Genomic DNA, 72,089 nt, shown 5'->3' on the forward strand with positions numbered 1-72,089 from the left:
ATAGTTGGATGGGGCTTGAAAAGATCTTTCCAACGATATATTATAAGCCCTAATCCGAGTTATAACGAATAAGTTATGGCCAAAATATTAAACTAGCCTAAACCGAACCTAAGCCACCTTACCTACGACCCAATGATCATGTGGAGGGTCCAAATTATTTAATCCCATTCCTAAACCAATTAGGATTAATTATAAGCTTCTATAAGTTTCTAAAAGATCCTAATTATCCTTTTTGAAAAGATAAGATTACAGAGTTTGAAATTGAATAAAACTTTTCTTTTTGAAAATCCTATTTCTATCCGAATTGAAAGACGTTCAAAGATAGACATATATGAACTTCGTGCCTCATATTTTTTATCTGAATTTTATATGGTTGGATAGCCCTTGAAATTATCTTTCCAATGATATATTATGTTGGGGTTTGGTGAGTCCGACTCACCGCGGAAACAACCCCGACCCAAGGAACCACTCGTAATTAATAAAACCATAAAGCATAAATAAATAAGCACAAGAGAAGGAAGAACGAATCATACCCTTGAAGCGAGCTTCGCCCTCTCAAAACGGGCTCTTACTTGAAAGCCTTGAGCACCGCAAATGCCGTGCCTCCAACGGTATCCACCCACAAAGGACGAACACGACTTTTTAGGTCCGCTACCTTGGAGTTAGCAAGGTCCGACCAAAACCCAAGTGTTAATGGAGTTTAAGAGTTTTTCCAAAAAATGGAATGCTTTTTCTAACTCCCACTCAAGCACTTTACTCCAAATCCCAAGGTTGGTATTTATAGAGGAAAGTATGAGTAGGAATTTCTATCCCATCAATGTGGGATCATGAAATTCCACAAATTAATTTAAAGCTAAATTAAATTAAAATTGCAAACTAATAATAAATCTACAAGTGGCATTATCATGTGAAATGGGTTGTGAGGACCACATGGAGAGTAGGGGACCATACTTGCTCCCCACTCAATACTTTCCTTGTGCCACATGTCCTTACCCACTTGCTCCCATCACTAGTAGAAAAAACGCATTAGGCAGCGGTTCAAACCCGGTCTAAGGCACCGGTTTGAACCGCTGCCTATTTGAGGGGTGCCAAAAACCCCATATTTGGCACCGGTTCAAAACCGGTGCCATAGGGATTAATAGGCACCGGTTAACCGGTGCCATAGGGTGGAATAGGCACCGGTTAACCGGTGCCTAATACTGCTCTCCCGCCATTTTTTTTTTGGGTGGTGGATAGTTTAGGCACCGGTTCCTGCCTAACCGGTGCCTTTTGTATATATATTTTTTTTTTCGTTTTTTTTTTTTTCCATCGTGCAATAATATTTTTTACAAAAAACCTGCAATAATAATACCCTGTAATTCCAGCAATTATATTAAATATAATAATTAATAATTTTATTATTATAATAACTAATAATAATATTATTAATTATTATATACAAAAATAATATTAGATACAAGAATTCAATTATATATATATATATAGATATAAATATTCCCAAACGCAATACAAAAAAAAAAAAAGTTGCTTACATATATACAAATAATAGTAAGTACACATATATAATGAATAATAAGTTATATATAGTTCAAAAGTTAACATAAATAATTTACAATTACAATGCATGCCATTTACATGTTGAAGGTGATGAAAGACGCCAACATGTCACGAACTTCATTAAGCTCCTTGATTGTCAACGGACCATCCTTTTGGACCTTGCAAAACTTGAAATACAAAAACATTATTTTAAAAATAATTAATTAGGCAAAAAATATGTATTTAATCAAATATTACCTATACGACTTCTATATAGCCCATTTTCTACATTACTTATCAAATGAACTATTTCTTTCTCATAACATGTCAATGTTGGGTATTTGTATGTGTGTAAGCCCTAAAATTGTATAGGAGAGCATTTTATTAAGGTTTATGACGGTTTTTACCCAAAATGGCCCGAATATGGCCTATATGACCTTACTTTGCCCATTTCCTACATTTCTTATTAAATGAACTTTATTTATCTCATAACATGTCAATATTATCTAGTTATAGGTGTATAAGGAAAGAAATCACATCAAAAGAGCATATTAACACAAAATGGCCCTAATATGGCCCATATGACTTCTATTCAACCCATTTTCTACCTTTCTTGTGAAATAGCCTTTTTGTTTCTCATAACATGTCATTGTTGGATAATATTAGGTGTCTAAGGCTAGAAATCACATCAATATAGCATTTCAAGAAATTTTAGGACTTACCTCATCAAGCTGTTGAGTGTCCGTACAATTAGTCACAATGTCAAGCATGAATCTCATCACATACAAAGCACAATCAAGTCCATTCTCTTGTTGTGCGCACTAGCATATGACAAACAAATCACATCAGTGAAACATGCAAAGGAAATGAGCAAATATTTACTACCATAGATTTTCAAGATAATCACAATAATATCATGTAAATTACCAACGGTGTCTTCCATGTTGGACCCTTTGGAGCACGACAATGTAGCTTCTTCATAACACTGTAGTATAAAAAATACAATCAAATTTGATTAGTCGTATGATTACTAAATTAGTTATAATTAGCAATAATCATCACTATAGGTTGCTATATATATTTACTTTTGCAATATAGACTTCACGAGCCACTTCTCCGATGATCGAGCTGAATCAAGGTGATAAATTGTGTTAGTGGAATTACAAATCACCATGAGGCTCCAATGCTCCCTACATAAGTTCACAATAGACAAGGTAATTAATATTTAGGAGTCAACATATAATGAGGCCAAATCGATTGAATTTGACATGGTTAGTCATACTCTCTATAACATGGGGCGAATATGAACTTGTCTCCCGCACGCGTTGATTCCCTTATACTCTGTTCAACATAGTACAACACGTCATGGGGGTTGCCAATGATTTTAGTAGTGGATAACTGCTCGGGGCATAACCACCCAACTTTACACGGAGAATCAGTGTCAGTTAAGTGCTCCTGTAGTGCTCTGCGTGCATGAACATTGATTAATTTATCAGATGTAGGATAATCACCATCAATTTGAATAACTTGAAAAAAGTATGAACTTTATGTAGGCATTGAAGTTACCTCATGAATGTTTGAATGAGGGAAATGTTAAGCTTTGCACCACGTAGAAATTCCTTCACATCTTCTTTGCTGATCCATGCAATTGCATCCTCATCATAGTGGAACATTGCCTTAGGAAGTGCAACTTCCATGGGATCGACCAAATGACAAGCACGGTTGTGAAGAAAGGTCATGTCAGTAGAGAGCGATTGAAGAACAATGTCTTCAACAATTGGAGTAGGTGGCATGGGTGAACCTTTCGAAGAGTGCAACTTCGACGCTTGTTCACTCTTGGACTGTTGTTCACTAAGCTTCTTCTTAGGTTGATCAATTCTTTTAGGCTTCTCCACCCTCTTTCTCTTTGAAGTTTTGCTTCCATTGGAAATCTGAAATAGTTTGGGAAATAATAAGTTTCAACTCACAATCACTTATAATAGGCACTTGGCGATTTTTATGTAATTTGAAATGACAAACACTTATAAATATGTGATTATGAGTTGTTTTGAGATGCAAGGAGTTTATAAGTTGAGAAATGAAGAAAATAGGCAAGTGAGTAGCCATTTCGGCTCAAAATGGCTTTTTTTTATGAATTTGACCCAAAAACTTAGAACTTGGCGATTTTTATGTAATTTGAAATGACAAACACTTATAAATATGTGATTATGAGTTGTTTTGAGATGCAAGGAGTTTATAAGTTGAGAAATGAAGAAAATAGGCAAGTGAGTAGCCATTTCGGCTCAAAATGGCTTTTTTTTATGAATTTGACCCAAAAACTTAGAACTTGGCGATTTTTATGTAATTTGAAATGACAAACACTTATAATTCCCATCAGGCAACATATCACTTAATTCGGTCAACAAAGAAGTAAAACTGATGTCCGTCCACCCATGCTTCGACTTAATGTTGAAAAGTGTTAGCACGGCCGATAGTTTGGAGTATTTTTTGCACCCGGGATACAAAGGCTTTTTGGAAGCCTCCGATAATAATTCAAACACTTCACCTTCAACACCTTGCAACATCTCATCCACTTGTTCATCCTCGACCTCATCCGCCTGATCTTCATCGGCTCCATCCTCACCATTATCAACAATATACTCATCATTCTCGTATTCCTCGTCCACATGAATCTCAGTGCTTCTAACACGCACATCATTCCGATCAAGATCCCCACTGTACTCTCCACTTTCTCCGTGCCAAATCCACACATGGTAAAATTGCCTAAACCCACGACATAATACATTATCTCTAATGATTTCAACACTATCGACCACATTCACACAATTACAATCAACACAAGGACAATAAAGGCCTTTGCCTCCTAGTGTGCGTTGATAAGCTAAAGCCCTCTCGCAAAACTCTTGAACCCCATTCCAAAATTCCAATGTATCGCGTCTACCATACATCCAACCACGATCCTTCTCCATTTAGTAAATTGTCTCTAAACATATATATAGCACCATATAATTATAATGTGTAAGTGCTACATATTTTATGTAAATCAAATTCAAGTACAAAACGTGAATATGCCATTCATATAGTGAAAAAATGCATGTTTCCAAAGGGTCCTTATCACTCCAACCTAACCCATCCTTGAATGTCTACTCTCACTAGTGAATGTATGTCAACTTTCCAATTTTAAGGAAAATCCGGCAGCATTTCCCCCTAGTTCTCCAAGTACACGATGTAGATAATTAATTACCCACATATGTACCCAGAGAACATAGTGAGGAAATGGTAAGCCGAGATGTTCCTTAAAATCGAAAAGAAAACATACATTCACCACCTAAGTGAGAGTACACATTCAAGAACAGTCCCAACCGGGGACTATTCAAGACTTTCTCCTAATGAGAAAGCCTTGAACGGGTATCTAGGCATATGATGATGCAATTCAAGTATTCTATATATTGTTGTATTTATTTGCAATTAAACAATACACAAGTTGCAATTTCATGAATAAACTTTTATTAAATGGATGAATAGAAAGAAATATAGCTAAGTAAAGTTTAGTAGTCATACCAATATAGCAAATACCCACTTGAGCTCAATATATATGTACGTAGTCCTCAAGCTAATTAAACTCTTGCTTCAATTCACATATGAATCTATATATTAAAAAAAACAAAAATTAGCAACGTCACTAATTCTCTAATATATTCACAAATCTCTAATGTATTCACAATTCTCTAATTTATTCACAACTAATTAAGTGGCAATATCACTATTTCTCTAATTTATGCACAATTCTCTAATTTAATCACAATTCTCTAAATTATTCACAAATCTATAATGTAATCACAATTCTCTAATTTATTCACAATTTTCTAATTTATTCACAACTAATTAGAAGCAAGGTCACTAATATACACATTAAAACATACAAAAACCAAACTCCCCAAAACAAGGCATCATAAACAAATTTCACAGCCAGCAACAGCTTGGAAATAATACTCAATCAACCTATGAAGAACAAACATACAATTAATTTGCATAATAACCCCAACATCTCACAAATCACAATAATTCAGATGAATAGCAGAACATACTGCCATTGTAATCAGCAGATATTTTAATCAACAATAAAGTCAATCAGAATCATAAAACCCAATAATGTAGCACAATTTTAATCTTACCCTAAATTAGTTGGAGGTGGAAGAAGCTAAGGGGATGAGAGAATGAGGAAGACCCTCGCCGGTGGAGGTCGACAGAAGGTGGTGCGCACTAGCGGAGGCAGCGCAGAGGTGGAGGCGGTGCGCGCTGGTGGAGGTGGAGGCAGTGCGCGCTGGTGGAGGTGGAGGCGGTGCGCGCTGCTGTTGTTAATTGTTTCGAACAGAGAAGGGCGGTGGAGGTCGGCCGTGAAAGACAGAGAAGGGCAGGGCAGGGAGAATTAACGGCGGTGGTTTTCGACTCCTCTATGGCCGGTGAAGGTGGCGGCTGTGGTGGAGGGAAAAGGGGGAGGCACTTCAAATACTCTGAAAGAGAACGAAAGAAGGGATGAACGAATGAAGGAAAGGAAAGAGAAAGAGAGGAAGAAAAGAGAAAGGCGCGGTTTTTTTTTTTTTGAATTTGGCACCGGTTTGAATGGCACCGGTTCAAACCGGTGCCTTTTTTTATTTTTGGCACCGGTTCAGCCTGAACCGGTGCCTTTTCTCTTTTGGTAAAATCCCACCCATTTCTAGACCGATTTTGGGCACCGGTTTAGCCTGAACCGGTGCCATATGGGGGGTGCCTAATGCTTTTTTTCTACTAGTGCATATTCCTCAAGCTTCCCCATAGTGACCGGCCCTATGGCCCAGCCACGAGCCCAGCCCGAGCCCAGCTCGAACCCAGCCCCGCACCAAGATGCGGGCTGCTGCTGTGCGCGCAAGCCACGCACTTGGTGCGGGCTTGTTGCTGTGCGTGGCTGCTAGTGCGTGCGCTGCTAGCACGCCTAGCTTGCGGCAACTAGCTGTTGCACGCACCACGTGCACGCGGCTGCTAACTGCTGTTGTGCGTGGCTGCTAGCACGGTGCACTAGCACGCACCTAGCCAGCCATGCTAGGCTTGGCTTGGTGCACTAGCACGCACCTAGCCAGCCATGCTAGGCTCGGCTTGGTGCGCTTGCTAGCCACCTATGCTTGGACATTTTTGCCCCTAGCATTCGGATGCTTGGGGCATTCCGATGCTAGGGGTATTTTGGGAATATGGTCGATTTATTATTATTTTGCGCCTCTCGTCTTTTTATTATTTTTGACTCGACTTCCGACGATCGGTTTCGACGCTCCAAGCTCGAATTACCGACGTCTAAATATTTAACACTCGGGCGACGAATTATTTTCGTCTGAATCAATTCGTCGAGTCGGTTCGTATATTTTGCTTGGGTGTGACACGAAGGGTTCAGTCAAGATTAAGCTGTAATACTAATTATATTAATATTACTGATCCGAAGCGGCCTCCACCCAAGCATTCCGATCACTTGACCTTATTGAATGTATTAGCTTTCTAATAATTCTGAACCCGCTATCAGAATAATACACTTGTTCGAAGGACACCATTCCTTTCAATCTCCCACTTTTCCTTCCGGACAAGTGTGCATTTACTGTATAGCCCCTTTCCTATGTCTCTTCATGTCTCTTCATGAACTATAGAGTAAGATTACTCGTCATCTCTGTTACGTCCAGAAGTGTTTCTTGAAATCCGAGTTTGACTGTCAGTAAGCAGATGATTTCTAAAATCCATCTGAGCACGACCATGTATTTTCACAGTCTCGCTCTTCGAGAGGCCTTGTAAACAACAAGACATGTTCCCTATTGTTAGTAGGGGGACATTTCCAGTCTTGTAATGTAGCTTCTCTTACTAAGAGGACCTAGCCGCCCGATATCTGTCGTTATAATCCCCAGTTACAGAAGACGTTTGGCGGATACATAAACGGACTAGTACTCAAACAAGAGACCTCCCACTACTCATGGTCAAGGAAAAGAGTTTCGATAGTAATAATGAGAAAAATACTTATGACGATTTTTAAATCTCTTAAAGTATTCTCATAGGTCGATCCAGTATGGTTCTAAACCAATACCTGTGCAAATGATTTATATCCTCATAGCACAAGAAACGGTGCTATAAATCATACTATACACTAATCTCTAATGGTCATTAATCGTCCACAAAAATATGACCTTGATTAGGGGTAATTTTCGATTAAAATATTCAATGTTCACTTAATAGGTGTTTCTTTATCCAAGCCATTGACTTGATACCCTCTTTTGAATATTTATTAAAATCGAATGGACTCATTATTTAATTCTAAACCACAATTAAATAGAGACAGAATGATTTAAATTGAATGAAAAATTTAATTACTCCAAAAACGGAATGGTTCATCATAGTGCTTTACATTAACATTGTCCAAAATTTAATTAAAACACTATAATATGGAAATCAAAGCCAGTTCGCGACATGCTTGATTCCAATTGCCTCAATGTGTTTGTTGTGCTTCACTTGAGACAAGGGTTTAGTAAGTGGATCGGCTACATTGTCATCCGTTCCCACTTTGCAAATTCTGATTTCACCCTCTGTCTTCCATTCTCGAATCATGTGAAATCGCCTCTTGACATGTTTAACCTTCTGATGTTCTCGTGGCTCTCTAGCCTGAGCAATAGCTCCATTGTTGTCACAATAGAGGTCTATTGGACCCTTGATGGAGGGTACAACACCAAGTTCATCAATGAACTTGCGAATCCAAACTACCTCCTTGGCTGCCTCAGACGCTGCCAAGTACTCGGCTTCAGTTGTAGAATCAGCGGTTGTGCTTTGCTTTGCACTCTTCCAACTAAACGCTCCTCCATTGAGACAGAATATGTATTCGGATTGTGAATTGGAGTCGTCTCTGTCTGTCTGGAAGCTTGTGTCGGTATATCCCTCAACAACCAATTCATCTTTACCGCCATAGACCAGGAATTTATCCTTGTTCCTTTTCAGGTACTTCAGAATATTCTTGGCCGCAGTCCAATGCGCCTCTCCTGGGTCTGATTGGTATCGGCTCGTAGCACTCCAGGCATACGATACATCCGGCCTAGTACATATCATGGCATACATGATCGATCCAATAAGCGAAGCATATGGAATACGACTCATCTTTTCTCGCTCATCAGGTGTCTTTGGACACTGCTTCTTGCTTAAGGTTATGCCATGTGACATGGGTAGGTGCCCTCTCTTGGCTCCTTCCATTTGGAATCGAGCTAGTACCTTATCGATGTAAGTACTTTGACTCATTCCTATCATCCTCTTTGATCTATCCCTATAGATCTTGATGCCTAGTATGTACTAAGCCTCTCCCAAGTCTTTCATTGAAAAACATTTCCCGAGCCAAGCCTTTACAGACTCTAACAACGGAATGCTATTTCCAATGAGCAAAATGTCATCGACATATAGAACTAGGAAGGCGATGTCACTCCCACTGACCTTCTTGTAAACACAAGACTCATCTGGATTCTTGATAAAACCAAACTTTCTGATGGCTTCATCAAATCGCAGATTCCAACTTCTGCTTGCTTGCTTTAATCCATAAATGGACTTCTTAAGCTTGCATACCTTCTTAGGATTGTTCTGGTCGACAAAACCTTCAGGCTGTGTCATGTACACAGTTTCTTCCGAAATTCCATTGAGGAAGGCGGTTTTGACGTCCATCTACCATATTTCATAATTGTAATATGCAGCAATCGCTAGAAGAATTCGAACGGACTTAAGCATAGCTATTGGAGAAAAGGTTTCATCATAATCAACGCCGTGAATTTGCCTGTAACCTTTTGCTACCAGCCTTGCTTTGTAAATGAATACATTTCCATCTTTGTCGGTTTTCATCTTGAAAATCCATTTACATCCGATAGGTGTGTAACCTACGGGTAAATCAACCAAGTCCCATACTTGATTTTCAAACATGGAGTCCATTTCGGATTTCATGGCCTCTTGCCATTTTGCAAAGTCGGGGCTCGTCATAGCTTGCTTGTAGGTTGCCGGCTCATCTCCATCCACTACTAGGATGTCCTGATCTTCGGTTAATACAACACCGAGATATCTGTCAAGTTGAGATCTTGGCCGAGTTGACCTACATAGGGTAATGGACTGAGCATTTGCATTGTCGGTTTGACTTTGCATATTTTGACTTTGACCAATGTCAACATATGCTTCGTGAGCACTTTGATTGTCAACTTGTCCTTGTTGCTCGTCCTCTAGAACTTCGTCGAGTTCGATTTTCCTCCCACTTGTCATTTTGGAGAGATGCTCCTTCTCCAAAAAGACACCATCACGAGCAACAAACACTTTGTTCTCGGATTTGTTGTAGAAGTAATACCCTTTGGTTTCTTTTGGATAATCCACAAAGTAAACCTTGTCAGATTTCGGATGAAGTTTGTCAGAAATGAGTTTCTTGACATATGCTTTGCATCCCCAAATCTTGAGAAAAGACAACCTTGGAGGTTTATTTGTCCATAATTCATATGGAGTCTTTTCCACTGCCTTTGACGGAGCACGATTCAGTGTAAGTGCCGCAGTTAAAAGTGCATGACCCCAGAAAGAGATTGGAAGTTCACTAAGACCCATAGTCGATCGAACCATGTCTAACAGGGTTCGATTCCTCCTTTCAGATACTCCATTCCATTGAGGAGTTCCCGAAGGTGTCAACTCTGAAAGTATTCCATGTTCTTTCAGATGGTCATCGAATTCTTGGCTCAAATATTCGTCACCTCGATCCGATCGAAGCGCTTTGATTTTCTTGCCGAGTTGGTTTTCAAATTCGTTCTGAAATTCCTTGAATTTATCAAACGATTCAGATTTGTGCGACATTAGATAGACATAACCATATCCACTATAGTCGTCCGTGAAGGTTATGAAATACCGATAACCACTCCTTACGGGTGTACTCATTGGCCCACATACATCGGTGTGTATTAGTCCCAACAAGTCACCGGCCCTTTATCCTAACTTGGAGAATGGTTGCTTTATCATCTTGCCTAATAAACATCCTTCGCAATTCTCAAAGGATTCTAAATCAAATGAGTCAAGAATACCTTCTTGAAGAAGCTTCTTGATGCGTTTGATGTTAATGTGGCCAAGACGACAATGCCACAAGTAAGTTTGACTAGAGGGTGTAGTCTTAGCTTTCTTTTTTGGATTATTAACGTTATAAATTTCTTTGTCTAGAGATAACACATAAAGACCATTTTCTGAATGTGCCGTACCATATAAAACATTATCGAGATAAAATGAACATGATTGGTCCTTAACTCGAAATTTCAAAACCTTTGGCATCCAACGCCGAAATTGAAATGATGTTTTTGGTAATTTTGGGAACACAATAAACATTGTCAAGTTCCAAAACTAGCCCCGTGGGCAAAGACAAACTAAGAGATCCTACGGATATAGCACCAATCCTTGCTCCATTTCCTACACAGAGCTCGATCTCTCCCTTCGCTAGCCTCCTAGTGTTCCTTAGTGCCTGTGAATCGGAACAAAGGTGTGAGCCACATCCGGTATCTAATACCCATGAAGCCGAGCTAGTGAAGTTAAAGTCTATAACGTACATACCTGATGTAGAAGCAACGGTTCCGTTCTTCTTATCTTCCTTGAATTTGAGGCAGTCTCTCTTCCAATGTCCCTTCTTCTTACAATAGAAGCATTCGGAATCAGACTTAGAAGATGCTACCTTTTTCTCCTTGTTGTCTTTGGTAGCTTTTGGCTTAGGCGGAAAGTTCTTCTTTCCTTTCCCCTTGAAGCCTTTTTCTTTTTGCCCGCCCTTTTGAATGGCTTGCCCTTCTTAATCATTAGCATATCATGCCTTCCCTCATCCTTGAGCGTCTGCTCAGCTTGCTTCAACATCCCATGAAGCTCGGTGAGGGTTTTCTCCATGCTATGCATGTTGTAGTTCATCTTGAACTAGTCATAGCCTTTGTGAAGGGAATGGAGAATGATGTCAATAGTCATTTTAGTTAAATACCCCGCATCAAGCCTTCCAATGTTCTCAAATAATCCAATCATTTTGAGCACATGTGGGCTGACTGGCTCTCCTTTCTTTAGCTTAGTCTCAAGGATCTGCCTGTGGGTTTCAAACCTTTTAGTTCAAGCCTGTTCTTGAAACATATTCTGTAACTCAGAAATGATCTCATAGGCCGATTCCTTCTCGAAGAAGGTTTTCTGAAGTTCAGGAGACATAGTCGCTAGCATTACGCACTTGACATCCCGATCGGCTACTTGCCATCGGTTAAGGGCTGCTTGAGTTACCTCCTGATTGAGAGCCTCAGGCATTTCCTCAACAAGGGCATACTCTTTCTGTTCTTGCATAAGAACGATGCGCAAATTCCTTTGCCAATCAAGGAAATTGGTACCACTCAATTTCTCCTTGTCGAGAATTGAGCGTAATGAAAACTGGTTGTTTGAGGTTGAAGACATGATTCTACAATTGAAAGAATTATAATGAAAAACCATTCAAAATTACTTAAATAAGATTGAATTTTATTCATGCAAATTTTCAATACTTATTTAACGTCTTATTTACACGTAAAATTGTCCCTATTTTGTGAAAATAAGGCGATTCCAAGATCCGAAGAAACAAAGAGTGGTTAAGCATGCTTTGGCTTGTCTTAACACTCAATCTTCTAGGGTAAGCATTGCCTTTCTAATGGTTCTAAGCCACTCTTGGTTAGACAATCGTCGCATCTAATGCATCTTTGACGATGTATCTCTTTTGCCACGGTATGTAAGGACTCCTCACTCATACCGATGAGTTAAACCAAACCAACGTGCACACCCAGTGTGCCTTATGAGCCTTGGAGAAGTTATGGCACCTCGCTTCGGCGTAGCCTACCATCACCCTCGTTCGGTTGGTAAGTGTTGTTTTGGAAAGGCAAGTTTGACTCAATATTATTAGGGACCTAGGATTTCTGTGTTGGTTGATTTTAGTGAACTTAACTAATCATCGCAACATAAAGAAAACCTAAACATGCATCTAACGAATAATTCACATGTATATATAAGCATAAAATATAAAGCGAAATTATAGATGCATATAGGCAACTAGCATGACCCCTTGAATTCTTCAAATCTTCAAAAGGTCTTCATTTGCAATTCAAGGCTTTGTCTTCCAAGATACCCCGTCTTCAAGACTTAACCAAACTATGAAAATACTAGTGTCTACGACTAGGAATAATCTAAATATTAAGGTTCAAAAATACTTAACGGTGCGTAGACTGTATTTAGATTTACAAAAATATATAACAGCACGTAGTCCGTATTTTCTATCCTAATCGGGTCCCACTAGGTACCATTTCATAAAACATGTGAGAGAGAATATATATTCCATTCATCCATTCACTATTTGTGAATGGCCCATGCAATTTACAATATCAAACAAGTAAAATGCATTTAAACAACGCGCGCACTAGTAACTAATCTAGGTGGTTAATCGGATTAACACGTCTAATTAAAACTAGTCAAAGTTGTTTAACCGATTATGTAATTGACGTCATTAATAATTGAAGCTCCCACTAAATTCCGCATTTCCCTTAATTAATCCAATTAATTAAGTCGGTAGCTGTAGACACCCATTTGTGTCTCCCCAAAACCAAACCCAGTGATGAGTACCTTTCACGTCGAATCATAATCGAATGAAACGAAAGTGTGGAAAGGTCTAGTGTTGCGGAAAGTTTTATTTTCTTTTCTTTTCTTTTCTCTTCTCTCTGTTTTTGAAAACTTTATTTTAAGAAAACAGCCAATCCAGTTTGTTTGGTCCATGATATGGGTCCAATAGTGGTGTAGTTGGATGGGGCTTGCAAAGACCTTCCAACGATATATTATAAGCCCAATTCCGATGAATATTGAGGAAGTTATGGCCAATTTACTAAACTGGGCCCGGTTTGAGTTTTAAGTACGGCCCAATGATCTAGGGGAGGGCCTAATATGATTTATCATTCCTAATGTAATTAGGAATGGTTTTGGTCTTCTAGAACATTCTAGAAGGTTCTCATCATTCTTAATTCAATAAGGATTCTTTAGAGTTTTAATTAGATCAAATAGCATTTTCGACTGAAATTATATTATTTTATCTTCCAGTACGGGAATTTTATCAGAATTTCGAAAATGCGTTAAAAGCCGGTTTGGCGTCCAACCCCAGGCCTTGGCGCCTGGAACCAGGATTGGCGCCAGACGCCAGCCATTGGCGCCTGGCGCTAACCACTGGTCCTGGCGCCAATGATCCAGGGCTGGCGCCAAGGTGGTTCTGTGGTCTTCAGACTCTGTTTTGATAAATTATCTTTTTTGGCTGATTTTCTCTATAAATATCGTATCAAAAACTCCGTTTTCACGGACGGATTGTCAACACCAATTATCAACTATCTTCATCATCAATCATCAATAACATTGATTCTTTAGTATTCTTTTCTATTTTGCTTTTTAATACAAAATTCCGCATTCACAAGATCTTGATACACCTAGCCATATTCGAAGTTGCCTTAGCCCTAGACGTGAAAGGTTTTAATTTCTGAGGGTTTGGTCCCAAATCTCTCTTTCAATTATTTAATTTAACTGCTTTGTTTATTATTTTCCTTGAAGTTACTAACGTGTGTATTTTGTAATTAGAAAGAGGTACGAGGCATCCAAGTAAGTACTTTATTGATTAATTGATTTTATGATGTAGACATCATGTTTATATTGTTATTATGATATTCCTAGTATCATGTCTAGGGTGTTTTTAATATCAAGTATGATTAAAAGTATGATGCTTCCTATGTTATTTCTAACATTTATGATTATTATTATTAATTATCATGATTATTTATTAATTTGCTTGATATGCATATTATTATATATTGTTATTGCTTGATCACCTTTTATTGCAGGTTAAAGGGAATTTGGTATTTGCAATCACGCTTAATAAGATATTTAATAATCTTGTTAGGGCTAATTGTGATTATAATTCAAGTGATCACCAATAATAGTTTATTTGTGCATTAAATTCAACCAACATAGATTAAACAGGTTTAGGGTTAATCCTATTGATTGTATGTTAGTCAGAAAGCGCACATGAATACGAGCAGAATAAAGTAGAGGCCTATTATTAGGGCAGGTTCAATCTCTTTTAGGTTGGATTTGTACCTTCATCCCCGGACCCTTATCTAGTTCATGACCTTATGGAGTTGACGATCTCTTCGATCGTTAAGGGGTGTAACCTTCACCTCGTGAACGGTTTACAAGTTCCTTAAAAACTTGTTGGCGACTCTTTTGCTCTATCTTCTTCCCTTTTGGACGCCACCGTACTTTAGTGTATGATCACAGTGGGGTTCGAGCTAGTGGGATTTTTAAAGGCTTGAAATTATTCCCTATAGTTTTTGGCGACTCCGCTGGGGAGGATTTCTATTTTAATTCCTGAATTTGTTTCGGCAATGATTTAGAATGAGTGGATGAGACTCGAAAAGTTCTAAGTATTTCATGTGCGTAATTTTGATTAACATTATTGTCATATGCATAAAAAGGTTCTCATTGGAAAGACCATCCGAAATGAGTCAAAAACATAGGATTTTACACGTAGAAAATTTGAGAAATGTCTTTCACAACTAGGACTGAAATAACACTGCGCGAAACTGGATGATTTTATCGAGCAAAGAAAGCTGCTGAGGCATGTGGGAAGTAGCGTCAGGGTCCAGAGCTTGGCGCCAAATTTTTAGCCGTAGCGCCGGACGCCAATATTAGCGCCAGGCGCTACAGTTAAAAGTTGGCGCCAGTCTATGTTTGCTGGCGCCAATTTCCCCCAATACCGAGACAGAAATATGCGTTCTAATTTCGACCGGTTTTTCGTATTGTTTGCTCGATCCTACTTCCTGATTGAATTTTTTTTTTCTCATTTTTCTGAAACCCATATGTGTTCTACATATGGACATAACCCTCTGGGAATTCATGCTCTATCTACCCGATTGAACGCTCCTGGCAACAAAGGGTACATCTAAGATGTTGAATTCACCAAACCATGGAAGTGAGTTTTTTCCTAAAAAACTCGCGGTGTTCTATCCACACGCGTTAACCCTTCACGGTTAGGCTTCTACGCGGTGCATCTGAACAATTAACCATGGACCCTGTTTGACTAAACCATATCCCGAACTTTAGAGAACTAGCGCCATGGTTAGGTTGCGAACTCATTGCATCGTATTGTGCCTACTTGACTAATTGTGCATTATTTGTTGCGCATATATATTCTATGCTCCTCCTAACCGTTTGTTGATTTGTGTTGAGATTATAATTAATGACTTAAAGAACTTTGCCTAATTAATTAATTAATTAATTCGAGTCAATAAAGTTTTTCTTCTTTTAATCGGAATTGACCTAGTACGACTTTAGGCATACCCAAGTTGACTAATAATATCGAAAACAGTCCCAGACCGAGGCTCCAATGTTGGTGCCAAAATCTGGGCTGTAGCGCCACTGTATGGTGTGTAGCGCCAGACATTTACTAAAAAGTCTGGCGCCAACCACCATATTGTGACGCCAGTCCTGTCGCTTGGCCGACAGTTCGGATTATTTGTCGAGTCATCACCTAATGTCTAATTATTCAGTTTCCTGTTTAATTCGGTTAATTCTGCTTAATTGAATCAATATTCGAGTTTAGGCACTAAGTCCCATGGTCTTACACAAGAGTCCAAGCATGTCACTTACACTCAATACACACACCATTACACATGTCTTGACCATGATTAAAGGAGTCTTGTGTGCGCGCGTTATTTTTCGTCATTTTTTTTTAGGGGGGTAAGTTGGATATTAATCCTCCAATAAATAGTACTTAAGTTCCCTAAACACATGTACATTATTGCTCCCTAAAAATATGCATACTTTTTTTTAACAAAAGCCATAAAGTCAAAACTGATTCGAGTCAAGTAATTAAAACGCAAACTAGCTTAATCTACAGCGCGTGGTCAAGAAAGGAAGGACGGTTAATCAAAGATAACCTCTTCGTACAAGTCCAACTTTTTGACAAACCTATAGCTCGCAAGAGGAAAGCAAGAGTTATAATGGCAACTCAGGAAGAAGTTAACGATCTCAAGAACCAATTGGCTACTGTAACTGAGACACTAAAGCTTCTCGCACTTAAGATCGAAAATCCCGCGAAGCAACAACAGATGGACCTCATGCAAGAAAGCCTAAGCAAGTTGTCCAGCGACTACAAGTTTCAAGAACTCACATCCCAAGGGGTCTCGGTGGATAAGGATCTTCTTCCGCAGAAGTTCAGTGCCAACGACATCCCAAAGTTTAGGGCAATCGACAACCCCTACTTCCATCTAAGAGCATTTGAAACAATAATGAGTATCAAGGGTGTCGATAAGGATTTTCCCTTCTTTTTTCTCGCTATCTCTCGAGACCGTTTGCCAACAATGGTTCTTTTCTCTTGAAAAAGAAAAGACCTCTACCTGGGAATCCATAGCAAACGCTTTCGTCGATAGCTACAAGTGCAACGTTCAAGTCGAAACTGACCATAGACAACTTGAAATTCTCAAGCAGAAGGAAAATGAAGGCTTCACATCTTTCTTTAACAAGTGGAGAGAAACCTCAACTAAAATGATTGAGGTACCAAGTGAAAAAGAATCCGTGAGATTTTTCATTAAAAATCTCCAAGAAAAATATCTTAAATATCAAAATAACCTTCATACCTTTAAGGCTGTTTATGATATTGGGATTAATATTGAAGATGACTTAGCTAAATCTAAAGCTGCCAACAATAACTCCAACAGTGGCTGGAAAGGAAAGAAGAGCGACAATCCTTCTTCTTCCAAAACCGCCCACTCGAATAATGTTAGCACCTTTAATCTAGGAGAAGTCCTTGCCATGAACAACCAAGGACAAAAGAAACTATTTAGGAGAAACTTCACTCCTATTGGCATGAGTTATGACACCGCGTTTGATCGGCTAAATGCAAAAGGTCTTATAACTCCCATTGGACCATTCGGAGATCCACCAGTCGAGAAGAGATCGCCTAATTGGAACCCCAATGCACATTGCAAGTATCATCAAGGTAGGGGCCATTCTACTGAAAGCTGTTGGAAGCTTAAGGAAGCTATCCAAGACCTGATTGACAGTAATAAGCTGTCGTTGCCTCCTGCCAGTAAGAAACCGAGTATTGACAATGCACCTCTAGCTCACACATTGGTTATCTCCGATGAAGAAAGTGAAGTTGACCCCTCATCTCTCATTAAGCCTGTCAAAGTGACCGAAGAGGAAGAAGAAGAGATCTTTTTCGATGTCGAGGATAATCCTCTAGAACTAGCAAATGAGGTAGAGATACGAATACTCACACTATATCTGAGGGAGACATCACAACTGTTACATGAAACTCTCAAAATTCTGAATGAACTTTGCAAGGAATATGATCAAGAACCTAAGAGAGAATTCACACCAGTAAAAACGGCTTATGAGGCAAAACACTTTCCCTTACAAGTCACCGAAAGACCCAAGAAGAGCAATAAAGTTTATACTCCAATTGGGATCCCGTATGCACAAATGTTTAAAATGCTCTCCGAGAGTGGCAAAGTCAAACCTCTCGAACCGAGACCATTTGAATAATTAAAAAGAACAGATAGATATTACTGTCAATACCATCAGTCAGGAGGACACACCATAGAAAACTGCTTCAAATTCAAGGATTTGGTGCAGAAAATGATTGATAGAAAGGAATTAGTCCGAATTCAACAAGAAGAGGATATAAATGTTAATGGAGTATGGGACAGTGATGAAGAAGATGTCTATCTAAAAGACATATTAGGACCTTCACCTTCCATATCATACACCACGGACGACATTTGGGCTGAAGAAGATGCATCAATAGACGTCCTCACAAGATCCGGGAGAATACAACCTCCTATTTCAACGCAACCCATGCCTACCGTACAACAAGTTCCCATACCTATCATCGAAGACAATGACATCGTTAAACAATTCAAGAAGACAAAAGTAGAGATGAATGTATGGAAACTTCTGGCAACATCTCGAGAACATAGGTTGGCTGTGATGAATGCCTTGGATAAAATCGGGATAGATTCTGACACCACTCTTGAGGGACTAGCTAACTTCCTCACGAGTGATCTCCCTAGTCCAATTAATCTAATCACCTTCTCTGATAAAGATTTACCCCCGGAGGGTGACAAGCACTACAAAGCGTTAAACCTCACAGTAGTCTGCAAAAGAATGAATGTTCCCATGACGCTTGTAGACAATGGATCGGCTATTAACGTCTGTCCACTTAGGACTGCGAGGATGCTCGGCATAAAGAATGAGGATTTAACTCCGTCCACAAAAGGAATAAGAGCTTACGATAATACTCGACGTCAAGCTCTTGGCAAAATAACCCTAAATGTGATGGCAGGAGCAATAGAACATGCTACTACTTTTCAAGTGGTAGACATCAAAGCCTCATTCAATCTGTTGTTAGGACGCCCTTGGCTTCATGACCTAAAGGCTGTCCCTTCATCTCTCCACCAACAAGTGAAAGCTATAGTTGGAGGAATCCCCATCACTATTGATGCTTCGCCAATGAGGATCAAATCAATAGAAATCCAATCATCAACGTGGAGCACGACGAAGATGATGAAGACCTATGGGGCTTTAACAAAGAAGTCTCCTTAATCCAAGAGGATGAAAGGACATCTCTTTGCCACGACCCCCATTCCAACATGATTATCAACACTATGCTGAAGAAACAAGGACACTTCCCTGGGATGACCTTAGGAAAGAAGAAGGGGATAGCAAAATCGATAGAGTCACCTGGCCTCCCTAAACTGGATACTTTCGGACTTGGTTTCAAACCGACTCGGAAAGATCTCAAGCGAGCCCAGGACAAATTGAAAGCACGTAGGGACGCTTGCATTCAAAAGAAAGCAATTCCAATGGATCAGTACCCTCTTACGCTTAATGGTCAGTTTATAAAAGAAGGAGAGGACTATCCATGCTATGAATTTCCCGAACCATTTGTTGTAAATGGCATACGACAACCAGGATTCGAGATTTTCTTGGATTGCTATTTCACTGATGAAATCCCAACTCCCGTCCATAAGGAGAAAGCACCTCCATGCTTTGACTTTAACGTCATGGGATTACTGTTTGGGCGAGAAAAGAATGAGCCAGTTTATGAGGAAGACAACTCCTCACTCATTCAAACGGTCCTACAAAGCGAAAACTTCGACCCCTCGAAGCTAATTACTCAAGCTGAAGGATTACTGCAAGGGTGGCGCAAGACTATCAAGGTAATTACTCCGAGTGGGAGGAAGATATCAATCACGACAGGACAAGGGCCAATGTTTGAAGAATCGTCGGGGTCAGAGTTTGAGTCTGAGTCAGAGTCTTTCCCTTTAGAATCTTCTAAGTCTTTAGTTATAACGCCTTCCCTTCCTGTTTCTTCTCCTAAGATAGTTAGTGATCCAGTCCCTGAGGACATATCACTCTTTGATGTAATGATCTCAGAGTATAATAATATCGCTCATTCTCCTTACTTCTTGTGTTCCTCCCTAACCCAAGATGACGAACATTGCTTAGCTAACGATGAAAAAGATAAAGAATTTATTAAAGCAATGGAAACACTTGAAAAGAAAACACCGGTAATTGAAGAGACTGAAACAGTTGACATCTCAAATGATTCAACTCATAAAAGAGAAGTTAAAATCGGACTAACATTGAATAAACAAGAAAGAACCGATTTAATTAACTTGCTTAAAGAATTTATCGATGTATTTGCTTGGTCATATGAAGATATGCCAGGCATTAACAGAGAAATAGCTCAACACACTATACCATTAATTCCAGGAATGAAACCTGTAAAACAAAAGTTACGTCGAATGAAACCCGACGTAACACTTAAAATAAAAGAAGAAGTTCAAAAACAAATAACTGCAGGTTTCATCAAGGTATCCAAATACCCCGAATGGGTCGCTAACGTCGTCCCAATTCCAAAGAAAGATGGAAGGTTAAGGATGTGTGTCGACTATCGAGATCTAAATAAGGCAAGTCCAAAGGACGACTTCCCTTTGCCACACATCGATATTCTGGTAGAAAACACAGCAAATCACGCGCTCCTCTCATTCATGGATGAATACGCAGGGTACAATCAGATTCTCATGGCGGAAGAAGACATGGAGAAGACAACTTTTATCACACCATGGGGCACTTACTGTTACACGGTAATGCCATTTGGGTTGAAAAACGCAGGTGCTACTTACCAACGTGCAGCAACTGCCTTGCTCCATTACATGATGCACAAAGAAGTCGAGGTATATGTAGACGACATGATTGTGAAATCAAAAGACCGTCCAGGCCATCAAGTAGCCTTAAGGAAATTTTTCGAAAGGCTAAGAAAATACAATATGAGGTTAAATCCCTCAAAATGTGCTTTTGGAGTCACCTCAGGTAAACTCTTGGGGTACGTCATAAGCTCTAGAGGAATAGAGATAGATCCAACCAAGATTAAAGCAATCATGTCAATGCCACCGCCCAAGACCGAGAAACAGATTCGAGGATTCATTGGCCGGTTACAATACATAAGTAGGTTCATATCAAAACTAACAACGATATGTGAACCAATCTTCAAAAAGCTCAAGAAGAATGTACCAGTAACATGGGATGACGAGTGTCAAAAAGCCTTTGACCGGATCAAAGCCTATCTCGCAAATCCTCCCGTATTAGCGCCAGCACTTCCTGGATTACCTCTTAGGTTATATTTGACGGTTACCAAAGAGACAATGGGAGCCATGCTAGCACAAGAGGTAGAAAACAAAGAGAATGCAATCTATTACTTAAGTAAGAAGATGCTCGAATACGAAACACGCTATACACCACTCGAGGAATTGTGCCTCGCTTTGGTGTGGGCCACAACTAAGTTGAGACATTACATGTTGGTGCATACCGTTTTCGTGGTATCTCGATTGGATCCACTCAAATACTTGTTCGAGAAATCAACGCTGAATGGACGTATTTCAAGATGGATAGTCAACTTAGCCCAGTTCGATGTACGGTTTATGCCACAAAAAGCTATTAAAGGATCCGTGGTGTCAGACTTTCTGGCAGACTTTCCAATAGAAGACTCGACACCAATACAGGACAGCGAATTTCCAGATGAAAATTTGATGGTCACCGAAGATGATACTTGGACCTTGTATTTTGACGGAGCCTCAAACCAAAAGGGATGTGGTGTCGGAGTGCTACTAGTATCACCTAAAGAAGAACACGTCCCAATCTCAATAAAGCTTGATTTCGACGTTACCAACAATGCTGCTGAATATGAAGCATGTGTGGTAAGCCTTGAAACAGCCCTGGCATTGGGAGTAAAGAAGTTAAGGATATTCGGAGATTCCTCACTAATCATCAATCAAATATCTAAAAGGTGGAAAGTTAGGAGCGAAAGCCTGGCTCCTTACCAAACTTATCTGGAAACTCTTATCGATCAGTTAGAGAAGGTAGAATACACATATCTACCCAGAGAAGAAAATCAATTTGCTGATGCCTTGGCAAGATTAGCCTCAATGGTTAGGATTCCCACGGATATCGAGCAAATGCCTCTAACTATCGAAAAAAGGCACAAACCGGCATATATACAGGCTATAGAAGATGACCCAATCCAAGACGAAGATGAAGAACAAAAATAAGATCCATGGTACACAGACATTCTCAACTATGTCACCAATGGAGAATACCCTCCTCATGCTGACAAAAGAGCTAAGCAAGCCTTGAGACTTTTGGCTTCTCAATATGTACTCATAGACAACGAGCTACATAAAAGGGTACCTAAAGGTCGAGCTCTCCTATGTGTAGGGAAGGTGGATGCACAAAGAATAATGAGAATGGTCCACGAAGGAATCTGTGGAACTCATATAAATGGCAAAATGTTAGTCCAGAAAATAATGCAAGAAGGGTATTATTGGACTACCATGAATAGGGACTGCCATCAATATGTGAAAAGATGCCCTAAGTGTCAAATTTATGCCAACTTACAGCACGTTCCTCCATCTTTGCTCTACACCTACACCTCACCATGGCCATTCTCTACATGGGGAATTGACATAATTGGCAAGATCGCTCCTCCAGGGACAGTAGGCCATGAATTTATTCTAGTAGCGATTGATTACTTTACGAAGTGGGTTGAAGCACAATCATATGCTAAACTCACCGCAAAACATGTAGCACTTTTTATCGAGAGAAATATCATTTGTCGATATGGAGTCCCACATGAAATGATAAGTGACAATGGAACTCACTTTCAAGCCGAATGTGAAGAATTGCTACATAAATATGGTATCCAACATCATCATTCGTCCCCTTATAGACCTCAAGCAAACGGAGCAGTCGAGGCAGCTAATAAAAATTTAAAGACTATCATCGAGAAAATGACAGAAAATTACAAGGATTGGCCTGATAAGCTTCACTTTGCATTGTGGGGTTATCGCACGTCAATCCGTACGTCAACAGGAAATACACCATTTTCTTTGGTATATGGAATGGATGCCGTACAACCTGTCGAACTAGAAATACCATCTCTACGTATTGCACTAGAGAGTAAACTCGATGAAGTCGAATGGGCTAGGGCACGATATGAAGAATTGATCCTACTCGACGAAAAACGACTAGAAACTCTACATCACACTCAGTGTTACCAAACTCGTATGGCTAGACATTTTAATAAGAAGGTCAAGACAAGAAATATCAAAATAGGAGATTTGGTATTAAAGGCACTAAGGAAAAATGTTTTAGATCCAAGGGGAAAGTTTAGACCTAATTTGTCTGGCCCCTACATTGTCAAAACAATCCTGTCAGGTGGTGCAGCAAAATTAACTGATATGGATGGCAATGAATTCTCAAACATGACCAATCTTGACCAACTTAAAAAATACTACCCATAATTACTTGAGTAGGACACTCAAGAGAGCTACGTTCGGCCTGATTCCTTAAGAAAGGATACGTAGGCAACCCATTATGGGTGCGGCCACTTTATTTTTCGACATCTCCGCATTCCAAAATCAACAAAAAGTCAACAACAGTCGGAAAAGCAACTGGCGTCACAGAACAGAGCCTGGCGCCAGCAAAAAGCCATTAGCGCCAGACGACGGTATTAGCGCCTGGCGCCAAACCTCAATACTGGCGCCAATTCGCAATTATTGACGCCAATTCAGTAATAAAATCTGGGCAAATTTCGGTGTTTTTTCGGAAAATTTTCGACTTCCGTACTCGAAGAATTTCTGGAAAATCAATTTTTTTTTGGTTTTTTTTTTCATTGCTTTAATAAATAAATTTAAAGTAACAATTTAATTGAAAGATGAAATTTCATTAATAAAATAAAATTACATTGTTAATGGAATTTAAATAAAGCTGAAATTAATTAACTTTAAATAAAAACTAAGAATCTAATAAATCTAAAGCTAAGCAATGTTCTAGTCTTTCTTCTCCTTCTTTGCTCTTTTCCAATTCTTTTCCGCCTCCTCCTCTTCATCCATTACTTTAGCCAGTAGGCATCCTTTAGAGGACCTACATTCAATCTTAGAATAGATTGTTTCTCCTTCAGCTAGCACCCCGTGCTTCTTTTCCACCCAAGCCTTCTTGTCTATAACTTTCCTTTTCCCTTTGTCTTTAGTAGTATTCTTCTTCTTAGGCATTATAGGTGTCTTGAACTCAATTCTTGCACCTAAGCGTTCCTTGGCCGGTGTCACCCTGTCACCTAGACGATTCTTCACATCAGTTCTACCCTGATCAATTGAAGACTTCTTCAGCAACCACTTCTTTACATCATTAGGCAAAGAAGGGGGAACCTTTTGGGTAATCACTTCCCATAAAGGTCTAGCGCTCCAGTACGTGTCAAATTTATCTACTTCTTGAGATATGGGATACTCATAGGGAGAACGAACATCCCCGGAAGGAATATTTTGAAGCAAGCCATATTGTCTCTTTACTCTGCAGGGATAATAATATGTCATGCGAGACAAGCTTGGAAGACGGCAGAAAGGTTGCTTGTTAACACCAACCATCCTTTTTATTTTCCACCATGGGATGACCCACTTGATAGCAAAGTCAAGTGATTCAAAGACTTTCTTCCACCCATGGCGCCCAATTTTAGGGATGCGCTTCTTTCTTCTTACAAAGCAAGTGGGCGTATAACTTTCAATGTCGTCCGGAGGGCTAATTAATCCTAGCCTTTCCATTAGCCACATCTGAAAAAAAAAAAAAAAAAAAAAAAAAAAAAAAAATTCAATATTACAATACAAAAATATATTTTTTAATTTCTGCAATTAAAAATATTATTTTTCTACCTGTAATAAAATTGGAGAACCGCGAAGGGGTGCTTTTGGGTCCCTTTTCAACTCATCTAGACTAATCATAGTCTCTCCAACTATTAAAGGCATCGGATTTCTCCCTGATTCAATTTGTTCTAGCACAGTGGTTATAATTGATTGACCCTCATTAATTTTACCACTACTAAGACAATATTGATTAAGCATGCAGAATAAGAACGCCCTTCTTCTATATATGTGAAAAGATTCAGAAAGCGGTTTATCAAAATAATAGCGTGCGAATTCTTTTAAGTTCACCACGTTGCCATTCACTATCCTTGATAAATCCCTTTCCTTCAAGTTAAAGAAGCGCTCAAAATCCTTATAGTAATATGCATCTACTCTAGGGATCACTACAAGGTCTATTGCAGGGAAGCCTAAAATAGCACCAAATTCCTCTGGCAAAGGGCTAATTTCATCATATCCTATTCTAAAACAATGTGTGTCAATGTTCCAATATTCTAAAGCGGTATGAATGAAGTTTATGTCTAGATCTACCCCTTTAATGCCATATATTCCCCCCAAGTGAAATAAATCCAATTCTTTTCTTTCTCTAGCATTGAGAGATCGACACCATTCATGAGAATATTGGGTGAAGGTTTTAGTGGCTAGAGACATGATTATTATTTTTTCTAAAGAGAAGAATAATTTTTTCGCTGGAACTATGTGAATAATCGATTGAGCAGGGGGCTATTTATGCACAAATTGCGAGGAATTTCAACCTGACTGGAATACGTAGTCAGCGTCAATTGGCGTCAAACACCTGAAATTGGCGCCACACAACAGCTCTTGGCACCACACGCTAGAAATAGCGCCTGGCGCCACGCGCCACAGGCTGGCGCCAAGTCAGCAGGACAGCCGCGCGTGCTCAGTTTGCGTTTTGATATTAAATTGGAGTCGGTTAATGACTTTATGGCCCCGTTTTAATTTTTTCTAAATATCTTTCTATCCTTTTCTTAATTAATTAAATATAGCAATTATGTTTAGTTAATTTTTTATTCTTTTTTTGGATTTTATATTAAAATTCAAAAATCAGCCTTTCTCTCCGTTTTATTTTTCCTTTTTATTTTTTTCCTTTTGGGGGAGAGAGTCGGATAATACCCTCCATCAATAATAAAAATGACGGAATTTTTGCGCATAATTGTTATCACATTTGCACACACTAATATACACTAACATAATAATAATACATAATAATAGATTTACAGAACAGAGTGTCTAAATAACAAGTCAAAGGCAAAGTTCTACAAAAAGTCAAAATAAAATACATATACAGAAATAAACTACGGCGCCGGAGGACGTAGGCCCATCATGCCATAAAACTGCGCCGTCCGAGGAGTCACCTCTCCACCAGCTCCAGCCTCAGCACCAGTTCCAGTCTCCGTAGGAGGAGGAAAACTCAAAACAGGACCGCTCCAGCCAAGGCCAACCTGAGGCTGAGACCGCGGAGGCTGCTGCGATGACGAGCCAACCTCGTACATCCCACCACCTCTGAAAGCCGAGGTAGCCTCTCCTAACGGTGCAGCGAGAACCTCCTCAGAAGAAGACCCTGAGCCCTCAGCAACGTCGGCTCGAGCAGCCTCGGAACGACCACCTCTACCTCCTGACGAAGTGCGACGACGTCTCGAACTAGACCTCGCCGGCTCTCTTCACCCCTAAGGCCTCGTACGGGTGTGAGAAGCAATCGGCTGACCCTGCAAAAGAAATAAATCAGAAACAAGGTGAAAACTGAAGCATAGTGCAGAAACAATAAGTAAAGAAAAGGTACCTCTCGGACAGCGTCGTCTCGACGACAGGTAGCCGCGTTCCTCATCCGGACGAGTTGTCTAGACATGCTACATTGTGCAGAATCATCATAAATCAAGGTTCTATAGTATTTAAAGGTTTGCCTAGCCGCATGATACTATGTTCGCAAAAACAGAGTACGTAGTACTAAAACAGAGCACAACTTCGAATTGAGCATGACAGCATTTTTTCAAGCAATCAAACAATTTCTTGCAACACTATAGTGATTATTGTGACAAATTGAACAAGAATTGCTAGCAAAAACATCAAGAACGAGCCACATTGTTTTTCACGACCTTAGGAGGTCCAACAATGGCGGATTGCTCATTTCTTCGCCAAATTGAGTCAAACAAGTCTCAAATTACTTCCAAAGCAATATACAAACATAAACAAGCAATTTCATGGCATAAAACTTGATAAACAAAGCAAATTGAGCATTATAAGTTTCGAATTCTCATGAAATTCGTGAATGAATATGCCAAAAATTCATAAAAACCGGTGTGAGTTGGAAGAAAACTTACATAGATCGGGAATATGGATGAAAAGAGCTTTGATTTGCAACAAATTTGAGCGAATTCGGTTGAGAAACGAATGAGCAACGATCAATTGAAGTTCCGACTTCTTTCGAGCAGCGTTCGCAACAAACCAGAGCACGAAATGAACTAAAAACGGGAATTTAAAGTGATTCCCGTGCTGGCGCCAGTCCCTAGGCATTGGTGTCACATTCTGTGCTTGGCGCCAGACGCCAATTTCAGCGCATGGCGCTAATGCCATATGTCTGGCGCTGATTGATTTTCAGCGACGCCAAAGCAGCCAGCCACCTTCTGGGGTTGTGCTAGTCTTCTGCAATATATTTTGGGTTCCTTGGTACGCCAGTTAGCCCCTCTAAGCAATTTGACATGATTAGGTAATCGGCTTGATTACATAAAGTGATCGACCTAATGAAAAGATCGTCTCACTAAGCTTAAAGCGCCTAAGCATTGGCTCATTAGCAAAAGGCACCGACATACAGGTTCATTAGCAAAAGGCACCGACATATAGGTTCAGGAGCAAAGAGCGCCGACGTACAGGCATTGCAAAAAAAAGCAAAGTTCAGGCGAACTTTTAAAGATCGACGGGCGTGGATCTTCGTTATTTTCCTTTGGGAGATTATCGCATCAAATGAGGATGACTTCAAGAGAAGATGTCTTCGGCATCATTCCCTAGCTTGCGGAAAGTTGTCACAAACAACTGAAGGTAATTTCGGGCGAAATTGTCTTCGATCATAGTTCCTGAGGCATGGAACGTGATCATAATGCGGATGAGAATTATTTCAAGAGAAATAATTTTCGATGGTATTCCCTTGGACGTGGAATATTATCACGGCGGAGAGTTCAGGCAAAGCAATCTTCTAATTTGGAAGCAGTTACAAGGCGTAGCGGTTTTCAAGCGGGATGACATTCTCTAGCTTGCAGGAGGTCATCAAAACAGATCGGTTACTTTCAGAGACGTGTGCTCGACGGTGCAAGATACGCGTTTCTTAACTCTTTTATCTGTTTAACTAATGCTAGTTTTGCAGGTATCGGCGTTACAAGATTGATTTAGGATCGTTACTTTGACTTTCGTTTTTGAAACTTGCGTTTCTCCAAACTCAGTCAAAGTGGGGGCTTCTGTAGACACCCATTTGTGTCTCCCCAAAACCAAACCCAGTGATGAGTACCTTTCACGTCGAATCATAATCGAATGAAACGAAAGTGTGGAAAGGTCTAGTGTTGCGGAAAGTTTTATTTTCTTTTCTTTTCTTTTCTTTTCTCTTCTCTCTGTTTTTGAAAACTTTATTTTAAGAAAACAGCCAATCCAGTTTGGTTGGTCCATGATATGGTTCCAATAGTGGTGTAGTTGGATGGGGCTTGCAAAGACCTTTCCAACGATATATTATAAGCCCAATTCCGATGAATATTGAGGAAGTTATGGCCAATTTACTAAACTGGGCCCGGTTTGAGTTTTAAGTACGGCCCAATGATCTAGGGGAGGGCCTAATATGATTTATCATTCCTAATGTAATTAGGAATGGTTTTGGTCTTATAGAACATTCTAGAAGGTTCTCATCATTCTTAATTCAATTAGGATTCTTTAGAGTTTTAATTAGATCAAATAGCATTTTCGACTGAAATTATATTATTTTATCTTCCAGTACGGGAATTTTATCAGAATTTCGAAAACGCGTTAAAAGCCAGTTTGGCGTCCAACCCCAGGCCTTGGCGCCTGGAACCAGGATTGGCGCCAGACGCCATCCATTGGCGCCTGGCGCTAACCACTGGTCCTGGCGCCAATGATCCAGGGCTGGCGCCAAGGTAGTTCTGTGGTCTTCAGACTCTGTTTTGATAAATTATCTTTTTTAGCTGATTTTCTCTATAAATATCGTATCAAAAACTCCGTTTTCATGGACGGATTGTCAACACCAATTATCAACTATCTTCATCATCAATCATCAATAACATTGATTCTTTAGTATTCTTTTCTATTTTGCTTTTTAATACAAAATTCCGCATTCACAAGATCTTGATACACCTAGCCATATTCGAAGTTGCCTTCGCCCTAGACGTGAAAGGTTTTAATTTCTGAGGGTTTGGTCCCAAATCTCTCTTTCAATTATTTAATTTAATTTCTTTGTTTATTATTTTCCTTGAAGTTACTAACGTGTGTATTTTGTAATTAGAAAGAGGTACGAGGCATCCAAGTAAGTACTTTATTGATTAATTGATTTTATGATGTAGACATCATGTTTATATTGTTATTATGATATTCCTAGTATCATGTCTAGGGTGTTTTTAATATCAAGTATGATTAAAAGTATGATGCTTCCTATGTTATTTCTAACATTTATGATTATTATTATTAATTATCATGATTATTTATTATGTTGCTTGATATGCATAGTATTATATATTGTTATTGCTTGATCACCTTTTATTGCAGGTTAAAGGGAATTTGCTATTTGCAATCACGCTTAATAAGATATTTAATAATCTTGTTAGGGCTAATTGTGATTATAATTCAAGTGATCACCAATAATAGTTTATTTGTGCATTAAATTCAACCAACATAGATTAAACAGGTTTAAGGTTAATCCTATTGATTGTATGTTAGTCAGAAAGCGCACATGAATACGAGAAGAATAAAGTAGAGGCCTATTATTAGGGCAGGTTCAATATCTTTTAGGTTGGATTTGTACCTTCATCCCCGGACCCTTATCTGGTTCATGACCTTATGGAGTTGACGATCTCTTGGATCGTTAAGGGGTGTAACCTTCACCTCGTGAACGGTTTACAAGTTCCTTAAAAACTTGTTGGCGACTCTTTTGCTTTATCTTCTTCCCTTTTGGACGCCACCGTACTTTAGTGTATGATCACAGTGGGGTTCGAGCTAGTGGGATTTTTAAAGGCTTGAAATTATTCCCTACAGTAGCACCCAAAGTTGTCAAAATAAAATTTTGCCAATGCCGCTCAAAACCGAGGCCTAGCCTCCCAAAATTTTAATTAAAATAAACAAAATTAATTAAAATAAATAAAACGGCAAAATAAGCAATATTAAGCCCACCGCATTTCAAGTGGCTTTTGCTTTAGCCGTTTTGCCAAGGAAACTCGAATAATCGCGGCTCATGCAAACCGAGCATACTACGGCTATTCACCTCACCGCACCAAGCATATGCACACACAAAAAACTCCGCACACACGGCCCGCGGCAAGCAGCCATGGGCTGCTGCCACTTCCGCACGCACGCGCACGCACAACCATGGATGCTGGTGCGTGGCTGCTGCGGCCGTGTGCTGCTGCCGCGCGTGTGGCCCCACGCAAGGCGGGGCAGCCACCTTGGCAGCCACATGCAGGCTGCTATGCAGCCCGGCTAGCCAAGGGTGGTTCTTTGCCTCGTTTTGCGTGCCATGGCCTCGGGATTTGATCCCATTTCGCGAGACATAATTAATTAATTCTAAATTAATTTTAGAACTAACTTAATGAGCAAAAATAAAAATTTTAAACAAGTCTAACTTAATAAAATTTCAAAGTGCAAATAACCAAAATAATTCCTAGAACCATTCTTAATTAAATTGGTCTAGCTTGGTGCAATAACAAAGTTGAGGCAATTTCTCACTTTTAATTTAATCAATTTAAATTAAACTTGAGAATTTGACAAAGTAAGGGGAAGTTGGAAAAATATGAACTTTAATGTTCAAATGAAAATTCCACCATCTAAATTTTGTGAATCCTTGAAAATTATATCTTCCAACATGAAGATAACCAAATTTCTATCACAAAAATTGAAACTTTATGTTTCCAGGCCAATCAACTCTAAATGATTAAAACAACAAAGTTTAACACAAAATAACATGGAATTTAGTGGTTTTTAAAGTTACAATCACTTATCACAAATAAAGATTGAATCTTTAACACTTAGGAAGCCTCAAAACAAAAATTTTCACACTAAAAAGCAATTAGTTTGCAATTATGTGAAAATAAATCAACCTTTAAGCATCAAATACTACCAAGTAAGTGTGCTTTAAGGGGACTTAAAAATGCAGAAAATAATGCAAATAATCAACCACATAATCTACAAGTTATGCCATTAATTTCAAGGTTAGAAAAGACTTAAAATTTTTCATCGAAAACAAAAAATCCCTCGAAAAAGGCATTTGGGTAAAAACCTTTCCAGAACACCTTTTCCACCCAAAATTCACTATTTTTGGGCGAATTAGCAACTTAAACCAGAAAAATAAGCCAAAATAAACCTTGAAAAACATGATTATAAAAATAAACGAGCCGGGTTTGGTGAGTCCGACTCACCGCGGAAACAACCTCGACCCAAGGAACCACTCGTAATTAATAAAACCATAAAGCATAAATAAATAAGCACAAGAGAAGGAAGAACGAATCATACCCTTGAAGCGATCTTCACCCTTTCAAAACGGGCTTTACTTGAAAGCCTTGAGCACCGCAAATGACGTGCCTCCAACGGTATCCACCCACAAAGGACGAACACGACTTTTTAGGTCCGCTACCTTGGATTTAGCAAGGTCCGACCAAAACCCAAGTGTTAATGGAGTTTAAGAGTTTTTCCAAAATATGGAATGCTCTTTCTAACTCCCACTCAAGCACTTTACTCCAAATCCCAAGGTTGGTATTTATAGAGGAAAGTATGAGTGGGAATTTCTATCCCATCAATGTGGGATCATGAAATTCCACAAATTAATTTAAAGCTAAATTAAATTAAAATTGCAAACTAATAATAAATCTAGAAGTGGCATTACCATGTGAAATGGGTTGGTGAGGACCACATGGAGAGTAGGGGACCATACTTGCTCCCCACTCAATACTCTCCTTGTGCCACATGTCCTTACCCACTTGCTCCCATATTCCTCAAGCTTCCCCATAGTGACCGGCCCTATGGCCCAGCCACGAGCCCAGCCCGAGCCCAGCCCCGCACCAAGATGCGGGCTGCTGCTGTGCGCGCAAGCCACGCACTTGGTGCGCTAGCTGCTAGCTGTGCACGCGGCTGCTAGCTGCTGCTGTGCGTGGCTGCTAGCACGGTGCGCTAGCACGCACCTAGCAAGCCATGCTAGGCTCGGCTTGGTGCGCTTGCTAGCCACCTATGCTTGGACATTTTTTCCCCTAGCATTCGGATGCTTGGGGCATTCCGATGCTAGGGGTATTTTGGGAATATGGTCGATTTATTATTATTTTGCGCGTCTCATCTTTTTATTATTTTTGACTCGACTTCCGACGATCGGTTTCAACGCTCCAAGCTCGAATTACCACATCTAAATATTTAACACTCGGGCGACGAATTAATTTCTTCCGAATTAATTCGTAGAGTCGGTTCGTATATTTTGCTTGGGTGTGACCCGAAGGGTTCGGTCAAGATTAAGCTGTAATACTAATTATATTAATATTACTGATCGGAAGCGGCCTCCAACTAGGCATTCTGATCACTTGACCTTACTGAATGTATTAGCTTTCTAATAATTCTGAACCCGCTATCAGAATAATACACTTGTTCGAAGGACACCATTCCTTTCATAATATAATATCAATTCCGAGCTATAACGGAAAAGATATGAATGAAATGTCAAACTCTATCCAAAACTGACACTGTCTCACTATTTCGGCCATATCTTTTATTATATAAAATATTTTAATTTGATTCTAATTGGGTTAGAAAGTAGACTTTAAGAGATTTCCAACGATATCGTATTCATCTTATTCCAATTTATGGATCAAAAGATATGATAAAAACAAAAACCGCAAAAACTGCTGTCTATCGAGTTTTATTCCGATTTAATTCGGATCTTATCTTGTTATTTCGACCCTTCTTTTTTTCTCTATAGATAGAGGTCATATCACCTCTTTTCCAAACATCAAGAAGCTTGATCATCAAATAATTCTCTTCCTTTTTAGCCTAAACACTAGCCTCCCCATTCTTTCACTATTTCTTCCTTTAAGCACTCCATAGAGTCCATACAATACCTGAAGTTCTATACTTTAACCAAGGCGTGATAGGTAGAATTAACTGAGGGTTTGGACCAAACCAACTCTACTTTCAATTTAATTTAATTTCCATTTACTTTATATTTTTATTGAAGTTACTAACAGTTTATTCATGATGTAGCAATTCAAAGGAACGCGCGGAATGTGAGTAATTAATTAATTTAATTACCCCTTTTTTATTTTAATATTGCTAGCATCATGATTAGGTTATTTTATATTTGATTTGACTAACGCTATTATTGTTGAATTGTTTCCAATATTAATGTTTATTCTATTATTGTTATGATCACCATATTGCATGTTTAAAGGGAATATGTAATTGAAAATCACGACTAATAAGATAAATTGGACAACCGGTTTAGGTTCCTTTTTAATCTTGTTGTTAATTGAAGTGATCACTAATATTTTAGAATTATGTGTTGCATTAATATTTAACCAATTTAGCCCAATAATAGTTTGGAGCAAATTGAATATTTTGTTTGTATGCCTTTGAGATCGCAGGAATCACTTTTCATTATAAGAATCGATTAGAGGCCAATACGGGCGAATGTGACTCCATGACTTACTTCGTACCATCATCCCCGATCCTCCTTTCGTGGTGCCGAACCATATGGAGTTAGTAATTGTATAACATTCATTTCTTCAACCCACATTCACTTAACCTTGGGATTGGAAGATGTGTAATTGTATAACATTCAAAAAGCAAGTAAAAAAAAAAAAAGGCAGCAAAGCAACAATAAAACAATGTCTAAAGGCAAGTGTTCCAATGTCTTTGATATGAACACGTCTCAAATTGTGTCTCTCATCGAGTACTTGGTACCGTGCTTGAGAAACATGAATGCTAAGTGAGTGATGGACCGCATGATCTGAGATTGCCTACATTGATTCAAAAGAATGAAAAAAAAATTAAAGAAAAAAATATATGAAAATAAACTTGCAAAATTCAAAATTTTCAAATTCACAATTACACATCTTGGGGATTCTCTCGGGTCTTGAGCCTTGTACCCCTTTCTTCCTTAAACCTTCAGCTTAACCACATTACAACCCTTGAAAGACCTCTTTGAGGTGTACATACACTTGTGCAAAGTTCGGTTAGAGCTACGTTCGGCCTGATTCCTAACGGATACGTAGGTAACCTAACGTTGAGGTGCGGCCACATTCATATTCATATCCATGCATGATCGAGTCAAAGAATATCCAATGCTTACCCCTACCCATTTAGAGCTAGACTTGGGGGCTTGAAACCACATCATTTAGCCTACCCAGCCTAAAGAGTCATCATCTTTGATTCTTATCACATATATTTCCATCACCATAACCTTTGCAGCCAGCCTTAGTATCACATTCACACACTTCACTCACACATCCATATCCATATCAATCATCCATCCCTTTAAGAGCCCTTTATCATGAAATCTTGTTTCAACACTGTGCATGTTTCAAGACAACATTCATTAGAAGAAACATTGTATACTTGCTTAGCTTCCTGACCTGAGCAATATTCATTGTTTCATGCATTGCATAATGTTCTGAGAAACATTTATATATCAATGATTTTGAATCATACAAAGCATATTGTGCTTAGCTCCTTGACCTAAGCAACGTTCATTATGCAATAATCACTTCATCTGTATACGTGCTTAGCTTCCAGACCTAAGTGACGTTCAAGATCACTTCTTTACACCATACATGATGCTTAGCTCCATGACCTAAGTTCATTAATCGTGTCACATGATGTAATGGTCCTTAGCCTCCTGGCCTAAGGACATGCATCATGCATACATTACTTTCAAGAAAAGCAATTCAATCCATGCGATTCATTTTGTCTTGCTCAACGAGGAAGTTCAAAACTTCTTTCCTTTTTTCGCGTCTTTTCTTTTGGGGAAGTTTAAAAAAACTTTTTCAAAATTTTCTCATCGAGGGAAGTTCAAAAATAAAAGTTCAGTTTTCACATCTTTCTTTTTCGGGAGAAAGTCGGTACCCTCCACTCATAACAAAAATTGACGGAAAATTTTTGCTTTTGCACACACACACTCACAAGTCATACACATGTCATGTCACATCAAGTCAAACTTGGTCAAGTCAGTGGTTAAGTCAATCACAATATATACGAGTCCATTGGCAAATTTATTTTTGCAGGTCTCATCTACAGCCCACGTTCGGGGACAAGCGAACCAACTACAACCCACGTTCGGGGACAAGCGGACCATCTACAGCCCACATCCGGGGACAAGCGGACCATCTACATCCCACGTCCGGGGACAAGCGGACCATCTACAGCCCACGTCTGGGGACAAGCAGACCATCTACAGCCCACGTACGGGGACAAGCGGACCATCTACAGCCCACGTTCGGGGACAAGCGAACCATTTACAGCCCACGTTCGGGGACAATCGAACCACCTTCATTTCATGACGCAAGGTTCTCGATACACAGAGACTTGCAATCTCATCATCTGTCGACTTTCCTCAAGCATAGAAAGTATTATCCGGTGGATTTCTTCAAGCATAGAAAACCACCAAATTCCTTTGTCGGCTTTCCTCAAGCATGGAAAGCATTAACGGTGGATTTCTTCAAGCATAGAAAAACGCCAAAATCATATGTCGACTTTCCTCAAGCATGGAAAGTATCATCCGGTAGGTTTATTTAGGCTTAAAAAGCTACCAAACTCATCTGTCGGCTTTCCTCAAGCATGGAAAGCATTTCAACAAACGTCATCCGGTGGATTCCTTCAAGCATAGGAAAATACCAAACTCATCTGTCGGCTTTCCTCAAGCATGGAAAGCATTTCAACAAACGTCATCCGGTGGATTCCTTCAAGCATAGGAAAATACCAAACTCATTTTTCACTGATACACTGGTGTCAGATAAGCGTTCTATCCCTTTACTCTTTTATCTGTGGAATTAACATTTTTTGCAGGTATCGGCGTATACAGAGTGATTTAGGATCGCAGAACGTCTTAAATCATTCTCCGTCCCTATCAACTACTTTAACTATCGTTTTTGAAACTGACGTTTCTACAAACTTAGTCAAAGTGGGGGCTTCTATAGACACCTAAAAATGTCTCCCCAAAACCAAACCCGAAGATGAACAACCTTTCACTGCCATTATTGGTCGAGTTGAGTATTTAATCTTGGAGTGATTAAATCCATATTTTCATTTCATAAAAACAAACCAATTCCTAGCCCATTTCCCCAAACCATAACTTATTTTCCTCTTTTCGTGCCTTAAAACCCAAAATAATTCATTTCGTGTCCTTTAAAATCATTCATTTCGTGTCCTTTTTATAAAACGTTTAATCCAGTTTATTTTGGTCGATAATCTGGGTCAAATGACTGAATAGTTGGATGGGGCTTGAAAAGAGCTTTCCAACGATATATTATAAGCCCAAATCCGAGTTATAACGAATAAGTTATGGCCAAAATATTAAACTAGCCCAAACCGAACCTAAGCCCACCTTACCTACGACCCAATGATCATGTGGAGGGTCCAAATTATTTAATCCCATTCCTAAACCAATTAGGATTAATTAGAAGCTTCTATAAGTTTCTAAAAGATCCTAATCATCCTTTTTGAAAAGATAAGATTACAGAGTTTGAAATTGAATAAAACTTTTCTTTTTGAAAATCCTAATTCTATCCGAATTGAAAGACGTTCAAAGATAGACAGATATGAATTTCGTGCCTCATATTTTTTATCTGAATTTATATGGTTGGATAGCCCTTGAAATTATCTTTCCAATGATATATTATAATATCAATTCCGAGCTATAACAGAAAAGATATGAATGAAATGTCAAACTCTATCCAAAACTGACATTATCTCACTATTTCGGCCATATCTTTTATTATATAAAATATTTTAATCTGATTCCAATTGGGTTAGAAATTATACTTTAAGAGTTTTCCAACGATATCTTATTCATCTTATTCTGATTTATGGATCAAAAGATATGATAAAAACAAAAACCGCAAAAACTGTTGTCTATCAAGTTTTATTCCGATTTAATTCGGATCTTATCTTGTTTTTTCGACCCTTCTTTTTTTCTCTATAAATAGAGGTCATATCACCTCTTTTCCAAACATCAAGAAGCTTGATCATCAAATAATTCTCTCCCTCTTTAGCCTAAACACTAGCCTCCCCATTCTTTCACTATTTCTTCCTTTAAGCACTCCATGGAGTCCATACAATACCTGAAGTTTTATACTTTAACCAAGGCGTGATAGGTAGAATTAACTGAGGGTTTGGACCAAATCAAGTCTACTTTAATTTAATTTAATTTCCATTTACTTTATATTTTTATTGAAGTTACTAACAGTTTATTCATGATGTAGCAATTTAAAGGAACGCGCGGAATGTGAATAATTAATTAATTTAATTACCCCTTTTTTATTTTAATATTGCTAGCATCATGATTAGGTTATTTTATATTTGATTTGACTAACGCTATTATTGTTAAATTGTTTCCAATATTAATGTTTATTCTATTATTGTTATGATCACCATATTGCATGTTTAAAGGGAATATGTAATTGAAAATCACGACTAATAAGATAAATTGGACAACCGGTTTAGGTTCCTTTTTAATCTTGTTGTTAATTGAAGTGATCACTAATATTTTAGAATTATGTGTTGCATTAATATTTAACCAATTTAGCCCAATAATAGTTTGGAGCAAATTGAATATTTTGTTTGTATGCCTTTGAAATCGCAGGAATCACTTTTCATTATAAGAATCGAGTAGAGGCCAATACGGGCGAATGTGACTCCATGACTCACTTCGTACCATCATCCCCAATCCTCCTTTCGTGGTTCCGAACCATATGGAGTTAGTAATCTCATGGATTATGAATGAGATGTAACCTTCACGGGTCAATCGTTGTTGTCTATCGTTATCCCTTAATCGTGGTTGCCTTTTATGATCCGTGAACGGTTTACAAGTTCCTTAAAAACTTGTTGGCGGCTCCCTATTTTGCTTTGTCCCTAATCGTAATGTCAATTCCCACTTCCTATGATTGCCAAACATATTCACAACATGCTTACACTAGCTGTTGCTTACTTAGATGTATTACTACATGCAAAGCATCACCATAACCTGTTTAGCAAACGATCGGAGGGCACAACTTTTCCCAAAACTGATATATATACATATTCATTGATCCAAAATAAATACGTAAGAAAATATTCCATTCCAGTAAACAAGAAGATTTCTTACCTAAGACCAAAAAAAAAAAAAACCATAAAACAAAAAACGAAAAACAAAAAACAAAAACAAAAACCTTTATTCTTTTTTATTTTATATCCAAATTACAAAACTAATTAATGTACCAGTCGCCCAACCATCTACAACTCACATTGATCATCATCGTCATCTTCGATTGGTTGATGTTTTGTAACAAATGTAATCCACATGTCCTGAACCTCGTCAATCATTTATTGAGAATATGTGGCAGGAGCTTTGTCAAAATACTACAAGTATAATAACTAAGTTAGTAAAAAATAAATAATAACATAAACTACATTAGTAAAAAAAAAAATAATAATAAGTGTGAATTAAGCGTTTTATTAAGGTGCTTGTCAGTATTCAGCAAGTTAACTTTAATTCACTTTTGAATTACAAAGTGTGAATTCAGCTTAAAAGAAGACCTTGTTTGCTGAATACAGCAACCATGAAATAACATAAAGAATAAAATAAAAAAGTCATCAACTGCACTTGGTCTTTCATCCTCTTAGCACAATAACTTTCAACTATTACTCATAATAAGCATTAAAACTTGAGAAATTGACCAGGCAATTCAATATTTACCTTAAATGCTTCTAGTATATCATAAAATATCATGACCATCCTGAATTTTCAGAGACTTTCAGCTTTATAAGGTTATCGACATGGTATAATCATGGTGAGGTAGGATGATATGCAACAAGATAGTGAAATTTCTCGTTAAGGAAATGGATGTTGAATGATATAAACAAAGTGTATTAATTTAGAGTTCTCACACCCTTGTAACCCATCTTCGTTCTAAATAAAATTATCAGTATAGCTACAGCTACAAGCCTACAATCTTGCAGACAGCTAAGTAGCGCGACAATACTCAATGATGAACTTAGAGATAAGCTTGTCTCTCTGATTTAACATAAAAAAGGGACATCAATAAAACCACAAACTTGTTGAATGCAATTACAGATCACTAATTAGTACTAGAAATTAATGCACAATTTTTTCACAACTTCACTGAACGCACATTCTATATCACGAAATCAGAGTAAAGTACGCACATTCTATAGACTGCACTAGATGTTAGAGCTAATAGAGTTACATATTAGTTGCACATTCTATAGACTGCACTAGATGTCAAAGAATAAAATTGCTATTCTATTAATAATAAAATGATAGTAAGTGTGTCATCAAAGCTATTAACAGCAGAGAGGATGGTCTGAGTTCTTTTTATCTAATTTTGGAAGATATATATCAGCTAGCAAATGTCTTCAATAATATTTCATGGGTTTGGGTTAGACGTGAGTGTAATCAAGTAGCTCAGGAGTTGCCTTGGGAGTTGGGTAAGAAAGTTTGGTGTGAAAACATCCCTGATACAGTTTGTTCTGCTTTGTTGCATGATGTGCAGCTGATTAATGAAAGTTAAGGTTCCCTTTGGGGATTTTATTCAAAAAAAAAAAGATTCCGAAGTTCAAGACACATATTGAATCGATCAATATCATAGTGTGAGAAATGGGAAATAAGATGGCCAGTTAAAAGCTAAGGGTTGTCCCAGGGCAGCCCACTGAACAGTAGGGGTGAAAGAAACTCGGTGTAAAACCGAACCGAACCGAACACCGAACCGAAGAAGAAATGTGGTTCGGTTTTTTTTGGGAGGTGGTTCGGTTTCGGTGTCAAAAAAAGATAAAATTCGGTTTTCGGTTCGGTTTCGGTTCGTGAAAATGAAAAACCCGAACCAAACCGAATTAGAGGCCCAACCCTAAATAACCCTTGGCCCAACACTAAAGTACCCTAGGTATATAATGCAAAAAAGAAAACCCTAATCACTCTCAGCCTCTCTCACTCTCAGCCTCTCAGTCTCTCTCTCCACTCCTCCTACTCAGTCCTATCCTGTCTCCTCTCCGACCACCGTCCAGTACTCCACTGTCTAGTACTCTAGTCCACCGGCAACTTTCTCTCTCTCATGTCTCCTCCTACTCTTGTTAAGGTATGCAATTAAGTTTTAATCATTGCAATTTGCGATTTAATTTGCTTAAATCGTTGCTCTGCTACTGCAATTATTTTCACTTGTGAATTGTGATTTTCACTAGCAATTATTTTTGAGCAATTTTTTTTTAGTTAGTCGATTTTGATAAACAAGTTAGGCTTGCATTTTCTTGGAATTAGACTATAATTTAACTGCTTAATTTTAGTTTGCGCAAGTTGTTGTCATTATACTTGGAATATGACTATACTTTTTTTTTTTTTTTTTTTTTTTTTTTTTTTTTTTTTTTTGCAGATTATTGCAAATTATTGCCCCAAATAAATGAGGCCCAGAAAAATCGGTTTGGTTCAGTTTTTAATTATGAAACCGAAATAAATATGGTTTGGTTTGGTTCGGTTTCTTAAGTAAAGTGGTGCGGTGTGGTTTCTAAAATCCAGAATCCGAATTAAAGTGGTTTGGTTTCGGTTTGGGCAAAAAACCAAACCGAAAACCGAACTTTCACCCCTACTGAAACAGGACAAGGACTTAAAGAAACAATATGTACCCAGCATTGCCAGTTAAAGGCCTCTTATTAAATCCCTATGATCGGTAAATAAAACCAGACACTCACCAACCCATCTTCACAGTAAAAAAATCCAAATGTATGTATAGTAAGTTTAAAGTTTACAATATGAGTAATCACATAAACAAAAAACATATCAGGTTATCACAATAATTTTAATAAAAATAATACCTTGTCTGGCACATATGACTTTCTGGATAGTATTGTCTCTAGCATATAACGGCAAACATAATATCCACAATCGACGTCCAAACCTTGACGAGGGCACTATTACATCAATAAATTCAAATTATATAATAAAAATTATAATCTACGAATACAAAACACAAGTATGCGAGCAAGCAAAAAATAATGTAAAGGTCAAATACCTCTATATTTTTCCATTTAACAAGCGAATTCTTATTCCACTTTATTTCTGATCGGAACTCTAAGTTGAATCTCAAAATTGCCCTATTTATATTCATAAGTAAGACTCATTCAGATATTAACTATGGAAAAGTATTAAAACTAAAGAAACTAGTAAGATTAATATATTATAAATAAATTGCTAAAGCATATACTTATTGATAATATCTCGAGCAAATTGGCGAGGCTTCTCAGAATTGTACAACTTAAGTACACCAGACAATCTTGTGTACTTGTCACAACCTCCATATAAAGGCTTCTCAGAATCACTTATCAAATCCTCAATGGTCACATCAGGATCATTCTCAACCCTTTCCTCAAATTCATCTATCATGTCGTCTAAGTTACCACCCTCATATTCACCATGAACACTAGAATTATCCATTTTTTTCACCCATTGAAGAAGTTCGTACTCTAATTTCTCCATGGCGATATCAACAATATATGTTCGATCAAATTCCCATTTACTCAAATGAGAAAGTATTACATTAACCTTGTGATAACTCAGATTATGGCAGATATGGCAAAGACACGGAATAATATCACGACCTTCACTATTCGTAACTGTAAATTTAATAAATTCGACAACCCCGGCATCATATTCTGGGTCTCCGGGTTTTTTTGTAGTAATCCAACTTTTACCCATTTCAAAACACTAGAAAATAAAATGAGAAATATGAATATATATATATAAAAAAGTTTAATATATGTTAATAAAGATAAATATGTACTCAAAGACATTGAGTCCTTATCAATAAAACTAAAGTTAATTATGATTTTAATATCATTCAAACTCTCATGTGCTATAAAATAGAGTAACCTCTTTTTAATTTTAATTTTATTTTATGGTCCATTAATTGTTTATTAGTTTGATGTGTTACTTAGGAGTAGTTAGTTAGTGCCTTAGTTGTTCTTAGTTATACTTTATCATCTTATACTATTGCTACTGCAAGGCTTTTCTATATTTAAGTTTCTTTATTTTATACTTTTCTTTAATCTAAGAGAATGTAATCTACTTAGTATTATTATTTGTTTGTTCATAATTTCATCCCTACTAAGCTAGTAGTAATTTTGATTGAGTGATTGACACACAGTGTCAAAACTTATTATAATTATGTGGGTAATCGTATATTTGACATACTCTTCACATGATACTACTCTACTGTATACTCATTTGTTTGTTCAGAGTATTGTCCCTGGTGCATTAGTTTAAATTTGTACAATCGACTACTATCTACTCATGTCATACTCCTTCACATGATTTTCAAAACTTCAATAAAAACAAAAAACACGAATACAGTAGAGTAGTATCATAATTTTCAATTTCGAAATTCAGATCAATTCAAGGATTCCATCACATGCACCCAATTTTAATTGCAGTTAAACAGAATCACCCTCGATAAATACATAGATAATGCCGAAAATCAGAAGAAAAAAAATGGAACTAATGCTCATCATTCACTAACATCAAGAATTCCAATAATATCATCTCAAAACTCGCTAATCGTATACTAATTAACATGCCAATAACATAGGGTTCGTATTTGTAAAATAAAAATTATACTAAAAATTACGAACCTGGATTCTATGTTCCTAAGATGAAAAGCGCCTATTGATGAATCAGAAGGGATCGGAGAAGCGGCAGCCGGTGGATAAACGGTGGAGAAGAATTGCAGTTATGGAGGTGGAGGTGGAGGTGTAGGTGGAGTCTTGGAGATAGAGAGGAAGTTTTGGAGTTTCAATTTAAGAGGGTTTTTACTTTTATTATTATTTTAACCTTTTTTTGCCCTTTTGGTAAAATGCCATGTATAAGCTTTAATATTTGGCCTCGCGGGAATCTGGGCGCCCAATTTATTTACTTTATTACTAAAATCAAATAGAATGCTCATCTCATAACACCATCCTATAATATAAAGTCAAATTCAATTTTTTATATTAGTAAAATCAAATAGAACGGTTCAATAAGAAAGGCATTCCATTTGATTTTACTTATAACACAGTCTTCTATCAAAGGCGTTCTATATGTTTCTAGAGAACACTTATTCAACTTAACAGTTCTATATTATGTGTTACTTTTTCCCATTTTTGTGGTAGTGGATAAATAATGTAATTGAAGGCTTTTATACCTTAGCATAACATGGAGAAGATCGAGATGGGATTGGAATCATATGGGCTGACCATGATGACTTGGGCCGTTGACTTGAGCTTGACTTGACAGGAGGGAGGCTTAGGCCTTGACCTTGACTTAAATTGAATCATTTATGGACCGGGACCAATTAGAAATACTTGGACCCAAACAATATATATACAATTGGACCCAAATAATATATATACAATTGACCCAAACAAACACCCAAAAATGAAAGTGAATCCCCCAATGTACTTCATCTTTTTTGGCAGCCGGTCGACTCAGCAGAAATGGTTCCTCCCAATCAACAGTCACTTTAGCATTTACACAATTTAGACCAGTAATAATTTTATGATCCAATTCGTTGCAAGTTTCAACCTTATAGCTTCCTTGGACAATTAGCATCTTGGTAGCACGATTCCATAACTCTACACTAGTAGAAAAAGGCTCATTTGCGTCGCTCATTTATAGTGTATTTGCGTCGCTTCTATGAGCGACGCAACTGCTCGCGACGCAAATGACTTTTAAGTCATTTGCGTCGCTCCTAGACGCGACGCAAATAAGAGTCATTTGCGTCGCTCCTTTATAAACGAGCGACGCAAATGACTTTTTTGATAAACTTATTTTTTGTCATTTGCGTCGCTCCTTTATAAATAAGCGACGCAAATGACTCTTCTGAAAAACTTATTTTTTGTTATTTGCGTCACTCTTTTATAAAGGAGCGACGCAAATAACTCTTCAGATAAACTTATTTTTGGTTATTTGCGTCACTCCTTTATAAAAGAGCGACGCAAATGACTTTTCTGATAAACTTATTTTTAGTCATTTGCGTCGCCCCTTTATAAACAAGCGACGCAAATGACTCTTCAGATAAACTTTTTTTGTTATTTGCGTCGCTCCTTTATAAACAAGCGACGCAAATGACTCTTCCAATAAACTTATTTTTTGTTATTTGCCTAGTGTAAATAATTTGAACTTAAATTTTTTCTTACTTGAGAGATACATATTGTAGTATTTATATATGAGCGCATTAGTGCATAGGTATGTTAATAATGTAATCACAAATGCTAGATTCAGTTTAAATGATTTGAAAAACAAAAGTAACATTCATTAATATGAACAGAATCAGAATGCAATTGACAGTAATTGACATCTTTATTCAAACATAAAATCACACCCATTAAATACTTTTCTGTTTAAAACATTGATTTTAGAAGATTGCTAGTGTATTACTAGAGACTACTAGGACTGATACTTCATATAGTATTAAGCAGCTTCTTAACACCTTAGAGGTGTCCACCCTCAAACTTGAAACCCTGAGGCATCAAACCCGGATTGGTTATACCTCCTTTCGAATCCTCCATCATTGGTGCTTGATGATACTGATTCATCACGGCGAAATTAAAAACCCCCATCCTCTGAGACAGATTAGAAAAATGGGAAACATCTCGACTACCTTCCAAATCAAATTCATTCATCATATGAACCTCATTCATGAATCTGAACTTGTAGCTCTGAGAAACATCCACATTCGCAACCTTATCCTCCCCTGCTATGAGATGGCTGCTATTGCTTATCATCCCTAGCACAGGATTCTCAAAATCGCGAACATTATTGTCCCAATAATCCATATTCCCAATGGTACTAGACCCCGAAGAATTGCAACCTACATCATTGCTCAAAATTAGTATAACCTGCACAACATAATATTGCAGGCATCACTATAATGACACTATGCAAGATAAAGTCACCACTGTCAAACCTATTAACCTTACAGCCTTACCAAAATTAATCTATCATAATTCCAACTACAATCTCCAGAATGTAATATAACCGAGAACGAATTACCCAAATTAACCAATAAATAACAACATAGAAAGGAATTAGATTCAGCTAAACATAACATCAAACACATGGTATGCAACTCACAAATTATGTATAAAAAAACAATCATAAAAAGAAAAAAGAAACAACCTTTTCTCCCAACGATTAGCACTGAACAAAAGATGAATAGTATGATCATCCAAATTAGATTGATTGGAAAGATAAGCAGAGATCATCTGCCCAACAGCAGTATTTCGATCCGGAAACCGCCATAACTCAGCAGAACACCCAATACTTTGCAAGTGAGAGAGAAGCTGAATACACTGAGAGCTCTTTCCACTTCGATCTAACCCTTCTAATACAACCAAAGCACCTCTTGATTATAGACTGACCTGTGAAAGAGGGTTCATATTTAAGCCAGGGTGATTACAACCCTAACAGTCATGCAAATCGGACTTGGAAATGAGTATGTGAGGTTGCTCTCTCTCTCTCTCTCGGGGGAAAGAGAGTTGTTGAGCTAAAAGAAAGAATGAAAAATAGTTACTCTAGCAATGCTTCACAAGATCAAAATCATGAATGATATTATAAACAATGGTCATGAATGATATTTGGGCTATGAAACTCATGTTTAGAGCAAGGATAGGTTTGAAGCTGATAAAAATTAACCTATACACAATTCTATTTGATGGTTGTCAACTAGACCAAAACCTAATGCAGAGGAAAATCTTAGCAAAATTGAAGTTTTACTGGCCAATATTCGCACAAACTATTGGCCATCAAATGGTTTTGTCAAAGAAGCTTTGCCTGGAGATGTCATCAAGATTCTGGATCGTGTCATTCTTGAACACATAGACTGTCCAGATAGCAACTTACGGTTGGAGGCCCTGACTTCTATACTCGAAAAAGCACTTTCCTGCACAACAGAGATCCCAGCAGAAAGGTTAGACATGAGTGATGTTGCTGCAAAGCTATCATCAATCAAAAACAAGCTCCTTGGAACTCGTTTACAACGAAGAAGGAGAATGCAAGCAGGTAATGTATCAACTACTACTTTTATTTGCCTCACTAATGAATAATTATTACTGTAGGTTTTTACTTTTCTATTAGATTTTATATTCTTTTCTTCTTGGTGCAGGGACACGAGGGTGATCGATCAGTGTTTTACCAATTTCAACAGCACGCCCATGAGCATGCTTGTGATTTGATAGCCTTGAAGAAGAAGATGAGCTCATAAGCTGCAGTGACTTCTCATAAAAAGCTTCTTTTTTCTTCTTATCAATAACTAGTCCCTATGTGTTCTCACTCAGGATCAGAACATCAGAGCAGCTATCTTGTTCAGAATACAGTTTTAAGTTATTTTGATGTTTTTATTTTGCTTGCTTAGATGTGTAATGACGAAAATTTCTTAATCCTTAGTTGCATTAGGTATTTGATGATAAACGTAATATATTGCAATGCCCATTTCCCAATGGCCAACAGATAGGTTTGAAGATCAGATACATCTTGATTGATCAAATTTTCAAGATTTCGGGTTTCTGTGTTCCTAAGATGAGCAAATTGTAGCTTATCTGAAGAAATTTCATCTTTAAAGGCACAGGCAACTAATGTCAGCACACTAGCAATAAGAAAATAGAAGCCAGACGCAATATTTCCACTCATAAATTCTTATGAAATAAAAGTGTCAAACACAAATCTGTGTACTACATAGACGGTTCTTGTATAATGCAAAGTACTTGTTTCGGTATAAGGATAAAAAGAAAAGGTATTAGGCATGAATTTTGAAAGAAAAATCATGCATAACAACTAACTTAATCAAATTCATCATTTCTTGTACTGATACATAATCCTAATCCCAAATTGAAGCATGCAGAAAAAACATCAAAAATCTTTTTTCCATCCAAAACAATGACATTTATAGATTAAGTTCCGGAATTACAAAATCAGGAGGAGAACTATAATAATTACATAAAAAGCACTCCCTACTCCAAACACAAAACAAAAACAAAACCCTCAACCTCGTCCATACAACATGACATACACAAGGTCGCACAACAAGAGGTATTGTATCGACTACGAAGACAAGCTGCTTTCATACTTTCACAATCTACATTCTACATAGCAAAAAAGATTGGCACAAACAATAACAGTATGACAACTACATGAAAACATTCACATTCGCAACCTAAACCGCCCCCATAAGGTGATCAGTCTAGGGAAAAACACACTCAAACAACACAAATTCCAGCTAAAATCCTCAACTCAGCAAAGAAAACACAAATTCCAGCTGAAATCATCAACTTAACCAATAAAAACACAAATTTTTATCTAATTGAGCTTTATCTAACAACTACCTCTTTCGCGGCAGTAGCATAGCCGTGAGATCCGAAAGCTGGAGCAGATGGTCCAGAATTCCTGTGAATTTGACGCCCTAGCACCTGAATAACATCACAACAACATCAATTTCCATCAATTCAAAAATCACACAAATATTTTAAAAAATTACAATCAATTCAAGAAATTGTTCTAAAATTTTACCGAAACACCACCACGAACAGCTTTTCGCCGCGCAATCCCTAACATATTTCTACAACCAAAAAAAAATTCAACGCAATTAATTTTCAAATATTTTCTAATACCTGATTTTGAAAATTCAAAAATCAAAAATTCATACAACAAAAATTCGGATCTAAATTTTTGACTGAAATTCGAACAAAAATTATTTATGACTGAAATGGGACGAATTTCTTAGGGTATATTGCGTCGCTGCCAAAAACCCTAGAAATCCCCCCACGAAATCCCCCAATCGAACTTGAAGACCGAAATTGAATTTTTTGGGGCTTTTAGGGTTCGAATTTGTATGCTTTTGAGTTGATTTTTTGCTCGAAATGGGGGATTTTTGGTCGGAAACAATCAATTTTTCTGGGTTTAAGGCTTCGAATTTCTTATTGTTTTTGGTCTAAATTTTTGCTCGAAATTGCTCGAATTTGCAGCCGATTATGGGTCTTCGACTTCACTGCGATTTCAGATGTTAAATTTGCTGGGGAAACGCAAGTTTTTGGCCGAATTTGTTGGATTTCAGAGACAAATTTGTGGGTGTTTTGCTGTAGAAATTCGCTGGAATTTAAGAACTCTTGTTTTTTTTTTCTTTTTGGATAGTGAATGTAGGTACCTGATGAAAAACTAAGGTAAAAAACGCACAAAAACCTAAAGCCAAAAGAGTTATTTGCGTCACTTTATTATAAAAAAGCGACGCAAATAACCTTGTTTATAATGTTGTACAATGTACATATGCGTCGCTCATTAGTAAAAGAGTGACGCAATTTACTTAATCACTTATTTGCGTCGCTTGCTAACTAATGAGTGACGCAAATAAGTTTATTAATTGCGTCGCTTTAATAAATAGGAGCGACGCAAATGATAGAAAGCTGAAATGCACTTGAGTTTTGCGTCGCTTCTTAAATAATATGCGACGCAAATAATTTAAAAGGAAGGTAAAATAATACATTTGCTTCGCTCCTTAGAATGAGTGACGCAAATATGGCGACGCAAATGTACATTTTTCTACTAGTGCTACTTGGATAGCGAGGGATGAATACGCAGGCACATCAACCACAGATCTAGACAGGATAATAGGAGATCCCAGTGTCACCAATTCAGAATCATTAGAATCCTCAATAATCTCATAAAGCATACCGTGATTAAATTTACTCTTAGAATAATAGAGACCAGGGGGCACCCCAATTTCTCTTCTTGAGAAACAAAGATTGTATCTCTAATGGCATTTCTGAAATTTTTTTGCATTGGAAATTGATAAATAATAATATTTTAATGCATAAGATTGCTGACTGGAATATATACTGAAATAGTAATGTGAACCGTTAGTCACGGCGTTAAGTGTTGAATTCAACAACTATGAAAGTTGTTTTTCCAGATCAACAATACAAACCTTCCTCGTCGGCGGCATACCACGACCAGCAGCCTAACAATACAATCACGCTATTCTTCTTCTTCCTCCTTTTCTCAAATCAAGCTCCATTAATGGAGCTGGAACTTTCATCTTCACCCATTCCCCACCACACCGCCATTTTCGGCGGCGAGCCGCCGAATTAAACGAAAACCCTAATATAAAGGGAAGAAAAAAAGGGCAAGATCAACCCCTAACGTTAAGGGTGTCAACTTACTCCATTGAAGTAGCCTTTGAGCTTTTGAAACTCCATTGAAGATGCTCTTCAAATGGGCAGGAGTAAAATGAGACTATGGGCAGCTGTAAAAGAGTGAAGGAGGGTAACGCTTCCGTCAATATGTCGTTATGTATGTGAAGTTAAAATTAGACATATATCTCCAAAAGACGCTTTTACCCTTAATTTTCTATGCGAAAGTACGAAATTAGCCCATGAGATGCAGACTTTGTTTCTCGAGAAGAGAAACTGGGAATTACCCTAAAGATCATAGCTTGCTGAAACGGTCCCATAAACCTCAAGTTGGTCTAGTTTATCCTCTTGTAGCTTGTTGTTCCCACTTCCCTCCACTTGTTGCTTAAAGAGTCGAACTTCGACAGGGGCAAAAACAGCAAAAGAAAGTGCGAGGTACTCCACCTCAGCTGAACAACTTGTGCCTTGAACTATAATTTTCTTGAATTTTCAAACGGTTGATTTTGTTGTTTTGCGGTATCAACTGTCTTTGACAAAGGAGCACTCTCATAAATGATGGTTTCACCTGTAACCTTGTCGAGTTGTCGTGAATATCAAAACGAATCATAGGTTTCTCCATTGACATAATATCATCGGGTCCTGTGAGGCTTAAGGCACCACCAACATCCAAAGGGATTATCTCTGGCTCATCATATTCTTCATCACGGTCATAAATATCACATCTGTTATGACATGTAATATCATCATAGACATAAATTTTACCAAAAATCTCCCACGAACCCTTGCTGCTGCACATGTTACTATTTTGGATAGTCACAGATAAAACCTCAACCACTGGTTCACATATAACATTCACACGATGACATTTATACCAATCATCACCGATTATAGAAAACAAGGAATCCCTCATCCTCTCAGAAAATGCATCTTCGGAAACCATCGTCTTATCTTCTTCCATGTCGAACAAATCAGCCATAGCAAACAATACAAAATAAAGTGGCACCTAAACATAATAACGGCAAAATAAGTACTCTGTAATTATTCTTAACATTATAATCAATCTAAATGATTAAAGTGGTTCAAAAAGTGCAACAATTATGCAGCCGAATAGTGCAATAATCCACCTAGAGAAACCCTAAATTAGCGATATTGACAATCAAATTAATGATAGTGTAAAACTAAAACCTCTAAATTGTGCAATTGATATACGATGATTATTTAAAAAATCAATAATAAAATCTTACCTGAGAAGCTACTTTAATAGAGGTGAGAAAGCTCAGAAGGCGCTTCAATGGAAGGAAGAGATAGAGAGACACATACACTGTTTGGGGTGTATTCCATTGTTTGGTATGAGTTGGGATTAGATTTGAATAACTAATAAAAATACAAAAATACCCTTACTATTCTTTCTTCACCCTTTTTTCTTTCTCTTTCATTAAGGGCAATAATGTCTTTTACCCATTAAATTTAGTCCCCATCCCTATACCACCCCCCCTTAGTTACTAATTTGGACGGATAACTCCTTTTTTTATCCACATCCTATCCCCCTTCATAATCTTCATCCCTCTGAACAAACAAAAGACTTGTTTAATCCCTCCTCTTGTATCCTCTTCCCCCTCTTTTATCCCTCTAAACAAACACCCCCCGTTGAACTCTTAAGGGGGGTAATGAGTGAAAATCTATATGTGTATCTGAATAAGGTCCATGACACACACATTATTTTATGACAACTGCTTGATCTAAATAATATCAACGGCTAGAAATTCATTCTCACAAGTTTGGTTTTGACTTTTACTCAAAACAATACTTCCTCTTGTTTTACATGACCTACTACCTCCGGTTCAATTTACCCGCAACACATTTCATTTTGGGGTGATTCAATTTACTCGCAACAAATTTTTTTTCCTCATTTGGTAAGTTTTGGCTTATAAAATGACATGTATGCCCTTATTTATTTTTAATCAATCTTATTAACCCTCCTAATTTTATTTGGTTATGTTTCTGATTTGATTAGTTATCCTAACTATTCCCACCAAATTTACCCCTTCCCCTTTAAATTCATTCATCTCCCAACCACCTTCATTCAATCTGCATTCAAGTCAGATTGAAGATGGTTGAAGCATTCAATTTTGGAAAATTTTTCCAGAAAAACCACCCCCCAATCCCTGCCTTTATAAATTTATCTCTCTCCTCTTCTCCACCTCTCTTTGTTTTCAATTTCAAGATTTTTTTGCTCTATCTCTCTCTTGTTTTCTGGGTTTTGCTACTCTGTTTGACCTTAACTTCCTTCGAAAATGGCTTTTTATCAACCAAAAAACTCAGATCTACAATGTTATGAGTCCTCTTCAGGATCCACAAGATCTCTACCACCACAAGGAGTAATGTAGACATCTACTTTTGGCCTTATGTCCCGACAGGAAGTGCAATAACGATACATAAAACCATCTTCATGTTGGATCAATGTGAAGAATACTTATGGATGACTGGTTAAAACCGCAAAGACACAAAAAGACTAGCCTAACCCAAAAACAAATGCCAACAAGGTCCAAATAACTAAGTCCGATCATTATTAGGCTTAAGCCCGTGCTTAAGACCCAATAATGACATATTTAGAGGCGCCTAGGTTAAATTTAATGCTAATTTATTAGAAAAAGCCACGCGCATCTCGATGAGTCGCGCTAGTCTGGCGCGCGCAACTAATTCAGTTGCGCGCGACACCCAGCACAACAACTAGTGATGCGCTCACGGAAGATTCAGAAGTTCATAAAATATAAAATCGAATCTTACCATAATGTCGCGCGAAAGACATCCAGTTGCGCTGCCCATAGCAGCGCAATTAAATCACTTTTGCTAGGATGTCGTGCGCAACGCATCCAGATGCGTGCGACACCTGCTATGGCAAAATGCTTAAAACCCTAATCGCACCCATTCCCTATGAATAGAGGCTTAATACGAGGCTTAAAACAGACAGAAATTAACCTAAAACTCTAGCAGAAACTTTGTGAACTTGTGTGCTACCAAACCCTCGTGTCCTAAACACTTACCTCCTTGATACTTGTTACTACGGTGGAGGTTCCCAAACTAGAAGGAGTCCATAAGTGTTCTAAATGAAGATCTAGCAAAGAGAAGTAGTAATATCCCGAGCACTTAGATTAATCATATTTATTTTTCTTGTTTAAAAAGAACCTTAATCAATTAATTAGTGTTGTTTGATCATTTTAAAAGGATATTTAATTAATCAATTCCACATAGTATCTTGCATTATAAAAGATTAGAATTGAATAATTAACTGATTGATGGATCACTTAAGCCAAGGCGAATCTTGTTTATTTTTACTCCTTTCACGAATTTGAATTAAATAAAGAATAACGACTTCTACGTGATTGGTGCATGTAAATAAAATCAACTAACTTAGTTTTTGGTATAGCGTTGCATATATTGTTTGGTGATGAAATTATGAAAAAGGAAGAACTAGTAGATGCCGTATTAGGGCTAGAATAGCGATTCCCCTCGGGAATGTTATTTTAGTGCCCTCGCTCTCGAACTCATTTCTGGTTTATGTAGACCAATTTGGGCATGGGTAAAATTATGATTCGTGCTAATTATCCTATGAACTCCACATGGGAGAAAGGCATGAACGAGGTATATGAGTTTTCCTAAAACTCATTGGCGACTCCCTACTTGTTTCTTATAAAAAAGCGTGATGACAAGATCAATTCTAATTCAAGGTCCCCCAAACAGTCAGGAATTCAAATCCTAATACACTTAACAAGTGTAAATTCCTAGGCTTATAAAGGGCCATACGATGGGAACACCCTCCTTACAGTGGCGACTCCACTGGGGACTTAGAGGTTACAAGATTAGTTCTTAGTTATGGTCCGAGGTTTCCAACACTAGGTTGCCTATGGGTTGTACCGGGAATTAACTTGGATAAACTCTAGTTAGAGAGCGAGACTTGAACGCATAATATCTTCCTTTTTTCACAAAAGTAAAAACCAAACAAGAAACATTGCATCATGCATAATCATAGCACACTTTCACCTTTGGGGATTGGCTCATTGACTAGGGGTAGCCAACACTAGGCTTCTATCCCGAAATCAATAACAATCATCCCACCCATATCGCCAACAAAATGTTGGGAGGGCGATGCCATGAGTCAACACGTTGACTGATTGATTTGTGTGTCGTTTCTTAAGATATGGTACCTATAGGCACCCAATCTTATGACCTAAGAATGGCATTGTGTGAATTTTGGCTAATGGTATGCTTATGTGATTATGTGCGACGTGTTAGGATAGCTTCGTTTTTTTTAAAATTCTTTTAGTTTGGTTTAGGTTCCCAATTACGAAGTTGTCCCTTCGTAATTTTGAGTCATATTCCAAGGGTAACATTTTAAAAAAATCGTAAAAAAAAAAAATCAAAACGAGACAATGAGATAAAAAAAATGCTCAAATTAAAAAAATTGTACGAGTAGGTGGCATGTGCAGCTCATCGAGTTGCGCGACCCCGACCAGCGCAACATATTAGGATGCTCGGGCCAGCTGCGCGTAACCTAGTTACTTGCGCGCGCCTATTGTTATGAGCCATTTTGATTTTCTGAAAAAAAAATTGGCTAGTTCAAACAATTTCATCATTGAGGAATTGTTTAAAGGCGATGTTATCCGTTCGAATATATCTTGGGTTCTTTCCTCTTCTTTTGTCTCCTAAATAAGCGTATCGATTTATTTATCCTTTCGTACTTCTTTTAGGGCCAGTTTTCAAGCTTGGGAACGAAGACTTTCGGGCACTCGCATTCTACGTTTACCATCAAACAATCCATCCTTTTCAAACCACCTTCCTTCGACAACTAGTCCTAGTCCAACAACAATGTCGACCATTGAGCAACTTCATGAAAAGATTTCTCGCTTGAGAGAAGAAAAGGCTCAAGAGGTCGAGGAAAGAAGAATTAAGACACTAGAAAATGCTGAAAAGAAAAATGCTGAGACTCTAGCCTTGCAATAAAAGATGGAACAACTATTTGTCAAAGAAAAGTCATTGGATAAGCTTGTTCTCCGTTCTACAATGGGAAACAAGTACTCCGACGCAGAAAATTTTGCTCCTCCTGCAAGAATTGCTTTACAGGAAAAGTTTGTAGCTACGGATTTGCCAATATTCAAGGTACGCTCAATGGGATGACGGTGCTTATTGTACTTATCATAGAGGCGTTGGGCATGATACTGAACGTTGCTACATCCTAAAGCACAAGGTGCAAGATTTAGTAGGCGATTGGAGAATTCCCAGGCCTAAACCCAACAACAATGTATCCCTATTAGGGACATTTCACATTGATGAGGATCACATGGGAAGCAATACGTTCAATCTTTTGGACTATATCACACCTATAGGAAAACCTCTAACCACAACACTCATGGCGGCAACTAATGAAGTGTGTGACGACGACTTTCAAGACTTATATGTCTCTAAGTATGCCGCTGTCCCACCTCCATCTTGTTTACAAAATGAGATAAATGGAGCGCTTGATTGAGATCATTTCTTGGGGAAGTCACAAGACTTATAAAATCTCTCCTTGGAAGAACAATGGCATCAAGCACAACTCATGGAAAATCTTGAAATGGAGGCACATCAAAGCCTCTAGAAGAAAGTTGGTTCACGAGTCCTACAACTAACCCAAATGAGATAGATCATCTAACTCGTTCTGGGCAAATTTACCAAACACCACCAAATGGTCCTACGATCACACAAAATCAAATTCAAAGTCAGGTACAAAACCCAATACCACCTCCACATGAGGTGGAAGATCCATTGATCAAATAACTTCGCCAATCCAAGGCGAATGTTAGCATTTGGAACTTGTAAGTACTTCTAAAGAACATAGGAATTCTCTTATGAATGCTATAACGGCTTTGTCTGTAAGTACAGACACAACTCCCCAGGATCTCATTAGCTTGCTTGCTAGCGAGAAATCCGACAAATCAATCATTTTTACTAATGATGATTTGCCTTCAAAAGACACTACCTAGAACAACACATTATATTTAACTGTGGGGTGCAAGGGATACAATATCCCTCTTACTTTTGTAGAAAATGGGTCAGCTATAAATGTATGCCCATTACGAACAACAAAATTGTAAACATCCATTTGTGTCTCCCCAAAACCAAACCCGGTGATGAGTACCTTTTGTGTTGAACCATAATCGAATGAAGTGAAAGTGTGGAAAGTCTAGTGTTGCGAATAGTTTTTAATTCTTTTCTCTTCTCTCTATTTTTGAAAACCTATTTTTAGAAAACAGTCAATCTTGTTTGATTTGGTCCATGGCAAGGGTCCAATAATGGTGTAGTTAGATGGGGTTTGAAAAGAGCTTTCCAATGATATATTATAAGCCCAATTCCAATGAATAATGAGAAAGTTATGGCCAAATTACTAAACTGGGCCTGGTTTGATCTTTAAATGCGGCCCAATGATCTAGAAGAGGGCCTAATATTGATTTATCATTCCTAATGCAATTAGAATTTATTTTAGTCTTTTAGATTCTTCTAGAAGGTTCTTTTCATTCCTAATTCAATTAGCATTGATAAATTGACTTTGGTTGACTTTTTGGATTTTTAATCAGAATAAAGGAGTGTTTTTCAGGAAAATACGATTTTTCCCTTCTGTACGGCTAAATTTTATAAAAACTAAGAAAACGCGTGAAATTAAATGTTAGCGCCTGACGATAGGATTTAGCGCCTGGCGCTAATGCTTGGCGCCTGGCACTAGCCTTAGCCCCGGGCGCTAATATTTAGCATCTGGCGCTAACCTGTTTTGTTCTCGTCAAAATTCTGATTTGTTTTTCTATCCGTTTGGCTGATTTTCTCTATAAATAGCCTCCTAAAACCTCTGTTTTCAATCATCATTTTCAAGAATTATCATCAACTCTCTAGTTTTCTAATTCTCTTCTCTCTCTAAGCTAAAGTTTATTCTCTCTCTTTTCTAAACCAACCGTTTTGCATACAAAATTCCGTATTCACAAGATCTAGACACACCTAGCCAAATTCGAAGTTGTCTTCGCCCTTGACGTGAAAGGTTTTAATTTCAGAGGGTTTGGTCCCAAATCTCTCTTTCAATTATTTAATTTATTTGTTTTGTTTATTGTTTTCTTTGAAGTTACTAACGTGTGTATTTTGTTATTAGAAAGAGATACGAGGCATCCAAGTAAGTGCTTTAATTATTTGCATTGTTATTATGATATAGAAATCATGTCTAGGTTGTTATTATGATATAGAAATTATGTCTAGGTTGTTATTATGATTCCTAGTTACATGTTAGGATGCTTGATGTTTTGAATGACAACAATGATTCCTAGTATTATGTTTAGGGAAAAGGTTATAATATCAAATATGACAATTGTGTTTCCTACGATGCTTCCTATTTTCTTCCTATTATTCATGTTGGTATCATGTTAAAATTTAAGCTTTGATTTTTATTGTTTAGTTACATGCTAGGGTTTGTTTTTATCTTGTTAGTATAATGCCTAGGATCTTGATATTATTATGCTTTAACATGATTATTTTAATTATTATGATTGTTATTTCAATTATGATTATTATTATTGTTATGATGATTATTAAGTTGCTTGATATTTTATTGTTATTGCTAGATCACACCTTTTATGCATGTTTAAAGGGAATTGGTACTTGTAATCACACTTAATAAGATAATTAATAATCTTGTTTAGGGTTAATATGATTATAATTCAAGTGATCGCCAATAATAGTTTGTTTGTGCATTAATATTCAACCAACATAGATTAAACAGGTTTAGGGTTGACCTATTGATTGCATGTTAGTCAGGAAGCGCACATGAATACGATCAGAATAAAGTAGAGGTCTATTATTAGGACAGGTTTAATTTCTTTTAGGTTATATTTGTACCTTCATCCCCGAACTACCAGTCATGGTTCCAGACCTATTGGAGTTGATGATCTCTTGGATCGTTAAGGGGTGTAACCTTCACCTCGTGAGCGGTTTACAAGTTCATAAAACTTGTTGGCGGCTCTTTTGCTCTATCTTCTTTCCCTTTGGACGCCACCGTACTTTATTGTATGAGCACAGTGGGGTTCAAGATAAGGGTAATGCTTGAAATATTCCCTACAGTTTTTGGCAACTCCTCTAGGGAGGCTTTCTATTTTAATTCCTGAAATTTATTTCGGCAATGATTTAGAATGAGTGGATGAGACTCGAAAAGTTCTAAGTATTTCATGTGCGTAATTTTGATTAATATTATTGTCATATGCATAAAAAAGATCTCATTGGAAAGACCATCCGTAATGAGTTAAAACATAGGATTTTTTACACGTAGGAAATTTGAGGAATATCTTTCACAACTAGAATCGAAATAATGCTGCGCGAAACTGGAAAATTTTATCGAACACAGAAAGTAGCTGAGGCATGTAGGAACTAGCGTCAGGAAACAAAGTCTAGCGCCACTTATTTGACTTTAGCGCCAGGCGACAGCTTCTGTTGCCAGGCGCAAAAGCCAAATAGTTGGCGCCGGCCTCTGTTTGCTGGCGCCAAGTTCTTCTAATAACGAGCCAGAAATATGCGTTCTAATTTTGACCAGTTTTTAGCACTGTTTGCCCGATCCTACTTCCTGATTGAGTTTTTCTCACTTTTCTGAAACCCATATGTTTTCTACGTATGGATTTAACCCTCTAGGAATTCATGCTCTATCTACCTGATTGAATGCTTTGTGCAACAAAGGGTAAATCCGAGAATGTTGAATTCACCAAACCATGGAAGCGAGTTTTTGACTCGCTGTGTCCCATCCACTCGCGCCAACCCTTCATGGTAAGGCTTCCCCGCGGTGCATCCGCACAAATAACCATGGACCCTCTTTTACTAACCCATATCCCGAACTTTAGAGAACTAGAGCCATGGTTAGGTTGCAAACTCATTGCAGTATGTTGTGCCTACTTGACTAATTGTGCATTATTGGTTGTGCATACTCTATGTGTTTTTTCCTAACCATTTGTTTGACTTGTGTTAAGACTAAACAAACTTATTTATGACTAAAAGAACTTTGCCTAATTAATTAATTTGAGTAATTAAAGTCTAATAATTTAATCAGAGTTGACTTAGTATGACTTTAGGCATACCCTGTAGAGAAATAGTACCGAAAGCAGTTCCAGATCGACGTTCCAGCAATGGCGCCAAGATTTAAACTGCAGCGCCACTCTGTGGAGCGTAGCGCCTGGCGACAGTCTTGTCGTCTGGCGCTACACTGCAAAGAGAGGCGCCAGTCCTGTCGTTTTTGCGACAGTTCGGTTTATTGCTCGAGTCATCACCTTGTGTCTATTTGAACAGTCTGCTAATCTATTCGGTTATTTTTTACTGGTAATAATACCGTGTCAAGTCATTAATCGAGTCTAGGCACTAAGTCCCATGGTCTTACACAAGATTCAAAGCATGTTACTTACACTCACCATGTAAAGCACACACTAATATCTAATGCACACTTTGACCATGTCTAAGAGAGTCTTATATGCGCGTATTTTCTGTCATTTCTTTTTAGGGGGGTAAGTCGGATATTAATCCTCCAATTAAACCACTTGTTTGAACCCTATACTTGTAGACACCCATTTGTGTCTCCCCAAAACCAAACCCGGTGATGAGTGCCTTTCATGTCGAATCATAATCAAATGAAACGAAAGTGTGGAAAGGTCTAGTGTTGCGGAAAGTTTTATTTCTTTTCTTTTCTCCCTGTTTTGGAAAACTTTATTTTAAGAAAACAGCTAATCCAGTTTGGTTGGTCCATGATATGGGTCCAATAGTGGTGTAGTTGGATGGGGCTTGCAAAGACCTTTCCAACAATATATTATAAGCCCAATTCCGATGAATATTGAGGAAGTTATGGCCAATTTACTAAACTGGGCCCGGTTTGAGCTTTATGTACGGCCCAATGATCTAGGGGAGGGCCTAATATGATTTATTATTCCTAATGCAATTAGGAATGGTTTTAGTCTTCTAGAATCTTCTAGAAGGTTCTTTTCATTCCTAATTCCATTAGGACTCTTTTTAGAGTTTTAATCAAGATCAAATAGCATTTTCGAAGAAATTATATTATTTTATCTTCCAGTACGGTAAACTTATCAGATTTTCGAAAACGCGTTGAAATCCAGTTTGGCGTCCAACCCCAAGCCTTGGCGCCTAAAACCAGGCTTGGCGCCAGACGCTAGCCATTGGCGCCTGGCGCTAGCCACTGGTGCCTGGCGCCAGATAGCCAGGGTTGGCGCCAATGCTGTTTTGTGATCTTCAGACTCTGTTTTGTTAAATTATCTTTTTTGGCTGATTTTCTCTATAAATATCGTATTAAAAACTCCGTTTTTATACACCAACTCTCATCAAGATTTTCTTGATTATTCTCTCTTTTTTCTTTCTTGCTTTTTCATACAAAATTCCGCATTCACAAGATCTAGAAACACCTAGCCATATTCGAAGTTGCCTTCGCCCTAGACGTGAAAGGTTTAATTTCTGAGGGTTTGGTCCCAAATCTCTCTTTCAATTATTTAATTTAATTGTTTTGATTATTATTTTTCCTTGAAGTTACTAACGTGTGTATTTTGTTATTAGAAAGAGGTACGAGGCATCCAAGTAAGTACTTTAATGGTTTAATTGATATTATGATATAGAAATCATGTTTACATTGTTATTATGATATTCCTAGTATCATGTTTAGGGTAAATTTAATATCAAGTATGATTAAAAGTACAATGCTTCCTATGTTCTTCCTAATATTAATTCATGTTAGTATCATGTTAGGGCTAAAGATTTGATTTTTATTGCTTAGTGACATGCTAGGGTTTGTTATTAATCTTGTTAGTATCATGCCTAGGATCTTGCTATTTTTATTATGCTTTAATATTAACATGAACATGATTATGATTATAATTGTTATAATTTATTATTATTTTGATGATGATTATTTTATTTATGATGATTATGATTATTATTATGATATGATTATTATTATTCATCATGATTATTATTATGTTGCTTGATGCTTATTATTGTTATTGCTTGATCACACCTTTCATGCATGCTTAAAGGGAATTTTGTACTTGTAATCACGCTTAATAAGATAATTAATAATCTTGTTAGGTTAATTGTGATTATAATTCAAGTGATCGCCAATAATAGTTTATTTGTGCATTAAATTCAACCAACATAGATTAAACAGGTTTAGGGTTAATCCTATTGATTGCATGTTAATCAGAAAGCTCACATGAATACGAGCAGAATAAAGTAGAGGCCTATTATTAGGGCAGGTTCAATCTCTTTTAGGTTGGATTTGTACCATCATCCCCAAACCCTTATTTGGTTCATGACCTTATGGAGTTGACGATCTCTTGGATCGTTAAGGGGTGTAACCTTCACCTCGTGATGGTTTACAAGTTCCTTAAAAACTTGTTGGCGACTCTTTTGCTCTATCTTCTTCCCTTTTGGACGCCACCGTACTTTAGTGTATGATCACAGTGGGGTTCAAGCTAGTGGGATTTTAAAGGCTTGAAACTATTCCCTACAATACTTAACTCCCAATACTATACACTTTATTTTTGCCAAAAATATGCACCCTATATTTGATTTATTCTTTTTCAAAACTCGTAAATTCAAAGTCAATTTGAGTCAAGTCATTAAAACAAAAATGGTTTAATTTACAGCGCATGGTCAAGAAAGGAAGGGCGTTTGATCAAAGACAACCTTTTTATTCAAACCAATTGCTCGTAAAATGAAAGCTAAGACAATAATGGCAACTCAAGAGGAAGTTAATGAGCTTAGGAACCAATTGATTACTGTGACTAAGGCGTTGAAGGTTTAACCCTCAAAATCGATGATCCTGTGAAGCAACAACAGATGGACCTCATGCAAGAAAGTTTGAGCAAGTTGTCTAGTGACTATAAGTTTAAAGGAATTAGCTCACAAGGGGTCTCGGTGGACAAGGATCTTCTTCCGCAGAAGTTCAATGCCAACGACATCCCAAAATTCAAAGCGACTGACAACCCTTAATTTCACTTAAGAGCTTTCGAAACAATAATGAGTATTAAGGGTATTGACAAGAAAGTCTTTCCCTCTTTGTTTTCTCTATCTCTTGAAACCGTTTTCCAACAATGGTTCTTCTATCTTAAGAAACAAAGAACCTTTACTTGGGAGTCAATAGTAAATGCTTTCATTGATAAGTACAACTGCAACATTCAAGTTGAAACTGACTATAGGGAACTTGAAATTCTCAAGCAGAAGGACGGAGAATGAAGGTTTCACTTATTTCTTCAACAAATGGAGAGAAACCTCTGCTAAGATGATTGAAGTACCAAGTAAGAAAGAATCTGTGAGGTTATTCATCAAGAACCTTCAAGAGAAGTACTCCAAGCATCTCAAATACCAGAATAATCTCCATACCTTCAAGGCCGTCTATGACATTGGAATTAATATTGAAGACAACCTGGCTAAGCTGAAAGCTGCTAAAAGTAACTCCAACAGTGGCTGGAAAGGTATGAAGAGCGACAATCCTTCTTCTTCCAAAACCACCCACTCAAACAATGTTAGTACCTTTAACTTGAGTGAAGTCCATGCTATGAATAATCAAGGGCAAAAGAAACCATTTATGAGGAACTTTATTCCTATAGGTATGAGTTATGACACCGCATTTGACCGACTAAATGCAAAAGGTCTTATAACTCCTATTGGACCATTTAGGGGACCCACCAGTCGAGAAGAGGACAGCTAATTGGAACCCCAATGGACATTGCAAATATCACCAAGGTAGGGGCCATCTTACCGAAAATTGTTGGAAGCTTAAGGAAGCTATACAAGATTTAATGGATAATAACAAACTGCCATTGCCTCCTGCCAATAAGAAGCCGAGCATTGACAATGCGCCTCTTGCTCATTCATTGGCCATCTCTGATGAAGAAAACGAGGTTGATCCCTCATCTCTCATCAAGCCTATTGAAGAAATCCATGCTATCGAAGAAGAGGAGGAGATATTTTTCGATGCCATGGATGACTTTCCTGAACTAGCAAGTAAAGAGGACAGTCAAGGATAGATAGGTTCTACTGTCAATACCATTAATCAGGGGGTCACACTATTGAAAACTGTTTTAAATTTAAAGATCTAATTCAGAAAATGATTGATGACAAAAAGCTAGTCCAAATCCCACAAGAAGAAGACATAAGCATTAATGGGGTTTGGGATAGAGATGAAGAAGATGTCTACTTAAAAGGCATGGAAGAACCTCCACCTTCAGTGTCATATTCCATGGATGATTTCTAAGTTGAAGAAGATTCACCTATAGACGTCCTCAAAAGATCTAGGAGAATACAACCTCCCATTTCAACACAACCTATACCGACTACGCAGCAAGTTCCCATACCTATAATAGAAGACAATGATATTGTCTAACAGTTCAAGAAAACCAAGGTTGAAATGAATGTATGGAAGCTTCTAACAACATCTCGAGAGAATAGGTTGGCAGTAATGAATGCCTTGGATAAGATAGGGATAGATTCTAATACTACTCCTAAGGGGTTGGCTAACTTCCTTACGAGTGATCTCCCTAGTCCTATAAACTTGATCACCTTTTTTAACAAGGATTTACCTCCGGAAGGTGACAAGCATTATAAAGCACTAAACCTCACAGTAGTTTGTAAGAGAATGAACGTCCCTATGACTCTTGTAGACAATGGATCAGCAATTAATGTTTGTCCACTCAGAACTGCGAGGATGCTAGGCATAAGGGATGAAGACTTAACCCCGTCAACGCAAGGAATAAGAGCTTATGACAATACTCATCGTCAAGCACTTGGCAAGATTACCATGAATAAAACGGCGGGAGCGATAGAACACGCTACTACATTTCAAGTGGTAGATATCAAAGCTTCATTCAACTTACTGTTGGGACGCCCTTGGCTTCATGACCTAAAGGTCGTCCCTTCATCTCTCCACCAACAGGTAAAGCCATAGTTGGAGGAATTCCTATTACGATCGATGCTTCACCCATGAGGATTAAAGCTATAGAAAATCCAATAATTAATGTGGAGCACGATGAAGACAATGAAGACTTGTGGGGCTTTAATAAAGAGGTATCCTTAATCGAGGAAGATGAAAGGACCCCTCTCTGCCACGAACCTCACTCCAATATGATAGTGAACACTATTCTGAAGAAACAAGGGCATTTTCCTGGAATGACTCTAGGAAAGAAGAAAAGAATAGCAAAATCGCTGGAATTACTTGACCTCTTTAAGTTAGACACTTTCGGACTTGGTTTCGAGCCGACTCGGAAAGATCTCAAGAGAGCCCAGGAAAAGTCAAAGGCGCGTAGGAACGCTCGCATACAAAAGAAAGCAATCCCAATGGATCAGTATCCTCTTACTCTCAATGCACAATTCATAAAAGAAGGAGAGGACTATCCATGCTACGAATTCCCCGAGCCTTTTGTTGTAAATGGCATAAGGTAACCGGGGTTCGAAATTTTTCTAGATTGCTATTTTCTAGATGAAATCCCAACTCCTATCCACAAGGAGAAAGCACGCCCATGCTTTGACTTTAATGTCATGGGATTACTATTTGGGCGAGAAAAAGATGAGCCGAAGTACATAGAGGATAACTCCTCAGCTCGCTCATCCAAACGGTCTTACAAAGCGAAATCTTTGACCACTCAAAGTTCATCACTCCAGAAGAAGGATCACTACAAGGATGGCGCAAGACAGTCAAGGTGACTACTCCAAGTTAAAGGAGGATCTCCATTACGACAGGGCAAGGACCGATGTTTGAAGAGTCGTCTGAGTTAGAGTTAGAGTTAGAGTCCTTTCTTGTAGAGTCATCAAAATCTTAAGTTATAGCACCCTCTTATTCTATCTCTTCTCCTAGGATAGTTGGCAATCAAATCCCTAAGGACATATCTCTTTTTGATGTAATGATTTTTGAGTTTAATAATATGTCTTCTACCTCTTACTCCTCGTTCTTTTCTTTAACCCAAGATGACGAGCATTGCTTAACTAACAATGAAAATGACAAAGAACTTATTAAAGCAATGGAAACACTTGAAAAGAAAACACCGATAATTGAGGATATTGAGACGGTTGATATCTCAAATGATTCAACCATTAAAAGGGAAGTTAAAATTGGGTTAACACCCAATGAACAAGAAAGAACTGATTTAATCAATCTACTTAAAAAATTTATCAATGTATTATCTTGGTCATATGAAGATATGCCAGGTATTAATAGAGAAATAGCTCAACACACCATACCGCTAATTCCAGGAATGAAACCTGTAAATCAAAAGTTGCGTCGAATGAAACTCGACGTAGCTCTTAAAATAAAAGAAGAAGTTCAAAAACAAATAACTACAGGTTTCATCAGGGTATCCAAATACCCCGAATGGGTGGCCAACATCGTCCCAGTTTCGAAAAAGGATGGAAGGGTAAGAATGTGTGTCGACTATCGAGATCTAAGTATGGCAAGTCACAAGGACGACTTCCCTTTACCACACATTGATATTTTGGTAGACAATACAGCGAATCATGCACTTCTCTCGTTCATGGATGGATACGCGGGGTACAATCAAATTCTCATGGCAGAAGAAGACATGGGGAAAATAACCATCATACACCATGGGGTACTTACTACTACACGGTAATTCCATTCGGGTTGAAAAACGCGGGTGCTACTTACCAACGAGCAGTGACTGCCTTGCTCCATGACATGATGCACAAAGAAGTTGAAGTATATGTGGAAGATATGATTGTGAAGTCAAAAGATCGCCCAGGCCATCAAGTAGCCTTAAGAAAATTCTTCGAAAGGCTAAGAAAATACAACTTGAGGTTGAACCCATCTAAGTGTGCTTTTGGAGTCACCTCAGGCAAGCTTTTTGGTTATGTCATAAGCTCTAGAGGAATAGAGATAGACCCAACCAAGATCAAGGCAATCATGTCAATGCCACCGCCCAAAACCGAGAAACAAATTCGAGGATTTATTGGCCGGTTGCAATACATAAGTAGGTTCATATCAAAATTGACAACAATAAGTGAACCAATTTTCAAGAATCTTAAAAAGAATGTGCCAGTAATAATGGATGATGAGTGTCAAAAACCTTTGAAAGGATCAAAGCCTATCTCGCAAATCCTCCCGTATTAGCACCAGCACTTCAAGGAATACCTCTTAGGTTGTACCTATTAGTCACCAAAGAAACAATGGGAGACATGCTTGCACAAGAAGTAGAAGGTAAAGAAAATGCAATCTACTATCTAAGTAAAACGATGCTCGAGTATGAAGTACGCTATACAGCACTGGAGAAATTGTGCCTCGCATTGGTGTGGGCCACAACCAAGTTAAGACATTACATGCTTGTGCATACAGTCTTTGTAGTTTCCCAAATGGATCCACTCAAGTATTTATTCGAGAAGTCTACACTCAATGGGCGCATATCGAGATGGATAGTCAACTTAGCCAAGTTCAATGTCAGATTCATGCCTCAAAAAGTTATCAAAGGATCTGTGGTCTCAGATTTTCTAGAGGACCTTCCAATAGAAGATTCAACGCCAATACACGACAATGAATTTCAAGACGAAGATTTGATGGTCACAGAAGATGATACTTGGACCTTATACTTTGATGGAGCCTCAAACCAAAAAGGATGTGGCGTTGGAGTATTACTAGTATCACCTAAAGAAGAGCATGTTCCAATCTCCATAAAGCTAGATTTCGACGTTACCAACAACGCTGCTGAATACGAAGCATGCGTGGTAGGCCTTGAAACAGCTTTGACATTGGGAGTAAAGAAATTACGAATATCCGGGGACTCTTCATTGATCATCAACCAGATTTCAAAGAGATGGAAAGTAAGGAGCAAAAGTCTAGCCCCTTACCAAACTTATTTGGAAACTTTCACTAATCAGTTAGAAAAGGTGGAATACACATATCTACCTAGAGAGGAAAATCAATTTGATGATGCCTTGGCAAGACTAGCCTCAATGGTTAGGATTCTTACGGAAATCGAGCAAATGCCTCTAACTATAGAAAAAAGGCATAAACCGTCTTATATTCAAGCTATAGAAGATGATGAAGTGATCCAAGAAGAAGAAGAAGAAGAAGAAGAAGAAGAAGAAGAAGAAGAAGAAGAAGAACCGTGGTATACGGATATACTTAATTATGTCACCAAAGGAGAGTACCCTCCTCATACTGACAAGAGAGCAAAACGAGCATTAAGACTCTTGTCTTCCCAATACGTACTCATAGACAACGAGTTGCATAAAAGGGTACCTAAGGGTCGAGCTATCTTATGTGTAGGAAAAAAGGATGCTCAAATAACAATGAGGATAGTCCACGAAGGCATTTGTGGAACTCAAGTAAATGACAAAATGCTATTCCAAAAGATAATGCGAGAAGGATACTATTGGACTACCATGAATAGGGATTGTCATCAATATGTAAAAAGATGCCCTAAGTGTCAAATTTACGCCAACTTACAACATGTTCCTCCATCTCTACTCTACACCTATACTTCACCATGGCCATTCTCTACATGGGGAATTGACATTATTTGTAAAATCACTCCCCCAGGAACAGGAGGTCACGAATATATCCTAGTAACAATTGATTACTTCACAAAGTGGGTTGAAGCACAATCATATGCTAAACTCACTGCAAAACATGTAGCACTCTTTATCGAAAGAAATATTATTTGCCGGTATGGAGTCCCACGTGAAATGATAAGTGACAATGGAACTCACTTTCAAGCTGAGTGTGAAGAATTGTTACAAAAATATGGCATTCAACACCATCATTCTTCTCCTTATAGAATTCAAGCAAACGGAGCAGTCGAAGCGGCTAATAAAAATCTAAAGACTATCATCAAGAAAATGACAGAAATTTACAAGGATTGGCCTGACAAACTCCACTTCGCATTGTGGGGTTATCGCAAGTCAATTCGCACATCAACAAGAAATATGCCATTTTCCTTGGTTTTTGGAATGGATGTCGTACAACCTGTAGAGCTAGAGATACCATCTCTACGCATTGCATTAGAAAGCAAACTCAATGAAATCGAATGGACTAGGGCGAGATATGAGGAGCTAATTCTACTTGATGAAAAACGACTAGAAGCTCTACATCATACTCAATGCTATCAAACACGTATGGCTAGGCATTTTAATAAGAAGGTTAAGACAAGAAAAATCAAAGTAGGAGACTTGGTGCTAAAAGCATTAGGGAAGATCGAATGTTTTAGATCAAGGGGTAAATTTAGGCCTATTTGATCTGGACCCTATATTGTTAAAACAATCCTATCAGGAGGTGCAGCAAAATTAACTGATATGGATGGCAATGAGTTCTCGAACTTGACAAATCTTGACCAACTTAAAAAATATTATCCATTGTTACATGAGTAGGATACTCAAGAGAGCTACGTTTGGCCTGATTCATTAAGAAATGATACGTAGGCAACCCTTTACGGGTGCGGCCACTTTACTTTTAGCAAACCTCACATCCCAGACATAAAAATAAATTTAACAGTCTTTTAACTCTAGCGCCAGAATGCCGCCTTATGCCAGACGATAGTGTCTGTCGCCTTATGCCAGACTGCCGCAGCTGGCGCCATTCGTGAAAAAGCGGTGCCATTTTTCTGGGAGTACCTGGGAATATTTCGGTGATTTTTAGAAAATTTTCGACTTCCGTCCTCGAAAAAATTTCTGGAAAATTAAATTTTCAGTTTTCATTGCTTTAATAAATTAAATTTAAAGGAGATGATTTAATTAAAAAGCTGAAATTTCATTAATAAAATAAACTAACAAATTACATTATTAATGGAATATAAATAAAGCTTAAACAAATTAACTTTAAATTTAAAACTAAGTCTAATAATTGAAAGTTAAGCAATGCTTTAATCTTTTTCTCTCTTCAAATTTTTTTCTGCATCCTCTTCATCATCTATGACTTTAGCTAGTAGGCATCCTTTAGAGGACCTACATTCAATTTTGGAGTAAATAGTTTCTCCCTTATCTAGGACTCCATGTTTCTTCTCTACCTAAGCCTTCTTCTCTGAAGTGTCAGCTTTTCTCTTCCCTTTATCCTTCGTAGAGCTCTTCTTCCTAGGCATTGTAGGTGTTTTGAATTCAACCTTTTCACCCAATCATTCCTTAACGGGAATCACTTTGTCACCTAGACAACTCTTCACATCAGTTTTACACTGATTTTTCTTCATGTCCTTTGAAGGTTTCTTGAGAAGCCACCTCTTCACATCATTGGGCAAGGAAGGAGGAACCTTTTGGGTAATCACTTCCCATAAAGGTCTAGCGCTCTAATAAGCATCAAACTTTTCTACTTCTTAAGATACAGGGAATTCATAGGGACGACAAAGATCCCCAAAAGGAATTGTTCGAAGTAGGCCGTACTGTCTTTTTACCCCGCAGGGATAATAAAAAGTCATCTTGGATAAGCTTAGAAGACGGCAGAAGGGTTGCTTGTTGACACCAACCATCTTCTCTATTTTCCACCAAGGGATGATCCACTTGATAACAAAGTTGTAAGAGGCAAAGACCTTCTTCCATTCATGGCGCTCCATTTTAGAGAAGCGTTTCTTCCTTCTCACAAAGCAATTTGGAGTGTATCTTTCAACGTTGTCGGGAGGACTATTTAATTCTAATATCTCCATTAGCCACATCTGTAAAAAATTCAATGCAAATAAATTAATATTACTATACAAAAATAATTTTTTGATTTATGTAATTAAAAATAATATTTTTCTACCTGTAATAAAATTGGAGAGCCCCGAAAAGGTGCTTTTAGATTTCTTTTCAATTCATCAAGACTAAGCATAATCTCTCCAACGATTAGTGGCATTGGATTTCTCCCCGATTCAATCTGCTAAAAAACAGTTGATATAATTGCTTGACCCTCATTAGTTTTACCACTAGTGAGAAGATATTGGTTAAGCATGCAAAAGAGAAAAGCCCTTCTTCTATAAACATGAAAAGACTAAGAGAAAGGTCTATCAAAATAATGGCGAGCAAATTCTTTCAAATTAACTATGCTACCATCTACTATATTTGTTAGATCTTTGTCTTTTAAATTAAAGAAGCGCTCAAAATCCTTATAATAATTGATGAGGGAATAAACGCGTCGTCAATTGTCTATCCCTAGATCAAATACAATTTATACAACCTAAACAAACCTAATACGAGTATAAGGCAAGTATAGGGGTAGAACCACAGGGAACGAATAAACACCACCAAATGTTATCGACAATTAAGCTAGTCCGGAATAAGAGATAAATAAACTAAATTTTAAAGATTCTAAAACAAGAAATAAAACATTAAGGGAAATAGTTTAGGTATAGCACTCACTTGAACATAAACAAAGGCATAGATATTGAATTAATTATGAACTAAACATGCATTGATATCGAAGTAAAATATCCAATCTAGCCGCCTTCCGGGGTCAATTGGCTTCTCCTAACATAGCCTCTATGTTTCCACACTAGAACTATATATTGGGAGGTGCAATCAAAGAACAATCAATAGTAATGAACCTTAACTAAGTCAACTTCCGTTCCTTGTTAGAAAAGATTCACCTTTAATCAACCAACAATGTGCACTTGCAAGAAGATTAAAGAATATCAAGCATATAAAGACTTTAATCACAAATAAATCAATCTAAACCTTAGAACATGCTCAAGATCAAACTACACCACAACCATCCCCTTAATGGGGGAATTATTCACTAATCATGCTAATAACAAGATTAATTAACAAATAATCAAGAATAAACATGATTAATAAGCAATACCAACAACAAAAATAATAATCAAAAGAAAGCAATAAAAATAGAGGAGAGAGAGTTAGAGATTCTCATTGATTGAAGATGAAAGTCTATAGAAAAGATGATCAATTTCTTCTTCAAAATCCAAACTCAACAATGGTAAAACCCTTACTTTATTAAACTATCCTAATCCTAACCTAAACCTAGAGAGAGAAGCTCTCCTAAAAATTAATTAGAGAATAGAATAATTGGTAATTGAATCCTTGTTTTAATTACCCCCAAAATTGGGTATTTATACTAAGCTAGCCAAAGTAAAAAATAAAAGAAGGAAATAAAATAAAGAAATAAAAGAAAAAATAAAAATAAATAAAGTAAAACTAAAGAAAGAAATAAGAAAAGAGAAAGGAAAAAAAGAAATAAAAATAAAAGAAAAAGGAGAAATAAATCCCAAAATTTCCAAAAACATCAGCCTTCCTCAAGCTTCTTCTTCGATAATAATTGGTTGCTCTGAACTCCATTGAAGCGCATCACCATCACCACCGTTCATCAACCATCAATGGCTATCCTCGCTGACCTTCAATATCAACCGTTCAATCTTATTTAACATCATGTGCGAGTCTCGTGAAATGGCTCGATCGAACCGATGGTTGGTTCGACCGAACTACGGGGTTGGTTCGACCGAACTACGGGGTTGGTTCGGTCGAACCATGGGTGTGTTCGACCACTCCTCTTCGAATAACAAAACCTCCAAAGTTTCTGACTCTTTTGACATTTTTTTGCATTTCGATCGAACTCCTATGCGGTTTGCCCGAACTTGATTGAAATCAAAATTTACTCTGATATTTGCTTAATTAAGGAGCCGAATTGCAGTTTGTGTGGAGATTGGTGGTGGTTGGAGAATTGGAGATGCGGGCTGCTCTTGTTTTGCTGTTGCGAGATGGTTGGTGTGAGGGATGTTGCGGGGTGTTGGTTGCGTGGCAGTGGAATTGAGGTGCTAGTGTTGTTGTGTTTGTTGCTGTGCTGTGCTGCTGCTGTTGGTATTGTTGTTGGTGAATTGGGGTGAGATGCGTGGGAGTTTGCCGGGAAAGATGAAATTGGGTGGTCTGGGTTGCAGCTCGTGTTGATGAGGTGAAGAGGGAGCAGGGGAAAGGTGGCTGATGGTGTGGTGAAGGGAGTAGGGAAAGTGTTGATTGGTTTTGCTGGTGGTGCAGTTGCTGTGGGTTGCAGTTGTAGCTGGTGGTGTTTATGTGAGAAGAGGGAGAAGAGGAGGAGCAGGGGAAGTGGCCACGGTGGTGTTGGTTGTTTGTGCAGTCGGCAATTGACTTTTGACATGAATTAAGAAACCGAACTCACTTGACTTAAAACCCGAACACCTACACACAAAACCGAGGAAAGGGATTAAATAAAATAAAATAGAACTACGTAATAAAATAAAACTAAATAAACTAAAATAGAAAATGACAGAATTAAAACTAAAAGTAACAAAATTAAATAAAACACAAACAAATAAAATATGAAAAACACTCCAAACTAATTAAAATAAATAAAAGTAAAATAGAAATAAGAGAAATAAAGCTAAAACTAATAAAAATATAAAACTATACAAGTAAATAAAAAAAAATAAAATAACAAAATAAACTTAAAACTAATAAAATCATGAAGAGAACTAAAACGTGCTAAAATAACAAAATAAACTAGAAAGTTTATTAATGAGAAAACAAGAAAATAAAAGGGAAAATAAACACGGGAATAGATCTAAAACTACTCCCTAAGAGTGATATAAATGTCACTCATCAAATTCCCCTAAGCTAAACCTACCTTTGCTCTTCCTC

General features: G+C 37.7%; 1 long non-coding RNA gene across 1 annotated transcript; it reads right to left on the reverse strand.

The window, feature by feature from the left end:
* Positions 1 to 38,149: 38,149 nt before the first annotated feature.
* LOC145559754 (uncharacterized) lies at positions 38,150 to 43,089 on the reverse strand. The gene is made up of 4 exons (XR_014092927.1): positions 42,942 to 43,089; positions 41,327 to 41,408; positions 41,130 to 41,225; positions 38,150 to 38,666 (listed from the first exon to the last, which is right to left on the reverse strand). It is a non-coding gene; the product is annotated as an uncharacterized LOC145559754 (long non-coding RNA).
* Positions 43,090 to 72,089: the final 29,000 nt, after the last annotated feature.

This window comes from Chenopodium album, chromosome 9, assembly GCF_948465745.1.
Source record: "Chenopodium album chromosome 9, dcCheAlbu1.1, whole genome shotgun sequence".
NCBI classification, from domain to species: Eukaryota; Viridiplantae; Streptophyta; class Magnoliopsida; order Caryophyllales; family Amaranthaceae; genus Chenopodium; species Chenopodium album.